Source organism: Pseudophryne corroboree (genome assembly GCF_028390025.1).
Source record: "Pseudophryne corroboree isolate aPseCor3 chromosome 7 unlocalized genomic scaffold, aPseCor3.hap2 SUPER_7_unloc_7, whole genome shotgun sequence".
Lineage (NCBI taxonomy): Eukaryota > Metazoa > Chordata > Amphibia > Anura > Myobatrachidae > Pseudophryne > Pseudophryne corroboree.
In genome coordinates this window covers 676,045-748,133 of record NW_026967616.1, presented here as the reverse complement: position 1 = coordinate 748,133, position 72,089 = coordinate 676,045, and the positions used below count along the sequence as shown (strand labels likewise).

General features: G+C 49.0%; 5 non-coding genes across 5 annotated transcripts; all 5 read right to left on the bottom strand.

Annotated features, from left to right (window-relative positions):
* Positions 1 to 16,659: 16,659 nt before the first annotated feature.
* Positions 16,660 to 16,824, bottom strand: LOC134987141 (U1 spliceosomal RNA). Its single transcript, XR_010192865.1, has one exon. It is a non-coding gene; the product is annotated as a U1 spliceosomal RNA (small nuclear RNA).
* A 13,684-nt stretch (positions 16,825 to 30,508) lies between these two features.
* Positions 30,509 to 30,671, bottom strand: LOC134987120 (U1 spliceosomal RNA). Its single transcript, XR_010192845.1, has one exon. It is a non-coding gene; the product is annotated as a U1 spliceosomal RNA (small nuclear RNA).
* A 152-nt stretch (positions 30,672 to 30,823) lies between these two features.
* LOC134987092 (U1 spliceosomal RNA) lies at positions 30,824 to 30,987 on the bottom strand. The gene has a single exon (XR_010192819.1). It is a non-coding gene; the product is annotated as a U1 spliceosomal RNA (small nuclear RNA).
* Positions 30,988 to 31,661: 674 nt separating this feature from the next.
* On the bottom strand, positions 31,662 to 31,824 carry LOC134987101 (U1 spliceosomal RNA). The gene has a single exon (XR_010192828.1). It is a non-coding gene; the product is annotated as a U1 spliceosomal RNA (small nuclear RNA).
* Positions 31,825 to 31,976: 152 nt separating this feature from the next.
* On the bottom strand, positions 31,977 to 32,140 carry LOC134987139 (U1 spliceosomal RNA). The gene has a single exon (XR_010192863.1). It is a non-coding gene; the product is annotated as a U1 spliceosomal RNA (small nuclear RNA).
* Between the last annotated feature and the right edge of the window lie 39,949 nt (positions 32,141 to 72,089).

Below are 72,089 nucleotides of genomic sequence, written 5' to 3'. Positions count from 1 at the left end.
CTTTTCAACCCTCTTGTCTACCGTGGTATAAGCAGGGGAGAGTCCGGGGAGCTTCCTCTCAGCGGTGCTGTGGAGAAAAGATGGCGCTGGTGAGTGCTGAGGGAGAAGCCCCGCCCCCTCGGCGGCGGGCTTCTGTCCCACTTAAACTGTACAATTGGCGGGGGCTCATACATATATACAGTGCCCAGCTGTATATATGTTATATTTCTGCCAAAAAGAGGTTTATATTGCAGCCCAGGGCGCCCCCCCTGCGCCCTGCACCCTTACAGTGACCGGAGTATGTGAGGTGTATGGGAGCAATGGCGCACAGCTGCAGTGCTGTGCGTTACCTCAATGAAGATCATGAAGTCCTCTGCCGCCTCTGAAGTCTTCTTTTCTTCTCATACTCACCCGGCTTCTATCTTCCGGCTCTGCAAGGGGGACGGCGGCGCGGCTCTGGGACGGACGGCGAGGGTGAGATCCTGCGTACCAATCCCTTTGGAGCTAATCCCTTTGGAGCTAATGGTGTCCAGTAGCTTAAGAAGCAGGACCTTGCAACTCGGAGAGTAGGGCTGCTTCTCTCCCCTCAGTCCCTCGATGCAGGGAGTCTGTTGCCAGCAGTGCTCCCTGAAAATTAAAAACCTAACAAAATACTTTCTGTCAGAAAGCTCAGGAGAGCTCCTGAAAAGCACCCAGTCTCCACTGGGCACAGTATCAAACTGAGGTATGGAGGAGGGGCATAGAGGGAGGAGCCAGTGCACACCCAGAACTAAAGTCTTTCTTAAAGTGCCCATGTCTCCTGCGGAGCCGTCTATCCCCATGGTCATTACGGAGTCCCCAGCATCCTCTAGGACGTTAGAGAAAATAGGATTTTAATACCTACCAGTAAATCCTTTTCTCTTAGTCCGTAGAGGATGCTGGGCACCCGTCCCAGTGCGTACTGTGTCTGCAGTTATTAAATGGCCCTTAACTCCAGAACATTTATGTGGAGACAACTTTCCCGACTTGACCATCTTCCTTGGACGTTTTCCCCCTGTGTGACTGCTCCCCAGCCTCGGAGGGTTGCATCCATGGTCCCTAGGATCCAGTCCTGGATCCCGAACCTTCGCCCCTCTAGGAGGTGAGAACTGTGCAGCCACCAATGGAGTGAGATTCTGGTCTTGGAAGACAGGATTATCCTCCGGTGCGTGTGTAGGTGGGATCCGGACCACTTGTCCAACAGGTCCAACTGGAACACTCTGGCATGGAACCAGCCAAACTGAATGGGCTCGTAGGCCGCAACCATCTTACCCAGCAACCAAATGCATTGATGGATTAACACTCTTGCTGGTTTCAGAATTTGTTTGACCAGACTCTGGATCTCCAGAGCCTTTCCACTGGAAGAAAACCTCTTCTGTGTCCAGTATCACTCCCAAAAACAACAACCGCGTCATTGGGACCAACTGCGATTTTGGCATGTTTAGGAGCCAACTATGTTGTTGAAGAACTGTCAGGGAGAGTGCAATGTTTTGCACTAACTGGTCCCTGGATTTCGCCTTTATCAAAAGATCATCCAAGTAAGGGATAATTGTTACTCCTTGCTTGCGATCACCCTGGTTAAAATCCTCGGAGCCGTGGACAGACCAAACGGCAATGTCTGAAATTGGTAATGACAATACTGAATTGCAAACCTCAGGTAGCTTGATGCAGAGGCTAAATGGGAACATGTAAGTAGGCATCCTTTATGTCTACCAAAACCATGAAATCTCCTTCCTCTGGACTGGAGATCACTGCACTGAGAGATTCCATCTTGAAATTTAATTCAGATTTCAGATTGGTCTGACTGAGCTGTCCGGCTTAGGGACCACGAAGAGGCTTGAATAAAAACCTTCTCCCTGCTGACTAAAGCCGATTTGAACAATCGGTGAGGGGGAACGTCTTGAAACCCCAGTTTGTACCCTTGGGACACTATTTGTAAAACACACGAGTCCATGTCCGAATGAATCCAGAACTGACTGAAGAGTTTTAGACGTGCCCCCACTGGTGCGGGCTCCTGCAAGAGAGCCCCAGCGTCATGCGGTGGATTTGGCAGAAGCAGAGGATGATCTCTGCTCCTGCGATCTTGAAGAGGATGCAGACCTCTTCCCTCTTCTCCTTCCTCTACCTGCAAAGAAAGGGGAATCTTAACTTCTTGCATATCTATTGGGCCGAAATGACTGCATCAGATAATGATGCGTCTTCATCCGTTGGGAGGGAACATAGGGCAAGAAGGTTGACTTACCTGCGGGAGCTGCCGAGATCAAATTAACTAGGCAGTCACCAAACAACGCTTCACCTTCATAGGGAAGAGACTCCCTTTTTTCTTGGAGTCAGCATCAGCATTCTCTTGGTGAATCCACAATGCCCTCCTATCCGAGACTGCCATGAAATTGGCCCGTGAACTCAATAGTCCTATATCCCTTGCAGTCTCACGTAAGTATGCTGCAGTGTCCTTGATATGATACAACGTAAGGAGTATCCCATCTCTCCAAGGTATCTATATCGGATGACAAGGTATTCGACCAATTCTTGAATACTACTACTCACCCATGCACATGTAATGGCAGGTATAAGTAATGTACCCTTGGTTACATAACTAGAAATAATGTAGCTTCCTGCATACGATCCGCTGGATTTGTGACAGGGCCCCGTGCAGAACAGGGGGTGACTCCCACTTTATTCTGTCCGCGGCGGGAAATGAATAAACAACCAGAATCCTTTTGGGGATTTGAAACCATCTTGTCGAGCTGGCCCAGACTTTCTCAAACAGAGATGGAGGAACGTTACATCAGCTTTCATTATATATCTATATATACATACATATAGACCCCTTTGTCAGGAACAGCAGGGTCTTCAGTGATTTTAATATGTCCTTAATATCCACAATCATGTACTGAATGCTCCTTGCCAATATTGGATCTAATCAGGAAACATTATGGTCGACATAGAAATCAGTATCCGTGTCAGTATCAGTGTGTAGTAACTGGGCAAAATAACATTTTTGCGACCCCGCGGGGCCTGAGGGAAAAGAAACATAGCCATGAACATCACATCTATTCTCTACGTCTGTGTCTGGGACACAGATTTATCCAACCTTACTCTGATATTACTGAAACTTTTACCCAGTCAGTTATTGGTGGTGCCAACAGGGCCACCATCATATGTCTGCATTCCTAATATAGTTTCCTCTTGGGAAAAACATTCAGCCACCGACATGTTGACACACATGTACCAAGTACCCACAGACACATCGGCTTATGGGGGACAGACCGTCAGTAAATCTGTCAGAGGGACACAGAGGATTTTTCAGCTCACAATCCAGCGCCAAAAGTACACAGTCTGGGAAATAATAAACTCTATAGTGATAGACTTGTAATGCTCTAAAGATGTTCTGGTGAGGTGAGGAAGAAGCCCCGCTACTGTAATGGCGCGTATCTGTCCCGCTCAGAAATAATTAATTACGCTAGCGGGGTAAGGACAGTGCCCAGGCACTAATGTCCACTTTTTCCAGCCTTTTGTGAGGAATTTATGCTGCCCAGGGTGCCCCCCCCCCCCGTGCCCTGCACCCTGCAGTGCCTGTGTTTGTGTGGGAGCATGGCGCGCAGCGTTCCGCTCGCTGCTCGGTACCTCAGAATGCCATCACTGGAGAAGAAGTCTTCTGTTCTTCTGCTACTCACCTGTCTTCTGGCTCTGTAAGGCGTACCCAGTGATCAGCACCCTCAGGAGCTAATGGTGTTCTGTCAGCCTGAAGCAGAGCCATTGAACTCACTAGAAGTTGGTCATACTTCTCTCCCCTAAGTCCCACGAAGCAGGGAGACTGTTGCCAGCAGCCTCCCTGAAAATAAAAAAAACTAACAAGTCTTTTCAGAGAAACTCAGTAGAGCTCCCCTGTAGTGCATCCAGTATCACTGCGCACAATACTAAAACTGGAGTCTGGAGGAGGGGCATAGAGGGAGGAGACAGTTCACACCCTTTGAAAGTCTTAAAGTGCCCATGTCTCCTGCAGATCCCGTCTATACCCCATGGTTCTTAATGTGACCCCAGCATCATCTAGGACGTATGAGAAAACAAATAACGCACACATGAGGAGGAGAGAACTAAGGAAGCTATAAGGAGAAGAGGGGAGGGAGGGGGGGTTGAAAGGTAAGGTAGTAAAGGCATATTGGATAAACTACAACCTTATACATATTCATTAATGTACCAGTAGTTAGAAGTAGAAGAGCTCTAACAGAAACCACAAAGCTTATCTAAAGCCACACCACACTGGATATGCCCAATCTCATTTGATTTTTGAAGCAAAGCAGTATTGGACTTTGTTAATACATGGATGGGAGACTGCTTGGTAGTATCAGATTCTTTAGGTGTTTTTAAACTACCAACACCATTTTCTTGGTACATTTAATTTTTACATGTATTCTTTTATGTACCAGAAGTTAGAAGTAGAAGAGCTGTAATAAAAACCACCAGCTCATCTACAGCCACAGCACACTGGATTTGCCCAATCTCTCCTGATCATGGAAGCTGAGCAGTGTTGGTCCTGGTTTTAGTACTTCGATGGGAGACCACCAGGAAATACCAGGAGCTGTGTGTATTTTTACAATACTAACACCGTTCTCTTGGGCCCTCATTCCGAGTGGTTCGCTCGGTAAAAATCTTCGTATCGCAGCGATTTTTCGCTTAATACGCATGCGCAATGTCCGCACTGCGACTGCGCCAAGTAAATTTGCTATGCACTTAGTAATTTTACTCACGGCTTTTTCATCGTTCTGGCGATCGTAATGTGATTGACAGGAAATGGGTGTTACTGGGCGGAAACAGGCCGTTTTATGGGCGTGTGGGAAAAAACGCTACCGTTTCCGGAAAAAACGCAGGAGTGGCCGGAGAAACGGGGGAGTGTCTGGGTGAACGCTGGGTGTGTTTGTGACGTCAAACCAGGAACGACAAGCACTGAACTGATCGCAGATGCCGAGTAAGTCTGGAGCTACTCTGAAACTGCTACGAGGTGTGTAATCGCAATATTGCGAATACATCGTTCGCAATTTTAAGATGCTAAGATTCACTCCCAGTAGGCGGCGGCTTAGCATGAGCAAATCTGCTAAAATTCACTTGCGAGCGAACAACTCGGAATGAGGGCCTTGATGCATTCCATTTTGAAACATTGGGGCAGATCTATTAAGCCTGGTGAACTAATAAAGTGCAAGGTGATAAAGTACCAGCCAGTCAGCTCCTAACTGTCATTTTTCAAACCCAGCCTGTGACATGGCAATTAGGAGCTGATTGGCTGGTACTTTATCACCATGCAAATTATCATTTCACCAGGTTTAATAAATCGTCCGCTTACTCATTTATGTACGAGTAGTTAGAAGTAGAAGAACTCTAACAGAAACCACTAAGCTCATCTACAGCCACACCACACTGTATATGCCCAATATCACCTGATTTTAGGCCTGGTTTGTTCTTGGATGTGAGACCACCTGGGAATATCAGGTGCTGTAGGTAGTTTTATACTACCAACACCGTTCTCTTGATGCATTCTATTTTGAAACTTATTCATTGATGTACCAGTAGTTAGAAGTAGAAGTTAGAAACAGCAAAAATCATCTACAGCCGCATCACACTGGATATGTCCAATCTCATCTGATGTTGGAAGCTAAGCAGTGTTGTGCCTGGTTAGTTTTTGGATTTCAGGTCCTGCCTTCTGGTTTGGCCACGGCACCTCGGAAATTCACCAAGGTCATGGCCGTGATGACGACCCTTCACCATCGGTGGACCAGGGAGGAATCTCTCCTCCCGATAAACATTCTGGAATTGCAGGCAGTGTTCAATTCATTGACACTGGCCCTGCCTCTAGTACAGAACAGGCCTGTTCAAGTACAATCGGACAACGCCACCACGGTAGTGTACACAAATCATCAAGGCGGCACTCGAAATTGCATAGCAAAGCTGGAAGTATCAAAAATCCTCAGTTGGGTAGAACGTTATCTGCCAGCAATATCGGCAGTGTTCATTCCCGGAGTCCTCAACTGGGAAGCGGATTTCCTCAGTCGTCAGGACGTTCACGCTGGAGAGTGGAGAGGCCGCAGCAGAAATGTCTGCACTGGTGTCAGTAGGTGACTGAGGCAGGGATGACTGGGAGATAGTGGGTGACTGAAGCATGTATGAGTGGGAGATAGTGGGTGACTGAGGCCGGGGTGACTGGGAGATAGTCAGTGACTAAGGCAGGGGTGATAGGGATATAGTGGATGACTGTGGCAGGGGTGACAGGGACAGTAGGAGACTGAGGCAGGGGTGACAGGGATAGTGGGTGACTGAGGCAGGGGTGATATGGAGATAGTGGTTGACTGAGGAAGGGGTGACAGAGATAGTGGGTGACTAAAGCAGGGGTGACTGGTATAGTGGGTGACTGAGGCAGGGGTCGCAGGTATAGTGGTTAACTGAGGCAGCGTTGACTGGGAGATAGTGGGTAACTGGGGCAGGGGTGACAGGGAAAGTGTGTGACTCAGGCAGGGGTGATAGGGAGATAGTGGGCAGCAGATCACTGCCTTGCTGACAGCAGCACATCCCTGCTTCACTGACAGCAGCACATCCCTGCCTCATTGACAGCAGCACATACCTGCCTCACTTATAGCAGCACATCCCTGCCTTACTGACAGCAGCAGATCACTGCCTCACTGACAGCAGCAGATCACTGCTTCACTGACAGCAGCACATCCCTGCCTCACTGGCAGCAGCAGATCCCTGCCTCACTGGCAGCAGCAGATCCCTGCCTCACTGGCAGCAGCAGATCCCTGCCTTACTGACAGCTGTATATAGGGCCTAATTCAGACCTGATCTCTGCTGTGCATATTCACACAACAGGAGATCAGGTCTGAAGTGTGTGTGTGTGCTGGTGCCGCAGTGCACCGGCACATGCCAGAGATGCGATCAGCATCTCTGCCCAGTGAGCGCCTCTGCCAACACATACTTATCTTGCATATGAGATCTCTTGATCATAAAGATAGTTCTCACAGGGTGAGGTTCATCCATTACATTTTAAAGTAGGAAGGTACAAATTACATATTCAAATTACATATATGTGCTGGATTCAAATGTTTTCCCCCTTTCCTTTCTCAATTGTGCCCATCAGCAGCTATTCTAATGTTGCTGCCAATGGGTGTGACACATTAATTTCTTCTGTGGGGTACACTGGACTCCACAAGGATTCACATTGGGGTGTAGAGTAGGATCTTGATCTGAGGCACCAACAGGCTCAAAGCTTTTGACTGTTCCCAAGATGCTCAGCGCCCCCTGCTCTATAACCTCGCTTCCATGAACAGGGAGCTCAGTTTGTAGTTGGTGCCTTCAGTAGCAGGCCACTTAACAGGGGGCTGCCTCAGGCAGCCTATTCTTAGCTATTAATTTTGACAAGAAAAGAAGAACTTTTTTTATAAGAATCAACAAGGGCTGCAGCAGGCTAGGTCTAATAGACATCTTTACTGCAGCTCCATCACTCCCAGCGGCGCAGTATACTCCCGTGCCCTGGTTGCTGGGTCACTGCAGCGGAGGCTCCGGTTTCTTCCTAAGGTCAGTCACACACACACCGCCCTCCGGGATCATGAGGCCGCTGATGAAAGGGAGGTAAGGGGCTTCTGTGCCCACACTATACCGAGATCCAGCGTGGCTGTAGGGGGCGGGCCGTGTGCGCACTGGCGTGGACACTGATTACTGGGCAGCTGCTCCACTAGCCACCAGGGACAGTTAAGGAGCACAGCTCTGGGGGTTTTTCTCCTATATTAACCCCATTTTGTACTACCTGCAGTGCATTGTGATAGGTAATAGAGCCTGATTCAGGTTGGATTGTAATCGCAATAAGCAATCCAACTGCAAAAATTGCTAAGAGCATACGCATGCGCCTGCATTTTCTGTGGCACCCCGCAGATAATGCGATCACCTCTGACTGTCAATCGGTGCGGGGGGGGGGGGGGGGGGGGTCAGCAACAATCCATTTCAAAGTCGGAGATGGAGCGGTGCAGGGGCAGGGCTACAAAATGGGGTCGGCAACGGAGAAACAGGAGGCGTGGTCAGAGCGGCTGCATGACATCACATGCAGCCGCTGCGATCACAAAAATGGTGGCGGCTTCCTGCGCACACGTACAGTCTGCACCAACAGGAGGCTAACCCATTTTTTATGATCACGCTGAACTGCACTGAGACTGCAATTTCAGCGTGGTCAAGAAGGGAGGCGGCATGCTGGGTGGCCATGCCCTGTGATGGGTGGCCCCAGCATGCGAACCAAAGGATTGCAAATTCTGTTACTTAGCAGAATTTGCAATCCTTACTGAATTAGGCCCATTGATTACAAAATTGTAAACAATATTTGAAGTTTTTCTTCAGGGACTAACACAAAAGATGCTTGGGGCTACTAACACATGGGTAAGCCACGTAAAGCTTCCCATGGGTCAGTGGCATCACAACAGGGTTGCGGCACACACCCGAGTGTCACCCGCCAACTGTGACATTACGTGCAACACCCAGTTTCTGTCACTGTGCAGGAGCCAACACCACTCACACACTAGTCCCCGGGTGCAGCCCCCAACCCCCGGGATACCCGGAGCAACAAAATGGTGATTCAGGCCACGCCCCTACCTATGAGACCATGCCTCCTTTTTACCATTGCGCTGCTTATCTGCGCGCACTGCATTACAATCTCCTTCGCCACCTCTCTGGGTGTCACCAGTGATAGTGACACCTCTGCCATGCTTGTAGCAGCTGGTCCTAAGATCTACGCCTCCAGCCCTGAGTGTTTGCCCATGTGACTTGTTGATCATCATAGCGAAGCAGATGCTTACAGAAAACTGCAGGGGCTTAGATTGAAAAGAAAAACATTGATGAACCCATCATTTCAGCGACAGGGTCTGCCACACGACTGACTGAAATGACTGGTTGGTTTGTGCCCCCATCAAAAAAGAATCAATCAATCAATCTCTCCTTGCACAAACTGGCTCTACAGAGGCAAGATGTCCACCTCATCATCCTCCGATTCCTCACCCCTTTCACTGTGTACATCCCCCTCCTCACAGATTATTAATTCGTCCCCACTGGAATCCACCATCTCAGATCCCTGTGTACTTTCTGGAGGCAATTGCTGGTGAATGTCTCCACGGAGGAATTGATTATAATTCATTTTGATGATCATCATCTTCTCCACATTTTCTGGAAGTAACCTCGTACGCCGATTGCTGACAAGGTGAGCGGCTGCACTAAACACTCTTTTGGAGTACACACTGGAGGGAGGGCAACTTAGGTAGAATAAAGCCATTTTGTGCAAGGGCCTCCAAATTGCCTCTTTTTCCTGCCAGTATACATACTGACGTGCCTACCTGGATGCAGTCACTCATATAATTCTCCACCATTCTTTCAAAGGTGACAGAATCATATGCAGTGACAGTAGACGACATGTCAGTAATCGTTGCCAGGTCCTTCAGTCCGGACCAGATGTCAGCACTCACTCCAGACTGCCCTGCATCACCGCCAGTGGGTGGGCTCGGAATTCTTAGCCTTTTCCTCGCACCCCCACTTGCGGGAGAATGTGAAGGAGGAGCTGTTGACGGGTCACGTTCCGCTTGACTTGACAATTTTCTCACCAGCAGGTCTTTGAACCTCTGCAGACTTGTGTCTGCCGGAAAGAGAGATACAATGTAGGTTTTAAATCTAGGATCGAGCACGGTGGCCAAAATGTAGTGCTCTGATTTCAACAGATTGAATCCTGGTTAAGTGAATTAAGGGCTCCATCCACAAGTCCCACATGCCTAGTGGAATCGCTCTGTTTTAGCTCCTCCTTCAATGTCTCCAGCTTCTTCTGCAAAAGCCTGATGAGGGGAATGACCTGACTCAGGCTGGCAGTGTCTGAACTGACTTCACGTGTGGCAAGTTCAAAGGGTTGCAGAACCTTGCACAACGTTGAAATCATTCTCCACTGCGCTTGAGTAAGGTGCATTCCCCCTCCTTTGCCTATTTAGTGGGCAGATGTATAGGCTTGAATGGCCTTTTGCTGCTCCTCCATCCTCTGAAGCATATAGAGGGTTGAATTCCACCTCGTTACCACCTCTTGCTTCAGATGATGGCAGGACAGGTTCAGGAATGTTTGGTGGTGCTCCAGTCTTCGACATGCGGTGGCTGAAGGCAGAAAGTGGCCCGCAATTCTTCGGGCCACCGACAGCATCTCTTGCACGCCCCTGTTGTTTTTTAAATAATTCTGCACCACCAAATTAAATGTATGTGCAAAACATGGGACGTGCTGGAATTTGCCCAGATGTAATGCACGCACAATATTGGTGGCGTTGTCCGATGTCACAAATCCCCAGGAGAGTCCAATTGGGGTAAGCCATTCTGCGATGATGTTCCTCAGTTTCCGTAAGAGGTTGTCAGCTGTGTGCCTCTTATGGAAAGCGGTGATACAAAGCGTAGCCTGCCTAGGAACGAGTTGGCAATTGCGAGATGCTGCTACTGGTGCCGCCGCTGCTGTTCTTGCTGCGGGGGGCAATACATCTACCCAGTGTGCTGTCACAGTCATATAGTCCTGAGTCTGCCCTGCTCCACTTAACCACAGACAAGTGGACATTTTCAGTATCGCCTGCCTAGAGAAATGGAACCTAGAGGGTATTTGGTACCGGGGACACAGTACCTCAATCAAGTCTCTAGTTGCCTGTAAATTAACGATGGATACCGGAACCACGTTTCTCACCACCCAGGCTGACAAGACCTGAGTTATCCGCTTTGCAGCAGGATGACTGCTGTGATATTTCATCTTCCTCGCAAAGGACTGTTGGACAGTCAATTGCTTACTGGAAGTAGTACAAGTGGTCTTCCGACTTCCCCTCTGGGATGACGATCGACTCCCAGCAGCAACAACAGCAGCGCCAGCAGCAGTAGGCGTTACACTCAAGGATGCATCGGAGGAATCCCAGGCAGGAGAGGACTCGTCAGACTTGCCAGTGACATGGCCTGCAGGACTATTGGCTCTCCTGTCTAAGGAGGAAATTGACACTGAGGGAGTTGGTGGTGTGGTTTGCAGGAGCTTGGTTACAAGAGGAAGGGATTTAGTGGTCAGTGGACTGCTTCCGCTGTCATCCAAAGTTTTTGAACTTGTCACTGACTTATGATGAATGCGCTGCAGGTGTCGTATAAGGGAGGATGTTCCGAGGTGGTTAACGTCCTTATCCCTACTTATTACAGCTTGACAAAGGCAACACACGGCTTGACACCTGTTGTCCGCATTTGTGTACAGGATGCATACCTTCACGCTTACACATAGCGGCAGACAGCGTACATTTTTTTCACATAACGGCAGACAGCCTGCCCTGCTGTTCAGCAACTGCTCTCTTGATCTCGCTTTTATGAGATCGCCCAAGTACGGGATAATTGTGACACCTTGTTTACGCAGGAGAACCATCATTTCCGCCATTACCTTGGTGAAAATTCTCTGGGCCGTGGAGAGACCAAACAGCAACGTCTGAAATTGGCAATGACAGTCCTGTACCGCAAATCTGAGGTACGCCTGATGAGATGGATAAATGGGGACATGAAGGTATGCATCCTGTACACAAATGCGGACAACAGGTGTCAAGCCATGTGTTGCCTTTGTCAAGCTGTAATAAGTAGGGGTAAGGACGTTAACCACCTCAGAACATCCTCCCTTATACGTCACCTGCAGCGCATTAATCATAAGTCAGTGACAAGTTCAAAAACTTTGGATGACAGCGGAAGCAGTCCACTGACCACTAAATCCCTTCCTCTTGTAACCAAGCTCCTGCAAACCACACCACCAACTCCCTCAGTGTCAATTTCCTCCTTAGACAGGAAAGCCAATAGTCCTGCAGGCCATGTCACTGGCAAGTCTGACGAGTCCTCTCCTGCCTGGGATTCCTCCGATGCATCCTTGAGTGTAACGCCTACTGCTGCTGGCGCTGCTGTTGTTGCTGCTGGGAGTCGATCGTCATCCCAGAGGGGAAGTCGGAAGACCACTTGTACTACTTCCAGTAGGCAATTGACTGTCCAACAGTCCTTTGTGAGGAAGATGAAATATCACAGCAGTCATCCTGCTGCAAAGCGGATAACTCAGGTCTTGTCAGCCTGGGTGCTGAGAAACGTGGTTCCGGTATCCATCGTTAATTCAGAGGCAACTAGAGACTTGATTGAGGTACTGTGTCCCCGGTACCAAATGCCATCTAGGTTCCATTTCTCTAGGCAGGCGATACCGAAAATGTACACAGTCCTCAGAAAAAGAGTCACCAGTGTCCTAAAAAATGCAGTTGTACCCAAGGTCCACTAGTCCACATGTCCGTGGTTAAGTGGAGCAGGGCAGACTCAGGACTATATGACTGTGACAGCCCACTGGGTAGATGTATTGCCTCCCGCAGCAAGAACAGCAGCGGCGGCACCAGTAGCAGCATCTCACAAATGCCAACTCGTTCCTAGGCAGACTACGCTTTGTACCACCGCTTTCCATAAGAGGCATACAGCTGACAACCTCTTACGGAAACTGAGGAACATCATCGCAGAATGGCTTACCCCAATTGGACTCTCCTGGGGATTTGTGACATCGGACAATGCCACCAATATTGTGCGTGCATTACATCTGGGCAAATTCCAGCACGTCCCATGTTTTGCACATACATTGAATTTGGTGGTGCAGAAAAATTTAAAAAAACGACAGGGGCGTGCAAGAGATGCTGTCGGTGGCCCGAAGAATTGCGGGCCACTTTCTGCATTCAGCCACCGCGTGCCGAAGACTGGAGCACCACCAAACATTCCTGAACCTGCCCTGCCATCCTCTGAAGCAAGAGGTGGTAACGAGGTGGAATTCAACCCTCTATATGCTTCAGAGGATGGAGGAGCAGCAAAAGGCCATTCAAGCCTATACATCTACCCACGATATAGACAAAGGAGGGGGAATGCACCTGACTCAAGCGCAGTGGAGAATGATTTCAACGTTGTGTAAGGTTCTGCAACCCTTTGAACTTGCCACACATGAAGTCAGTTCAGACACTGCCAGCCTGAATCAGGTCATTCCCCTCATCAGGCTTTTGCAGAAGAAGCTGGAGACATTGAAGGAGGAGCTAAAACAGAGTGATTCCGCTAGGCATGTGGGACTTGTGGATGGAGCCCTTAATTCGCTTAACCAGGATTCAATCTGTTGAAATCAGAGCAATACATTTTGGCCACCGTGCTCGATCCTAGATTTAAAACCTACATTGTATCTCTCTTTCCGGCAGACACAAGTCTGCAGAGGTTCAAAGACCTGCTGGTGAGAAAATTGTCAAGTCAAGCGGAACGTGACCCGTCAACAGCTCCTCCTTCACATTCTCCGGCAACTGGGGGTGCAAGGAAAAGGCTAAGAATTCCGAGCCCACCCGCTGGCAGTGATGCAGGGCAGTTTGGAGTGAGTGCTGACATCTGGTCCGGACTGAAGGACCTGGCAACGATTACTGACATGTCGTCTACTGTCACTACATATGATTCTGTCACCTTTGAAAGAATGGTGGAGGATTATATGAGTGACCGCATCCAGGTAGGCACGTCAGACAGTCCGTATGTATACTGGCAGGAAAAAGAGGCAATTTGGAGGCCCTTGCACAAACTGGCTTTATTCTACCTAAGTTGCCCTCCCTCCAGTGTGTACTCCAAAAGAGTGTTTAGTGCAGCCGCTCACCTTGTCAGCAATCGGCGTACGAGGTTACTTCCAGAAAATGTGGAGAAGATGATGATCATCAAAATGAATTATAATCAATTCCTCCGTGGAGACATTTACCAGCAATTACCTCCAGAAAGTACACAGGGATCTGAGATGGTGGATTCCAGTGGGGACGAATTAATAATATGTGAGGGGGGCGATGTACACAGTGAAAGGGTTGAGGAATCGGAGGATGATGAGGTGGACATCTTGCCTCTGTAGAGCCAGTTTGTGCAAGGAGAGATTGATTGCTTCTTTTTTGGTGGGGGCCCAAACCAACCAGTCATTTCAGTCAGCCGTGTGGCAGACCCTGTTGCTGAAATGATGGGTTCGTCAATGTTTTTCTTTTCAATCTAAGCCCCTGCAGTTTTCTGTAAGAATCTGCTTCGCTATGATGATCAACAAGTCACAAGGGCAAACACTCAGGGCTGGAGGCGTAGATCTTAGGACCAGCTGCTACAAGCATGGCAAAGGTGTCACTATCATTGGTGACACCCAGAGAAGCAACGAGGGAGATTGTAATGCAGTGCGCGCAGATAAGCAGCGCAACGGTAAAAAGGAGGCATGGTCTCATAGGTAGGGGTGTGGCCTGTTTTCCTGAATCTCCATTTTGTTGCTCCGGGTATCCCGGGGGTTGAGTGCTGCACCCGGGGACTAGTGTGTGAGTGGTGCTGGCTCCAGCACAGTGACAGAAACTGGGTGTTGCACGTAATGTTACAGTGAAACACCCATATTCTGTCACTGAAGAGGAGCCGGCACTTTGGTGTCACCCCCCTTGGCGGGTGACACTCGGGTGTGGGCCGCAACCCCGTTGTGATGCCACTGACCCATGGGAAGCTTTTCGTGGCTTACCCATGTGTTAGTAGCCCCAAGCATCTTTTGTGTTAGTCCCTGAAGAAAAACTTCAAATATTTACAAATACATTTTGTAATCAATGGGCCTAATTCAGTAAGGATTGCAAATTCTGCTAAGTAACAGAATTTGCAATCCTTTGGTTCGCATGCTGGGGCCACCCAGCATGCCGCCTCCCTTCTTGACCACGCTGAAATTGCAGTCTCAGCGCAGTTCAGCGTGATCATAAAAAATGGGTTAGCCTCCTGTTGGTGCAGACTGTATGTGTGCGCAGGAAGCCGCCACCATTTTTGTGATCGCAGCTGCTGCATGTGATGTCATGCAGCAGCTCTGACCACGCCTCCTGTTTCTCTGTTGCCGACCCCATTTTGTAGCCCTGCCCATGCACCGCTCCATCTCCGACTTGGAAATGGATTGTTGCTGACCCCCCCCCCCCCCAGCACCGATTGACAATCAGAAGTGATCGCATTATCTGCGGGGTGCCGCAGAAAATGCAGGCGCATGCGTATGCTCTTAGCAATTTTTGCAGTTGGATTGCTTATTGCGATTGCAATCCAACCTGAATCAGGCTCTATTACCTATCACAATGCACTGCGGGTAGTACAAAATGGGGTTAATATAAGAGAAAACCCCCCCAGAGCTGTGCTCCTTAACTGTCCCTGGTGGCTAGTGGAGCGGCTGCCCAGTAATCAGTGTCCACGCCAGTGCGCACATGGCCCACCCCCTACAGCCACGCTGGATCACGGTATAGTGTGGGCACAGAAGTCCCTTACCTCCCCTTCATCAGCGGCCTCGTGATCCCGGAGGGCGGTGTGTGTGTGACTGACCTTAGGAAGAAACCGGAGCCTCCGCTGCAGTGACCCAGCAACCAGGGCACGGGAGTATAATGCGCCGCTGGGAGTGATGGAGCTGCAGTAAAGATGTCTATTAGACCTAACCTGCTGCAGCCCTTGTAGATTCTTATAAAAAAAAGTTCTTCTTTTCTTGTCAAAATTAATAGCTAAGAATAGGCTGCCTGAGGCAGCCCCCTGTTAAGTGGCCTGCTACTGAAGGCACCAACTACAAACTGAGCTCCCTGTTCATGGAAGCGAGGTTATAGAGCAGGGGGCGCTGAGCATCTTGGGAACAGTCAAAAGCTTTGAGCCTGTTGGTGCCTCAGATCAAGATCCTACTCTACACCCCAATGTGAATCCTTGTGGAGTCCAGTGTACCCCACAGAAGAAATGAATGTGTCACACCAATTGGCAGCAACATTAGAATAGCTGCTGATGGGCACAATTGAGAAAGGAAGGGGGGAAAACATTTGAATCCAGCACATATATGTAATTTGAATATGTAATTTGTACCTTCCTACTTTAAAATGTAATGGATGAACCTCACCCTGTGAGAACTATCTTCATGATCAAGAGATCTCATACGCAAGAAAAGCATGTGTTGGGATAGGGCTGTGGAGGGCGGCTGCTCGAGCACACCCCCGTCAAGTTAAGGAGATTCAACTGAGGAAGCACAAGGGAACTCTTGTCTGGGGACAACAACTGCAGGGAGACCACATCTTTTCAGATGAAAATGAGAGGGCGGAAGGCTGCCTAATACTGAAGCACCCTCAAACATCAAACCATATGCAACAACTAGTACAAGCATTCCTGGGGAAAGGTCTGCAGCAGACGGATTTGCATACGGTGATGTCATCCAAGCAGTGGGCCAAAGTTGGCTGGAACCCTCATCTGCATATGAAAAGAGAAAAGGGGCGCTTGGATGACCCCTAGTTCGCATTGAACACCCCCCACCCTCCTTTGGTGTGGGGCTCATGTTGGCCATGCCCCAGCCCCTGAAGCATTCAAGCTGATTTCTTGCAGCAGCTGGGCACTGTAACAGCTCCAGAGCTGCTCTGTAAGGCAAATAAAAGGGTGTGGGCCCTGCAACACCACCTGTAGTTCGCATTGTGCGTTGGAAGGCACAAAGTAAGCAGACGGGAGAAGTCAGGATAGTGCGCAAGGGCATAGAAGGGAGGGGCTCAAGAAAAGAGAAGTGGAAACAGACAGCAAACTAGGCTGGAGAGAGACCTGAGACAATGAGATCTAAATTATACCAGAGCCAACCAGGGGAAAGCACAAATGCAGTCCCCCCCCTACCACAAATTATGCAGTCGAGATTCCCACATTTGGGGAAATCACAGAGGTCAGCATACCCAGAATGCAATGAATGAACCTCACCCTGGGAAAACAATCTTCATGACCATGGTATCACCTAAGCAAAATAAGTATGATTTGAGATAGGGCTGGGGAGGGCCGCTGCTCAGGCACACCTCCGTCAAGTAAAGGAGATTCAACTGAGGCAGCACAAGGGAACTCTCATCTGGGGACAACAACTGCAGGGAGAACACATTTTCAGACGAATGTGTGAGGGCAGAAGGCTGCCTAATACTGAAGCACCCCCCAAACAACAAACCAAATGCAACAACTAGTGCAAGCATTCCTGGGGGAAGGCCTGCAGCAGATGGATTCGCATATGGTGATGTCATCCAAGCAATGGGTATAGTTGGCTGCAACCCTCGTCTGCATATGAAAAGAGAAAATGGTCACGCAGGGCATGGCGGCCTTTGTGGGGTTGCGCTTGGATGACCCCTAGATCGCTTTATACACCCCCATCAGTGTGGGGCTCATGTTGGCCATGCCCCAGCCCCTGAAGCATTCAAGCTGATTTCTTGCAGCAGCTGGACCCAGTAACAGCTCCAGAGTTGCTCTACAAGACAAGTAAAAGGGTGTGAGCCATGCAGCACCACCTGTAGTTTGCATACACACATATATAGGACAGCATCTCTTATATGCCCCAGGGGCAATAAAATAGTATCCTTATCTAGGGTATCCGTCCATGCCGCTACAGCACTACACATACACACCCAGGCAGACGCAATTGCCGGTCTGAGTAAGGTACCTGAATGTGTATAAATGGACTTCAGGGTAATCTCCTGTTTGCGGTCAGCAGACTCTTTGAGGGTAGCCGTATCCTGGGACGGGAGGGCTAACTTCTTGGATAAGCGTGTTAATGCTTTGTCCACCCAAGGGGAGGATTCCCATCGTAACCTATCCGTTGATGGGAAAGGATACGCCATAAGAATCCTTTTGGAAATCTGCAGGAGATTCCCAAGCTTTTTCACATAACTCGTTCAGCTCGTGTGAGGGGAAAAGGTTACCTCAGGCTTCTTTCCCTTGTACATATGTACCCTCTTGTCAGGGATAGGGAGCTCCTCTGTGATGTGCAAAACATCTTTTATTGCCATAATCATATATCAAATGTATTTTGCCAATTTTGGCTGTAACTTTGCATCATCGTAATCGACACTGGAGTCAGAATCCGTGTCGGTATCTGTGTCAACAATCTGGATAGTGGGCACTTATGAGACCCTGACAGTCCCTGCGACATAGGATCAGGCATGGGTTGAGACCCTGACTGTCCCAAAGCTTCAGCCTTGTCTAATCTTTTGTGCAATGAGTTTACACTAGCATTTAAAACATTCCACATATCCATCCAATCAGGTGTCGGCGGAGACACCACATTCATTTGCTCCCGCTCCTCTCTAATATAGCCTTCTTCCTCAGACATGTCGACACACGCGTACCGACACACCACACACACAGGGAATGCTTTTACTGAAGACATTTCCCCCACAAGGCCCTTTGGCAGAGCTGGCCCTAACCAATATGATGCCCTAGGCAAGATTTTGCCTGGTGCCCCCTAGCACCACCGCTGGTTCCGCCTCTGACCTTGCACCTCTTTCCCAGCACCATCAACCCTCACCCATAACAGTACTTATTTTGGTGTTTGTACCCCCTATATTTTAAACAGGAACAGTTCGCACATTTGGCGCACAGTCCAAAAAGGGGTGTGTTTTTGCTGGCAATGGGCATGTCCACACAATAGTACCCCCAATTAAAATTCCGCCACACAGTACTGCAATTTTATTCACATTTGATCACGCGATAGTGTCCATAATTCACATTACATCCCACAGTAGTATCACTTTACCTTATAAACGTTACTTCTCACAGTAGTGCTCCTTATTCACATTACATCACACTGAATTGCTCCTTATTTACATTACACCACACCCTATTGCTCTTTATTCACATTAGACGACACAGTAAATGCCCTTTCTATACGCAACGCTACATATTAGAGCACCTTATACACATAATGCCACACATTAGTAATGCATTTATACACATAATTCCACACAGTAATGCCCCTTACACATATGAGACACATCATTAATGTCCTTATAAACATAATGCGTCTTACACATTATGACAACCTTTATTAATGCCCTTTTACACATAATGGCCCTCATTCCGAGTTGTTAGCTCGCAAGCTGCTTTTAGCAGCATTGCACACGCTAAGCCGCCGCCTACTGGGAGTGAATCTTAGCTTATCAAAATTGCGAACGAAAGATTAGCAGAATTGCGAATAGACACTTCTCAGCAGTTTCTGAGTAGCTCCAGACTTACTCGACAACTGCGATCAGTTCAGTCAGTTTCGTTCCTGGTTTGACGTCACAAACACACCCAGCGTTCGCCCAGACACTCCCCCGTTTCTTCAGACACTCCCGCGTTTTACCCAGAAACGGCAGCGTTTTTTCACACACACCCATAAAACGGCCAGTTTCCGCCCAAAAACACCCACTTCCTGTCAATCACACTACGATCAGCAGAACAAAGAAAAAACCTCGTAATGCCGTGAGTAAAATACCTAACTGCATAGCAAATTTACTTTGCGCAGTCGCAGAGCGAACATTGCGCATGCGCAATTAGCGGAAAATCGCTGCGATGCGAAGAAAATTACCGAGCGAACAACTCGGAATGACCACCCTTGCGCATGCGCAATTAGCGGAAAATCGCTGCGATGCGAAGAAAATTACCGAGCGAACAACTCGGAATGACCACCAATGTCCCTTACACATATGCCGCACATTATTAATGCCCTTATACACATAATGACACACATAGTGCCCCTTACACATATGTTGCACATTATTAATGCATTTTTACATGACACACATAATGCTCCTTACTCATATTCCGAACACTACTGCACAATCAACCCACTCACATGCACACAGCACTCACACTGCCACTAACACTGTGACCTCTGCCTCTGCTTGGGTACAGATGTGTCCTCATAAATCTTGCCTCAATGCTAACGTTGGGGCACCTTTTTTTTATTAAAATGCATCTTATTTGCATTGCTATGTTGCTAGGATGCACACGCAGCTTCTGCTGATTAAAATGATATGCAGCACGCCTATATACTGTGTGAGACTGTGGCTGTATCTGCATATGAAATGCTACACACAGAATATAGGCATGCCGCATATCATTTTAATCAGCAGAAGTTGCTGATGCCCCTAGGCATATCAAATGCCCTAGGCAATTGCCTAGTTTGCCTATGCCTATGACCGGCTCTGCCCTTTGGAGAGACAGAGAGAGAGTATGCCAGCACATACCCCAGCGCTATATAACCCAGGAATAGCACAGTAACTTAATGTTTGCACAGTAGCGCTGCTGTATGTAATTTGCGCCAAATTATGTGCCCCCCCCCTCTCTTTTCAACCCTCTTGTCTACCGTGGTATAAGCAGGGGAGAGTCCGGGGAGCTTCCTCTCAGCGGTGCTGTGGAGAAAAAATGGAGCAGGTGAGTGCTGAGGGAGAAGCCCCGCCCCCTCGGCGGCGGGCTTCTGTCCCGCTTAAACTGTACAATTGGCGGGGGCTCATACATATATACAGTGCCCAGCTGTATATATGTTATATTTCTGCCAAAAAGAGCTTTATATTGCAGCCCAGGGCGCCCCCCCTGCGCCCTGCACCCTTACAGTGACCGGAGTATGTGAGGTGTATGGGAGCAATGGCGCACAGCTGCAGTGCTGTGCGTTACCTCAATGAAGATCATGAAGTCCTCTGCCGCCTCTGAAGTCTTCTTTTCTTCTCATACTCACCCGGCTTCTATCTTCCGGCTCTGCGAGGGGGACGGCGGCGCGGCTCTGGGACGGACGGCGAGGGTGAGATCCTGCGTACCAATCCCTTTGGAGCTAATCCCTTTGGAGCTAATGGTGTCCAGTAGCTTAAGAAGCAGGACCTTGCAACTCGGAGAGTAGGGCTGCTTCTCTCCCCTCAGTCCCTCGATGCAGGGAGTCTGTTGCCAGCAGTGCTCCCTGAAAATTAAAAACCTAACAAAATACTTTCTGTCAGAAAGCTCAGGAGAGCTCCTGAAAAGCACCCAGTCTCCACTGGGCACAGTATCAAACTGAGGAATGGAGGAGGGGCATAGAGGGAGGAGCCAGTGCACACCCAGAACTAAAGTCTTTCTTAAAGTGCCCATGTCTCCTGCGGAGCCGTCTATCCCCATGGTCCTTACGGAGTCCCCAGCATCCTCTAGGACGTTAGAGAAAATAGGATTTTAATACCTACCGGTAAATCCTTTTCTCTTAGTCCGTAGAGGATGCTGGGCACCCGTCCCAGTGCGTACTGTGTCTACAGTTATTAAATGGCCCTTAACTCCAGAACATTTATGTGGAGACAACTTTCCCGACTTGACCATCTTCCTTGGACGTTTTCCCCCTGTGTGACTGCTCCCCAGCCTCGGAGGGTTGCATCCATGGTCCCTAGGATCCAGTCCTGGATCCCGAACCTTCGCCCCTCTAGGAGGTGAGAACTGTGCAGCCACCAATGGAGTGAGATTCTGGTCTTGGAAGACAGGATTATCCTCCGGTGCGTGTGTAGGTGGGATCCGGACCACTTGTCCAACAGGTCCCACTGGAACACTCTGGCATGGAACCAGACAAACTGAATGGGCTCGTAGGCCGCAACCATCTTACCCAGCAACCAAATGCATTGATGGATTAACACTCTTGCTGGTTTCAGAATTTGTTTGACCAGACTCTGGATCTCCAGAGCCTTTCCAATGGAAGAAAACCTCTTCTGTGTCCAGTATCACTCCCAAAAACAACAACCGCGTCATTGGGACCAACTGCGATTTTGGCAAGTTTAGGAGCCAACTATGTTGTTGAAGAACTGTCAGGGAGAGTGCAATGTTTTGCACTAACTGGTCCCTGGATTTCGCCTTTATCAAAAGATCATCCAAGTACGGGATAATTGTTACTCCTTGCTTGCGATCACCCTGGTGAAAATCCTCAGAGCCGTGGACAGACCAAACGGCAATGTCTGAAATTGGTAATGACAATACTGAATTGCAAACCTCAGGTAGCTTGAGGCAGAGGCTAAATGGGAACATGTAAGTAGGCATCCTTTATGTCTACCAAAACCATGAAATCTCCTTCCTCCGGACTGGAGATCACTGCACTGAGAGATTCCATCTTGAAATTTAATTTCCTTAGGTAGAAATTGAGGGATTTCAGATTTCAGATTGGTCTGACTGAGCTGTCCGGCTTAGGGACCACGAAGAGGCTTGAATAAAAACCTTCTCCCTGCTGACTAAAGCCGATTTGAACAATCGGTGAGGGGGGACGTCTTGAAACCCCAGTTTGTACCCTTGGGACACTATTTGTAAAACACACGAGTCCATGTCCGAATGAATCCAGAACTGACTGAAGAGTTTTAGACGTGCCCCCACTGGTGCGGGCTCCTGCAAGAGAGCCCCAGCGTCATGCGGTGGATTTGGCAGAAGCAGAGGATGATCTCTGCTCCTGCGATCTTGAAGAGGCTACAGACCTCTTCCCTCTTCTCCTTCCTCTACCTGCAAAGAAAGGGGAATCTTAACTTCTTGCATATCTATTGGGCCGAAATGACTGCATCAGATAATGATGCGTCTTCATCCGTTGGGAGGGAACATAGGGCAAGAAGGTTGACTTACCTGCGGGAGCTGCCGAGATCAAACAACGCTTCACCTTCATAGGGAAGAGACTCCCTTTCTTCTTGGAGTCAGCATCAGCATTCTCTTGGTGAATCCACAATGCCCTCCTATCCGAGACTGCCATGAAATTGGCCCGTGAACTCAAGAGTCCTATATCCCTTGCAGTCTCACGTAAGTATGCTGCAGTGTCCTTGATATGATACAACGTAAGGAGTATCCCATCTCTCCAAGGTATCTATATCGGATGACAAGGTATTCGACCAATTCTTGAATACTACTACTCACCCATGCACATGTAATGGCAGGTATAAGTAATGTACCCTTGGTTACATAACTAGAAATAATGTAGCTTCCTGCATACGATCCGCTGGATTTGTGACAGGGCCCCGTGCAGAACAGGGGGTGACTCCCACTTTATTCTGTCCGCGGCGGGAAATGAATAAACAACCAGAATCCTTTTGGGGATTTGAAACCATCTTGTCGAGCTGGCCCAGACTTTCTCAAACAGAGATGGAGGAACGTTACATCAGCTTTCATTATATATCTATATATACATACATATAGACCCCTTTGTCAGGAACAGCAGGGTCTTCAGTGATTTTAATATGTCCTTAATATCCACAATCATGTAATGAATGCTCCTTGCCAATATTGGATCTAATCAGGAAACATTATGGTCGACATAGGAATCAGTATCCGTGTCAGTATCAGTGTGTAGTAACTGGGCAAAATAACATTTTTGCGACCCCGCGGGGCCTGAGGGAAAAGAAACATAGCCATGAACATCACATCTATTCTCTACGTCTGTGTCTGGGACACAGATTTATCCATCCTTACTCTGATATTACTGAAACTTTTACCCAGTCAGTTATTGGTGGTGCCAACAGGGCCACCATCATATGTCTGCATTCCTAATATAGTTTCCTCTTGGGAAAAACATTCAGCCACCGACATGTTGACACACATGTACCAAGTACCCACAGACACATCGGCTTATGGGGGACAGACCGTCAGTAAATCTGTCAGAGGGACACAGAGGATTTTTCAGCTCACAATCCAGCGCCAAAAGTACACAGTCTGGGAAATAATAAACTATATAGTGATAGACTTGTAATGCTCTAAAGATGTTCTGGTGAGGTGAGGAAGAAGCCCCGCTACTGTAATGGCGCGTATCTGTCCCGCTCAGAAATAATTAATTACGCTAGCGGGGTAAGGACAGTGCCCAGGCACTAATGTCCACTTTTTCCAGCCTTTTGTGAGGAATTTATGCTGCCCAGGGTGCCCCCCCCCCCCCCGTGCCCTGCACCCTGCAGTGCCTGTGTTTGTGTGGGAGCATGGCGCGCAGCGTTCCGCTCGCTGCTCGGTACCTCAGAATGCCATCACTGGAGAAGAAGTCTTCTGTTCTTCTGCTACTCACCTGTCTTCTGGCTCTGTAAGGGGGTGACGGCAGGCTGCGGGAGTGTGCATCTAGGCGTACCCAGCGATCAGCACCCTCAGGAGCTAATGGTGTCCTGTCAGCCTGAAGCAGAGCCATTGAACTCACTAGAAGTTGGTCATACTTCTCTCCCCTAAGTCCCACGAAGCAGGGAGACTGTTGCCAGCAGCCTCCCTGAAAATAAAAAAAACTAACAAGTCTTTTCAGAGAAACTCAGTAGAGCTCCCCTGTAGTGCATCCAGTATCACTGCGCACAATACTAAAACTGGAGTCTAGAGGAGGGGCATAGAGGGAGGAGACAGTTCACACCCTTTGAAAGTCTTAAAGTGCCCATGTCTCCTGCGGATCCCGTCTATACCCCATGGTTCTTAATGTGACCCCAGCATCATCTAGGACGTATGAGAAAACAAATAACGCACACATGAGGAGGAGAGAACTAAGGAAGCTATAAGGAGAAGAGGGGAGGGAGGGGGGTTGAAAGGTAAGGTAGTAAAGGCATATTGGATAAACTACAACCTTATACATATTCATTAATGTACCAGTAGTTAGAAGTAGAAGAGCTCTAACAGAAACCACAAAGCTTATCTAAAGCCACACCACACTGGATATGCCCAATCTCATTTGATTTTTGAAGCAAAGCAGTATTGGACTTTGTTAATACATGGATGGGAGACTGCTTGGTAGTATCAGATTCTTTAGGTGTTTTTAAACTACCAACACCATTTTCTTGGTACATTTAATTTTTACATGTATTCTTTTATGTACCAGAAGTTAGAAGTAGAAGAGCTGTAATAAAAACCACCAGCTCATCTACAGCCACAGCACACTGGATTTGCCCAATCTCTCCTGATCATGGAAGCTGAGCAGTGTTGGTCCTGGTTTTAGTACTTGGATGGGAGACCACCAGGAAATACCAGGAGCTGTGTGTATTTTTACAATACTAACAATGTTCTCTTGATGCATTCCATTTTGAAACATTGGGGCAGATCTATTAAGCCTGGTGAACTGATAAAGTGCAAGGTGATAAAGTACCAGCCAGTCAGCTCCTAACTGTCATTTTTCAAACCCAGTCTGTGACATGGCAATTAGGAGCTGATTGGCTGGTACTTTAACACCATGCAAATTATCATTTCACCAGGTTTAATAAATCGTCCGCTTACTCATTTATGTACGAGTAGTTAGAAGTAGAAGAACTCTAACAGAAACCACTAAGCTCATCTACAGCCACACCACACTGTATATGCCCAATATCACCTGATCTTAGGCCTGGTTTGTTCTTGGATGTGAGACCACCTGGGAATACCAGGTGCTGTAGGTAGTTTTATACTACCAACACCGTTCTCTTGATGCATTCTATTTTGAAACTTATTCATTGATGTACCAGTAGTTAGAAGTAGAAGTTAGAAACAGCAAAAATCATCTACAGCCGCATCACACTGGATATGTCCAATCTCATCTGATGTTGGAAGCTAAGCAGTGTTGTGCCTGGTTAGTTTTTGGATTTCAGGTCCTGCCTTCTGGTTTGGCCACGGCACCTCGGAAATTCACCAAGGTCATGGCCGTGATGACGACCCTTCACCATCGGTGGACCAGGGAGGAATCTCTCCTCCCGATAAACATTCTGGAATTGCAGGCAGTGTTCAATTCATTGACACTGGCCCTGCCTCTAGTACAGAACAGGCCTGTTCAAGTACAATCGGACAACGCCACCACGGTAGTGTACACAAATCATCAAGGCGGCACTCGAAATTGCATAGCAAAGCTGGAAGTATCAAAAATCCTCAGTTGGGTAGAACGTCATCTGCCAGCAATATCGGCAGTGTTCATTCCCGGAGTCCTCAACTGGGAAGCGGATTTCCTCAGTCGTCAGGACGTTCACGCTGGAGAGTGGAGAGGCCGCAGCAGAAATGTCTGCACTGGTGTCAGTAGGTGACTGAGGCAGGGATGACTGGGAGATAGTGGGTAACTGAAGCATGTATGAGTGGGAGATAGTGGGTGACTGAGGCCGGGGTGACTGGGAGATAGTCAGTGACTAAGGCAGGGGTGATAGGGTGATTTGACTGTTTCCAAGATGCTCAGCGCCCCCTGCTCTATAACCTCGCTTCCATGAACAGGGAGCTCAGTTTGTAGTTGGTGCCTTCAGTAGCAGGCCACTTAACAGGGGGCTGCCTCAGGCAGCCTATTCTTAGCTATTAATTTTGACAAGAAAAGAAGAACTTTTTTTTATAAGAATCTACAAGGGCTGCAGCAGGCTAGGTCTAATAGACATATTTACTGCAGCTCCATCACTCCCAGCGGCGCAGTATACTCCCGTGCCCTGGTTGCTGGGTCACTGCAGCGGAGGCTCCGGTTTCTTCCTAAGGTCAGTCACACACACACCGCCCTCCGGGATCACGAGGCCGCTGATGAAAGGGAGGTAAGGGGCTTCTGTGCCCACACTATACCGAGATCCAGCGTGGCTGTAGGGGGCGGGCCGTGTGCGCACTGGCGTGGACACTGATTACTGGGCAGCCACCAGGGACAGTTAAGGAGCACAGCTCTGGGGGTTTTTCTCCTATATTAACCCCATTTTGTACTACCTGCAGTGCATTGTGATAGGTAATAGAGCCTGATTCAGGTTGGATTGTAATCGCAATAAGCAATCCAACTGCAAAAATTGCTAAGAGCATACGCATGCGCCTGCATTTTCTGTGGCACCCCGCAGATAATGCGATCACCTCTGACTGTCAATCGGTGCGGGGGGGGGGGGGGGGGGGGGTCAGCAACAATCCATTTCAAAGTCGGAGATGGAGCGGTGCTGGGGCAGGGCTACAAAATGGGGTCGGCAACGGAGAAACAGGAGGCGTGGTCAGAGCGGCTGCATGACATCACATGCAGCCGCTGCGATCACAAAAATGGTGGCGGCTTCCTGCGCACACGTACAGTCTGCACCAACAGGAGGCTAACCCATTTTTTATGATCACGCTGAACTGCACTGAGACTGCAATTTCAGCGTGGTCAAGAAGGGAGGCAGCATGCTGGGTGGCCATGCCCTGTGATGGGTGGCCCCGGCATGCGAACCATAGGATTGCAAATTCTGTTACTTAGCAGAATTTGCAATCCTTACTGAATTAGGCCCATTGATTACAAAATTGTAAACAATATTTGAAGTTTTTCTTCAGGGACTAACACAAAAGATGCTTGGGGCTACTAACACATGGGTAAGCCACGTAAAGCTTCCCATGGGTCAGTGGCATCACAACAGGGTTGCGGCACACACCCGAGTGTCACCCGCCAAGGGGGGTGACACCAAAGTGCCGGCTCTTCTTCAGTGACAGAATATGGGTGTTTCACTGTGACATTACGTGCAACACCCAGTTTCTGTCACTGTGCAGGAGCCAGCACCACTCACACACTAGTCCCCGGGTGCAGCCCCCAACCCCCGGGATACCCGGAGCTACAAAATGGTGATTCAGGCCACGCCCCTACCTATGAGACCATGCCTCCTTTTTACCATTGCGCTGCTTATCTGCGCGCACTGCATTACAATCTCCTTCGCCACCTCTCTGGGTGTCACCAGTGATAGTGACACCTCTGCCATGCTTGTAGCAGCTGGTCCTAAGATCTACGCCTCCAGCCCTGAGTGTTTGCCCATGTGACTTGTTGATCATCATAGCGAAGCAGATGCTTACAGAAAACTGCAGGGGCTTAGATTGAAAAGAAAAACATTGATGAACCCATCATTTCAGCGACAGGGTCTGCCACACGACTGACTGAAATGACTGGTTGGTTTGTGCCCCCACCAAAAAAGAATCAATCAATCAATCAATCAATCAATCAATCAATCTCTCCTTGCACAAACTGGCTCTACAGAGGCAAGATGTCCACCTCATCATCCTCCGATTCCTCACCCCTTTCACTGTGTACATCCCCCTCCTCACAGATTATTAATTCGTCCCCACTGGAATCCACCATCTCAGATCCCTGTGTACTTTCTGGAGGCAATTGCTGGTGAATGTCTCCACGGAGGAATTGATTATAATTCATTTTGATGATCATCATCTTCTCCACATTTTCTGGAAGTAACCTCGTACGCCGATTGCTGACAAGGTGAGCGGCTGCACTAAACACTCTTTTGGAGTACACACTGGAGGCAGGGCAACTTAGGTAGAATAAAGCCAGTTTGTGCAAGGGCCTCCAAATTGCCTCTTTTTCCTGCCAGTATACATACTGACGTGCCTACCTGGATGCAGTCACTCATATAATTCTCCACCATTCTTTCAAAGGTGACAGAATCATATGCAGTGACAGTAGACGACATGTCAGTAATCGTTGCCAGGTCCTTCAGTCCGGACCAGATGTCAGCACTCACTCCAGACTGCCCTGCATCACCGCCAGCGGGTGGGCTCGGAATTCTTAGCCTTTTCCTCGCACCCCCAGTTGCGGGAGAATGTGAAGGAGGAGCTGTTGACGGGTCACGTTCCGCTTGACTTGACAATTTTCTCACCAGCAGGTCTTTGAACCTCTGCAGACTTGTGTCTGCCGGAAAGAGAGATACAATGTAGGTTTTAAATCTAGGATCGAGCACGGTGGCCAAAATGTAGTGCTCTGATTTCAACAGATTGAATCCTGGTTAAGCGAATTAAGGGCTCCATCCACAAGTCCCACATGCCTAGTGGAATCGCTCTGTTTTAGCTCCTCCTTCAATGTCTCCAGCATTATTTTGCAAAAGCCTGATGAGGGAAATGACCTGACTCAGGCTGGCAGTGTCTGAACTGACTTCACGTGTGGCAAGTTCAAAGGGTTGCAGAACCTTGCACAACGTTGAAATCATTCTCCACTGCGCTTGAGTCAGGTGCATTCCCCCTCCTTTGCCTATTTCGTGGGCAGATGTATAGGCTTGAATGGCCTTTTGCTGCTCCTCTATCCTCTGAAGCATATAGAGGGTTGAATTCCACCTCGTTACCACCTCTTGCTTCAGATGATGGCAGGACAGGTTCAGGAATGTTTGGTGGTGCTCCAGTCTTCTACATGCGGTGGCTGAAGGCAGAAAGTGGCCCGCAATTCTTCGGGCCACCGACAGCATCTCTTGCACGCCCCTGTCGTTTTTTAAATAATTCTGCACCACCAAATTAAATGTATGTGCAAAACATGGGACGTGCTGGAATTTGCCCAGATGTAATGCACGCACAATATTGGTGGCGTTGTCCGATGTCACAAATCCCCAGGAGAGTCCAATTGGGGTAAGCCATTCTGCGATGATGTTCCTCAGTTTCCGTAAGAGGTTGTCAGCTGTGTGCCTCTTATGGAAAGCGGTGATACAAAGCGTAGCCTGCCTAGGAACGAGTTGGCATTTGCGAGATGCTGCTACTGGTGCCGCCGCTGCTGTTCTTGCTGCGGGGGGCAATACATCTACCCAGTGGGCTGTCACAGTCATTTAGTCCTGAGTCTGCCCTGCTCCACTTAACCACAGACAAGTGGACATTGGGTACAACTGCATTTTTTAGGACACTGGTGACTCTTTTTCTGAGGTCTGTGTACATTTTTGGTATCGCCTGCCTAGAGAAATGGAACCTAGAGGGTATTTGGTACCGGGGACACAGTACCTCAATCAAGTCTCTAGTTGCCTCTAAATTAACGATGGATACTGGAACCACGTTTCTCACCACCCAGGCTGACAAGACCTGAGTTATCCGCTTTGCAGCAGGATGACTGCTGTGATATTTCATCTTCCTCGCAAAGGACTGTTGGACAGTCAATTGCTTACTGGAAGTAGTACAAGTGGTCTTCCGACTTCCCCTCTGGGATGACGATCGACTCCCAGCAGCAACAACAGCAGCGCCAGCAGCAGTAGGCGTTACACTCAAGGATGCATCGGAGGAATCCCAGGCAGGAGAGGACTCGTCAGACTTGCCAGTGACATGGCCTGCAGGACTATTGGCTCTCCTGTCTAAGGAGGAAATTGACACTGAGGGAGTTGGTGGTGTGGTTTGCAGGAGCTTGGTTACAAGAGGAAGGGATTTAGTGGTCAGTGGACTGCTTCCGCTGTCATCCAAAGTTTTTGAACTTGTCACTGACTTATGATGAATGCGCTGCAGGTGTCGTATAAGAGGGAGAACACATATTTTCAGATGAACATGGGAGGGCAGAAGGCTGCCTAATACTGAAGCACCCCCAAACAACAAACCAAATGCAACAACTAGTGCAAGCATTCCTGGGGGAAGGCCTGCAGCAGATGGATTTGCATATGGTGATGTCATCCAAGCAGTGGGTCAAAGTTGGCTTCAACCCTCGTCTGCATATGAAAAGAAAAAAGGGATGTGCAGGGCATGGCGGCCTTTTGCGGCGCTTGGATGACCCCTAATTCACATTAAACACCTCCACCCTCCTTCGGTGTGGGGCTCATGTTGGCTATGCCCCAGCCCCTGAAGCATTCAAGCTGATTTCTTGCAGAAGCTGGGCACTGTAACAGCTCCAGAGCTGCTCTGTAAAGCATGTAAAAGGGTGAGGGCCCTGCAGCACTACCTGTAGTTTGCATTGACGTTGGAAGGCACAAAGTAAGCAGACAGGAGAGGTCATAATAGTGCGCAAGGGCATAGAAGGGAGCGGCTCAAGAAAAGAGAAGTGGAAACAGACAGCAAACTAGGCTGGAGAGAGACCTGAGACAAAGAGATCTGAATTATACGAGAGCCGACCAGGGGAAACACAAATTATGCAGTCAAGTTTCTTACATTTGGGGAAATCGCAAGAGCAGCACACCCAGAGTGCAATGGGTGAGCCTTGCCCTGGGAGAAGCACCTTCATGATCATAGTATCTCACCTGGCAGGTAAGTAGGAGTTGGGCTAGAGCTGGGTAGGGTCGCTGCTCGGGCACTTCCCTGTCAAGTGAAGGAGATCCAACTGAGTCAGCACAAGGGAACTCTCGAAAGAAGAACAAGGCTAGAGGAAGATCTGAGACAAAGAAATCTGACTTTTACCAGAGCTGACCAGAGGAAAGCACAAACACAGTCCCCCACTACCACAAATAATGAAGTCGAGTTTCCCACATTTGGGGAAATCACAGGGGTCAGCATACCCAGAATGCAATGAATGAACCTCACCCTGGGATAACAGTCTTCATTACCATGATATCTCCTATGCAAAATAAGTATGATTTGGGATAGGGCTGGGGAGGGCCGCTGCTCAGGCACATCTCTGTCAAGTAAAGGAGATTCAACTGAGGCAGCACAAGGGAACTCTCATCTGGGGACAACAACTGCAGGGAGAACACATATTTTCAGATGAACATGGGAGGGCAGAAGGCTGCCTAATACTGAAGCACCCCCAGACAACAAACCAAATGCAACAACTAGTACAAGCATTCCTGGGGGAAGGTCTGCAGAAGACGGATTTGCATACAGTGATGTCATCCAAGCAGTGGGCAAAAGTTGGCTGGAACCCTCATCTGCATATGAAAAGAGAAAAGGGGTATGCAGGGAATGGCGGCCTTTTGCGGCGCTTGGATGACCCTTAGTTCGCATTAAATACCCCCACCCTCCTTCGTGTGGGGCTCATGTTGGCAATGCCCCAGCCCCTGAAGCATTCAAGCTGATTTCTTGCAGCAGCTTGGCACTGTAACAGCTCCAGAGCTGCTCTGTAATGCAAGTAAAAGTTTGTGGGCCCTGCAGCACTACCTGTAGTTTGCATTGTGCATTGGAAGGCACAAAGTAAGCAGACAGGAGGAGAAGTCAGGATAGTGCACAAGGGTATAGAAGGGAGGGGCTCAAAAAAAGAAGAAGTGGAAACAGACTGCAAACTAGGCTGGAGAGAGACCTGAGACAAAGAGATCTGAATTATATGAAAGCCGACCAGTGGAAACACAAATTATGCAGTCAAGTTTCCCACATTTGGGGAAATCACAGGGGCAGCACACCCAGAGTGCAATGGGTGAGCCTTGCCCTGGGAGAAGCACCTTCATGATCATAGTATCTCACCTGGCAGGTAAGTAGGAGTTGGGCTAGAGCTGGGGAGGGTCGCTGCTTGGGCACCCCCCTGTCAAGTAAAGGAGATCCAACTGAGGCAGCACAAGGGAACTCTCGAAAGAAGAACAAGGCTAGAGGAAGATCTGAGACAAAGAAATCTGACTTTTACCAGAGCTGACCAGAGGAAAGCACAAACACAGTCCCCCACTACCACAAATAATGCAGTCAAGTTTCCCACATTTGGGGAAATCACAGGGGTCAGCATACCCAGAATGCAATGAATGAACCTCACCCTGGGAGAACAATCTTCATGACCATGGTATCTCCTATGCAAAATAAGTATGATTTGGGATAGGGCTGGGGAGGGCCGCTGCTCAGGCACATCTCTGTCAAGTAAAGAAGATTCAACTGAGGCAGCACAAGGGAACTCTCATCTGGGGACAACAACTGCAGGGAGAACACATATTTTCAGATGAACATGGGAGGGCAGAAGGCTGCCTAATACTGAAGCACCCCCAAACAACAAACCAAATGCAACAACTAGTGCAAGCATTCCTGGGGGAAGGCCTGCAGCAGATGGATTTGCATATGGTGATGTCATCCAAGCAGTGGGTCAAAGTTGGCTTCAACCCTCGTCTGCATATGAAAAGAGAAAAGGGGCGTGCAGGGCATGGCGGCCTTTTGCGGCGCTTGGATGACCCCTAGTTCGCATTAAACACCTCCACCCTCCTTCGGTGTGGGGCTCATGTTGGCTATGCCCCAGCCCCTGAAGCATTCAAGCTGATTTCTTGCAGAAGCTGGGCACTGTAACAGCTCCAGAGCTGCTCTGTATGGCAAGTAAAAGGGTGTGGGCCCTGCAGCACTACCTGTAGTTCGCATTGTGCGTTGGAAGGCACAAAGTAAGCAGATGGGAGAAGTCAGGATAGTGCGCAAGGGCATAGAAGGGAGCGGCTCAAGAAAAGAGAAGTGGAAACAGACAGCAAACTAGGCTGGAGAGCTCTTCTGTCTATATTTTGCAAACCTGCTCTTGTCCTCTCCAGCTGCTCCATGTAGATTTGACGTCTGGAAAGGTGCATAACCCACTGACAAGCAGGCACACTCCTGCATGAGTTTTCTCTCTCACTAGCTGGATGATACACAATCATTTGCATGTGCTCCACCTCCGACACACCACCCACCCAACCACCCAGTGACCAGAGCCACCCACAAGCCAACTGGCTCCGTGATTTAATTTGCACAGTGTAGTCATCCAGGCAGCATGTCCTTCTCAATGGAAGGATCTCTGGTTCCATGGAATCTTCCACATTGGAATGCTGCGGAATAAAAAGGATTTAAATATTCAGCTTGCTAGCATTCAATGTACCTGCGGCTTGGCTTTAGCACATTGGTCTTCATCCTGTGGCCCTCCAGCTGCTGTGAAACTACACATCCCAGCATGCCCTGCCACATTTTTGCTATTAAGGTATGCTAAAACTGAGGCAGGGCATGCTGGGATGTGTAGTTCCACAGCAGCTGGAGGGTCGCAGGTTGAAGACCCATGTTCTAGCATGCCTGTTCTATGATGCATGTACCGTGATGTCACAATCAGCTTGGAATGGGGTGTCGAGCAGGCATTTGCTGACAGCCACTTGAGGGAGACACACATCAGGAGATGCAGCATATCGGAGGTCTTCGATGCCTTTCCAGCAAATGCACACCACCTGCTGCTGGTCTGGACACAAAACAATGCCCACAATCGAAGTCCCAAAATGCCCAACTACAGGATTCATGTAAGTAGTGAATTTAGGAATGAATTTAGAAGTAGGAAATTAAGTTAGTTCACAAGTACATTCAAATTCAGATCTAAAGTCTAGGTAGGCCTCACGTCCTGGCAGCCCCCAGCACTTAAAAATGCCTTGATTAGAGGTAGAGAATTGAATGTAGATAAAAAGTAGACACAAAATAAGACTCCACAGAGCAGTTATCAGGTGTCTTTATCAATTGTTGCATTTAAAAAATCAAGCAATTAGGGAACACAATGTTGCAACAATGTAACCCTATTTGCAAAATAGTACTAAATAAGTTTGTCGATGTAAGACATTTGCAAAGGCGCATCCAAAACACGCTGAAAAATGCAACTGAATCTGTTTTTGGAGGCTAGAATAGGAAATGAGCATCGGTCCTACAAGTACTGAAAGCTCTTCTCCCTTCTCCCTTTTCTGAAAAGCCATTTAATATATGGTTCCCAGATAGGGGACATATCAGATATTGCCTTTCAAAAGCAGCAAATATCATACCACTTCTATTGCCATCAAAGATAAACATTGATTGTTTTCAGATATTGGATTGAAAAAGCAGTCTTTATTGACATAAAGAAGCAAAAAAACATACATAAACATTACACACATAAGTACCGTGTTGCAGCACAGCCAAAACACAATACAAATGCTGTCGGTATAGTACAGTTCAAGAACTACAGCACAGGCCAGCCTACACTATAAATCATGAACTGCACTATACATTTAAACAATACAATAATACAACAGTTAATAAGGCTATGGGTGTGGAGTGTAAGAGGGTGAGGGAATCACAAGCCCGAAGCTTTATTGAAAGACAGACACATATAAAGGGAGGATTAATAAATACAAAGATATCCTTTACTATAGAATGTAGTCCAATCCGGTCTTTCAACTCTTCCACAACTGAAAAACGGATAGTGTTCCCAAGCCTTCCATCCTGGAATATCTTCAGTCTCTCGCCAATGAAGAAAACAATCCCTCCAGCAGACTCTTCAACCACGATACAAGATCACAGCCAAAAGGGCGAGAAGCAACTACACTTGCGTTTAACCAAAATGGCTAAAACTTAGTGAAGGAAAGTGCAGTGCACCAAAACATAAGCTGACACAATCATGGAGAATGCGCCAGCATATATGCTCTTCTATCTATATTTTGCAAACCTGCTCTTGTCCCCTCCAGCTGCTCCATGTAGATTTGACGCCTGGCAAGGTGCATAACCCACTGACAAGCAGGCACACTCCTGCATGAGTTTTCACTCTCACTAGCTGGATGATACACATTCATTTGCATGTGCTCCACCTCCGACACACCGCCCACCCAACCACCCAGTCACCAGAGCCACCCACAAGCCAACTGGCTCCGTGATTTAATTTGCACAGTGCAGTCATCCAGGCAGCATGTCCTTCTCAATGGAATAATCTCTGGTTCCATGGAATCTTCCGCATTGGAATGCTGCGGAACAAAAATGATTTAAACATTCAGCTTGCTAGCATTCAATGTACCTGCGGCTTGGCTCTAGCACATGGGTCTTCATCCTGTGGCCCTCCAGCTGCTGTGAAACTACACATCCCAGCATGCCCTGCCACAGTTTTGCTATTAAGGTATGCTAAAACTGAGGCAGGGCATGCTGGTATATGTAGTTCCACAGCAGCTGGAGGGTCGCAGGTTGAAGACCCATATTCTAGCATGCCTGTTCTATGATGCATGTTCCGTGATGTCACAATCAGCTTGGAATGGGGTGTCTAGCATGCATTTGCTGACAGCCACTTGAGGGAGACACACATCAGGAGATGCAGCATATCGGAGGTCTTCGATGCCTTTCCAGCAAATGCACACCACCAGCTGCTGGTCTGGACACAAAACAATGCCCACAATTGAAGGCTCAAAATGCCCAACTACAGGATTAATGTAAGTAGTGAATTTAGGAATGAATTTAGAAGTAGGAAATTAAGTTAGTTCACAAGTACATTCAAATTCAGATCTAAAGTCTAGGTAGGCCTCACGTCCTGGCAGCCCCCAGCATTTAAAAATGCCTTGATTAGAGGTAGGGAATTAAATGTAGATAAGAAGTAGACACAAAATAAGACTCCACAGAGCAATTATCAGGTGTCTTTATCAATTGTTGCATTTAAAAAAATCAAGCAATTAGGGAACACAATGTTGCGACAATGTAACCCTATTTGCAAAATAGTACTAAATAAGTTTGTCGATGTAAGACATTTGCAAAGGTGCAAACAAAACACGCTGGAAAATGCAACTGAATCTGTTTTTGGAGGTTAGAATAGATGCAGGATCAAGTAGCTCAATGGGTAGGGTATTTGATTAGAATTCAACAGGTTATAGGTTTGAATCCTGGGTATGATAGTTTGAGGTGTTATTTAATAAAGTATGTTTATATATTAGTCACACATGGCTTACTTGTACAAATGGCATGTCACCAGTTAGTGCTGACTGCTGATATGCCATTTGCACAAACACGCCATGTGTGACTGTATATGCATTTAAGGAAGGCACCCCGGCAATACCACAAACCATTGAGTGTCAAGTATACTAGATATATCTTCATATCTCATGTGCTTTCTCTGAGACCAATCTTGTTATGCCCCTTCCCCACAAGGCATGCGCCTTTTGTCCATATTGCAAAAATGGGGAGGGGGGGGGGCATATAATTATCTGTCACAGGGCACCAAAAAGTCTAGTTATGGCTCTGGTATGCATTATGTAATCTGGCAGACCATATCTCCAACACTGGCTGGTTGGAAAAGAAATCCGGTTATCTATGTGAGCAAATGACCATCAACGATTTACTCTCAAACACTAGAAAATGGACAAAAATGGTCCCCTAAACAAATTGGTTAAATTTTGGGTTTAACCAATTTGTGTAATGACCATTTTTGACCACTTTTCTAGTGTTTGGGAGCAACTGGTTAATTGACATTTGCTCCTATACATTACCAGATTTTCATTCCATCCATCCAGACTGGATAGATAGCCTGACAGATAATTGTGTAGTGTACGCTGAGGATAACTGTCAGTTGTGCTTTCTTTTATGACGGCACATAAATGGGTGGGCAGATCCAGAGCAAGCACTGCCCACTCATGCATAGTTGTCAACTGATGTGAAGTTCCAGGGGGCAATCTCAGTTATAAAGAAAAGTATCTGGAAATTGTCCCTAGTTTAAAAAAAAATAAAAAAAAAATTGATCAACTCCATTTATTTAGTATGATATCCCAGGTGATAGGATGCCGGCAGTCAGAACAACATACTTTATTAAATAACACATCTCAAACTACCATACCCAGGATTCAAACCTATAACCTGTTGAATTCTAATCAAACACCCTACCTATTGAGCTATTTGATCCTGCATAAAAATTGTGAACATTATATGAAGCTATTGGTACTTTGAAAAAAAAAGTATCAGCATTACAACGCAGCAGATCCATGCAGTTTGCAGCCACACACTACATGTATCTGCTCAGCCACAATGCTGATTATTTCTTCACAAAGTACAAGGTGAGCTCCAAACAGAATTCTCTAGCTTAGAATTATGCCAAACCTAGAAGTCGGGCCCCCCACCCTGGGATCCCCCAGAGGGAGGCCTGCACCATCATGCGGCAGGCTTGTCCGTTTTGGAAGCAGGCTGATGGGCAGCCCAGGCTTGCTTCAGTCTGGGCTTGGCAGGTCTGGAAGCATGAGCTTGCTTTGGGTATGCCTGACCTTGGGTACGCTTTACCTTGAGGATGAAAGGGCCAAGGGAAAGTACTTTTAGCCTTCTGCGTGGTAGGAGTCATACTAGGTTGGCAAGCTGTTTTAGCAGTAGCCAGATCAGCTACAATCTTATTGAGGTCTTCTCCAAAGAGAGTGTCTCCCTTGAAAGGAAGCACCTCCAGGGTTTTCCTGGAATCCATATCCACCGACCAGGATCTCAACCAGCTGTATAAAGTATTACCTTGGAACTGGCTCTCCACTCCCCATTATCTGGTTATCATGGCTTCCTCCGCCAGTGTCCAGACTCGCTTACTGAAGCTCGGCCACTTCTTCCTAGCAGCAGGCTCCTGGATCACTGGGCAGCAGAGGTGCTTGGGAGCCGGAAGGGGGCGGAGCAATCAGGCAGGCAGTTGCAGTGCTGACCAGCTATCTGTGGTGTGAGAAGAAGCAGGGGCACCCCACCGCTGGCAGTGCTGCAGCTAGCGGTGGTGGCAGCGGCGAGGCTGCTGGGCTGGGTCTTGAAAAAGGTGGAAAGAAGGGTGTTACGGCATGGAATGTACAAACTGCGAGACCCTGCTGGTAGCGCCTTTGTCTATTTAGTAGGAAGGGCACGTAACAGCCGGAGGGCAATGGAGGAAGCCCCTTTAGGGCTGGAGCCCGGCGGCAACTGACTCCGTTGTCTCTGGCAGTTCCGCCCCTGGACTAGAGGAATGGTCAAGAACATGGCAACATTTAATGCCAAAAAATGCAAAATCATACACGTCTCAAAAATACAAAGGCTAACTATAATATTAAGGGCATTATAATGGCAAGAGGAAAGCTATCTAAGTATTACTATTTCAGGTGAGCAATGTAACAAAGCAATAGGAAAGGCAAGTCAGATGCTTGTTTGCATAGGTAAAGAACCAGTAGCAGAAAAAAGTAATACAGGTTGAGTATCCCATATCCAAATATTCCGAAATACGGAATATTCCGAAATACGGACTTTTTTGAGTGAGACTGAGATAGTGAAACCTTTGTTTTTTGATGGCTCAGTGTACACAAACTTTGTTTAATACTCAAAGTTATTAAAAATATTGTATTAAATGAACTTCAGACTGTGTGTATAAGGTGTATATGACACATAAATGAATTCTGTGAATGTACACACACTTTGTTTAATGCACAAAGTTATAAAAAATATTGGCTAAAATGACCTTCAGGCTGTGTGTATATGGTATATATGAAACATAAATGCATTCTGTGCTTAGATTTAGGTCCCATCACCATAATATCTCATTATGGTATGCAATTATTCCAAAATACAGAAAAATCCGATATCCAAAATTCCTCTGGTCCCAAGCATTTTGGATAAGGGATACTCAACCTGTAATGCCACTGTATAGGTCCTTGGTACAGCCACATTTAGAATCCTGTGTTCAGTTCCAGAAGCCATATCTCAAGCGCCTTGAGTCCTGTTGGAGAAAGAGCACTATATAAATAAATAGTATCAAAATTTGTTTCACGGCACCCCTAGGCCAAAGTTGTTTTTATTGAGAAATTCAGAAAAAAATATAAAATTAAGTAAATTGTGTTTATAGCATGTCATCCTCAGGTTCAGTTATGTTGTGAGGGAATGGTTTTGCCAATTTAATAAAGTATAAAATAAGAATTTACTTACCGATAATTCTATTTCTCATAGTCCGTAGTGGATGCCGGGGACTCCGTAAGGACCATGGGGAATAGCAGCTCCGCAGGAGACTGGGCACATCTAAAGAAAGCTTTAGGACTAACTGGTGTGCACTGGCTCCTCCCCCTATGACCCTCCTCCAAGCCTCAGTTAGGATACTGTGCCCGGACGAGCGTACACAATAAGGAAGGATTTTGAATCCCGGGTAAGACTCATACCAGCCACACCAATCACACCGTATAACTTGTGATCTGAACCCAGTTAACAGTATGATAACAGAGGAGCCTCTGAAAAGATGGCTCCCAACAATAATAACCCGATTTTTGTAACAATAACTATGTACAAGTATTGCAGACAATCCGCACTTGGGATGGGCGCCCAGCATCCACTACGGACTATGAGAAATAGAATTATCGGTAAGTAAATTCTTATTTTCTCTAACGTCCTAAGTGGATGCTGGGGACTCCGTAAGGACCATGGGGATTATACCAAAGCTCCCAAACGGGCGGGAGAGTGCGGATGACTCTGCAGCACCGAATGAGAGAACTCCAGGTCCTCCTCAGCCAGGGTATCAAATTTGTAGAATTTAGCAAACGTGTTTGCCCCTGACCAAGTAGCTGCTCGGCAAAGTTGTAAAGCCGAGACCCCTCGGGCAGCCGCCCAAGATGAGCCCACTTTCCTTGTGGAACGGGCTTTTACAGATTTTAGCTGTGGCAGGCCTGCCACAGAATGTGCAAGCTGAATTGTACTACAAATCCAACGAGCAATAGTCTGCTTAGAAGCAGGAGCACCCAGCTTGTTGGGTGCATACAGGAGAAACAGCGAGTCAGATTTCCTGACTCCAGCCGTCCTGGAAACATATTTTCAGGGCCCTGACAACATCCAGCAACTTGGATTCCTCCAAGTCCCTAGTAGCCGCAGGCACCACAATAGGTTGGTTCAGGTGAAAACGCTGGAACCACCTTAGGGAGAAACTGAGGACGAGTCCTCAATTCCGCCCTGTCCGAATGGAAAATCAGATAAGGGCTTTTACAGGATAAAGCCGCCAATTCTGACACGCGCCTGGCCCAGGCCAGGGCCAACAGCATGACCACTTTCCATGTGAGATATTTTAACTCCACAGATTTAAGTGGTTCAAACCAATGTGACTTTTGGAACCCAAACTACATTGAGATCCCAAATTGCCACTGTAGGCACAAAAGGAGGCTGTATATGCAGTACCCCTTTTACAAACGTCTAAACTTCAGGGACTGAAGCTAGTTCTTTTTTGGAAGAAAATTGACAGGGCCGAAATCTGAACCTTAATGGACCCCAATTTCAGGCCCATAGACACTCCTGTTTGCAGGAAATGTAGGAATCGACCCAGTTGAATTTCCTCCGTCGGGCCTTACTGGCCTCGCACTACGCAACATATTTTCGCCAATTGCGGTGATAATGTTTTTGCGGTTACATCCTTCCTGGCTTTAGATCAGGATATGGATGACTTCATCCGGAATGCCTTTTTTCCTTCAGGATCCGGTGTTCAACCGGCATGCCGTCAAACGCAGCCGCGGTAAGTCTTGGAACAGACAGGGTCCTTGCTGGAGCAGGTCCCTTCTTAGAGGTAGAGGCCACGGATCCTCCGTGAGCATCTCTTGAAGTTCCGGTTACCAAGTCCTTCTTGGCCAATCCGGAGCCACGAATATAGTGCTTTCTCCTCTCCATCTTATCAATCTCAGTACCTTGGGTATGAGAGGCAGAGGAGGGAACACATACACTGACTGGTACACCCACGGTGTTACCAGAGCGTCTACAACTATTGCCTGAGGGTCTCTTGACCTGGCGCAATACCTGTCGAGTTTTTTAATCATGTGGACGACTTCTGGGTGAAGTCCCCACTCTTCCGGGTGGAGGTCGTGCTGAGGAAGTCTGCTTCCCAGTTGTCCACTCCCGGAATGAATACAGTTGACAGTGCTATCACATGATTTTCCGCCCAGCGAAGAATCCCTGCAGCTTCTGCCATTGCCCTCCTGCTTCTTGTGCCACCCTGTCTGTTTACGTGGGTGACTGCATGATGTTGTCCGACTGGATCAACACCGGCTGACCTTGAAGCAGAGGTCTTGCTAAGCTTAGAGCATTGTAAATGGCCCTTAGCTTCAGGATATTTATGTGAAGTGATGTATCCAGGCTTGACCCTAAGCCCTGGATATTCCTTCCCTGTGTGACTGCTCCCCAGCCTCGCAGGCTGGCATCCGTGGTCACCAGGACCCAGTCCTGAATGCCGAATCTGCGGCCCTCTAGAAGATGAGCACTCTGCAACCACCACAGGATGGATACCCTTGTCCTTGGTGACAGGGTTATCCGCTGATGCATCTGAAAATGCGACCCGGACCATTTTTCCAGTAGGTTCCACTGGAAAGTTCTTGCGTGGAATCTAACGAATGGGATTGCTTCGTAGGAAGCCACCATTTTTACCCAGAACCCTTGTGCATTGATGCACTGAGACTTGGTTCGGTTTTAGGAGGTTCCTGACTAGCTCGGATAACTCCCTTGCTTTCTCTTCCGGGAGAAACACCTTTTTTCTGGACTGTGTCCAGGAACATCCCTAGGAAACAGAAGACAAGTCGTCGGAACCAGCTGCGATTTTGGAATATTGAGAATCCAATCGTGCTGCCGCAACACTACCTGAGATAGTGCTACACCGACTTCCAACTGTTCCCTGGATCTTACCCTTATCAGGGAATCGTCCAAGTAAGGGATAACTAAAATTCCCTTCCTTCGAAGGGATATCATTTCGGCCATTACCTTGGTAAAGACCCGGGGTGCCGTGGACCATCCCTACAGCAGCGTCTGAACTGATAGTGACAGTTCTGTACCATAACCTGAGGTACCCTTGGTGAGAAGGGTAAATTTTGACATGAAGGTAAGCATCCTTGATGTCCCGAGACATCATGTAGTCCCCTTCTTCCAGGTTCGCAATCACTGCTCTGAGTGACTCAATCTTGAATTTGAACCTCTGTATGTAAGTGTTCAAAGATTTTAGATTTTAGATTTAGAATCGGTCTCACCGAGCCGTCTGGCTTCGGTACCACAATAGTGTGGAATAATACCCCGTTCCCTGTTGCAGGAGGGGTACCTTGATTATCACCTGCTGGGAATACAGCTTGTGAATGGCTTCCAAAACTGCCTCCCTGTCAGAGGGAGACGTCGGTAAAGCCGACTTTTGGAAACGGCGAGGGGGAGACGTCTCGAATTCCAATATGTACCCTTGAGATATTACCTGAAGGATCCAGGGGTCTACTTGCGAGTGAGCCCACTGCGCACTGAAATTCATTGAGAACGGGCCCCCACCGTGCCTGAGCTTGTAAGGCCCTAGCGTCATACTGAGGGCTTGGCAGAGGCGGGAAAGGGTTTCTGTTCCTGGGAACTGGCTAATCTCTTCAGCCTTTTTCCTCTCCCTCTGTCACGAGCAGAAAAGAGGAACCTTTTGTCCGCTTGCCAACAAAGGACTGCGCCTGATAATACGGCGTCTTATTTTGAGAGGCGACCTGGGGTACAAACGTGGATTTCCCAGTTGTTGCCGTGGCCACCAGGTCTAAAAGACCGACCCCAAATGTCCCCTTTCAAAGGCAATACTTCCAAATGCCGTTTGGAATCCGCATCACCTGACCATTTTACTGGTAGAATTGGACAACGCACTTATACTTGATGCCAGTCGGCAAATATTCCGCTGTGCATCATGCATATATAGAAATGCATCTTTTAAATGCTCTATAGGCAATAATATACTATCCTTATCTAGGATATCAATATTTCCAGTCAGGGAATCCGACCATGCCAACCCAGCACTGCACCTCCAGGCTGAGGCGATTGCTGGTCGCAGTAAAACACCAGTATGTGTGTGAATACATTTTTGGATACCCTCCTGCTTTCTATCAGCAGGATCATTAAGGGCGGCCATCTCATGAGAGGGTAGAGCCCTTGTTCTTACAAGCGTGTGAGCGCCTTATCCCCCCTAGGGGGTGTTTCCCAACGCACCCTAACCTCTGGCGGGAAAGGGTATACAGCCAATACTTTTTAAGAAATTATCAATTGTTATCGGGGGGAAACCCACGCATCATCACACACCTCATTTTATTTCTCAGATTCAGGAAAACTACAGGTAGTTTTTCCCTCACCGAACATAATACCCCTTTTTGGTGGTACTCGTATTATCAGAAATGTATAAAACATTTTCCATTGTCTCAATCATGTAACGTGTGGCCCTACTGGAAATCACGGTTGTCTCTTCACCGTCGACACAGGAGTCAGTATCCGTGTCGGCGTCTGTATCTGCCATCTGAGGTAACGGGCGCTTTAGAGCCCCTGACGGCCTATGAGACGTCTGGACAGGCACAAGCTGAGTAGCCGGCTGTCTCATGTCAGCCACTGTTTTTTTTTATACAGAGCTGACACTGTCACGTAATTTTCAACAGTACATCCACTCAGGTGTCGACCCCCTAGGTGGTGACATCACTGTTACAGACACTCTGCTCCGTCTCCACATAATTTTTCTCCTCATACATGTCGACACAAACGTACCGACACACATCACACACACAGGGAATGCTCTGATAGAGGACAGGACCCCACTAGCCCTTTGGGGAGACAGAGGGAGAGTATGCCAGCACACACCAGAGCGCTATATATATATACAGGGATAACCTTATATAAGTGTTTTTCCCCTTATAGCTGCTGTATGTTTTAATACTGAGCCTAATTAGTGCCCCCCTCTCTTTTTTTAACCCTTTCTGTAGTGTAGTGACTGCAGGGAAGAGCCAGGGAGCTTCCCTCCAACTGAGCTGTGAGGGAAAATGGCGCCAGTGTGCTGAGGAGATAGGCTCCGCCCCCTTTTCGGCGGCCTTATCTCCCGTTTTTCTGTATATTCTGGCAGGGGTTAAATGCATCCATATAGCCCAGGAGCTATATGTGATGTATTTTTTGCCATGTAAGGTATTTTTATCGTGTTTTATTGCGTCTCAGGGCGCCCCCCCCCAGCGCCCTGCACCCTCAGTGACCGGAGTATGAAGTGTGCTGAGAGCAATGGCGCACAGCTGCAGTGCTGTGCGCTACCTTATTGAAGACAGGAACGTCTTCTGCCGCCGATTTTTCCGGACCTCTTCGCTCTTCTGGCTCTGTAAGGGGGCCGGCGGCGCGGCTCCGGGACCCATCCAGGCTGGGCCTGTGATCGTCCCTCTGGAGCTAATGTCCAGTAGCCAAGAAGCCCAATCCACTCTGCACGCAGGTGAGTTCGCTTCTTCTCCCCTTAGTCCCTCGATGCAGTGAGCCTGTTGCCAGCAGGTCTCACTGAAAATAACAAACCTAAACTAAAACTTTCACTAAGAAGCTCAGGAGAGCCCCTAGTGTGCACCCTTCTCGTCGGGCACAGAAATCTAACTGAGGCTTGGAGGAGGGTCATAGGGGGAGGAGCCAGTGCACACCAGTTAGTCCTAAAGCTTTCTTTAGATGTGCCCAGTCTCCTGCGGAGCCGCTATTCCCCAAGGTCCTTACGGAGTCCCCAGCATCCACTTAGGACGTTAGAGAAATAATTTTAATTGGTCCTGGACCACCAAACTATGCTACCAGTGCAAGAACCCCAGTTTGGAAACTACTGCCATAAAATAAACCTTTTTTGTTTTTTTTAAACTACATGTAATACACCTTAGATCTCAGTTCCTAAAAGGTTTTAAACCCTTGCATACAGTAAACTACACATATTTAAAAATCCTACACCGGGCACAAGTGCTCACGGGCCAATTTCATGGCAGTCTCGGATAGGAGGGCATTGTGGATTCACCAAGGGAATGCTGATGCTGACTCCAAGAAGCCTCTTCAAGATCGCAGGAGCAGAGTCCTCTGCTTCTGCCAAATCAACTGCATGACGCTGGGGCTCTCCTGCAGGAGCCCACACCAGTGGGGGGCACCAGGGGCGGAACTACTGGCAGGGCAGGCAGTGCATTGCACTGGGGCCCCGCCGCACTCAAGGGCCCACAGCCGCCGGCATTACAATGAGTCACAATGACTCATTGTATCATGCCGCAGCCGCACACCAGCGCTCCCGTCGGGTCTGCGTCCTGCGACTCCCGCCGCCCGCCCGTCGTAATGAACAGATCAGGCCAGGGCACTATGGGCAGCAGCCGCAGCACCAGACACGCTGCCGCCTCTGTAACACACGAAGAGGGAGGAGGGTCGCTTGGAGATGAGAGGAGCAGCGGCACGGGGGGGAGGAGGAGGAGGAGGGAGGTGAAGGAAGGAGCCGCAGCAGCGCTTTGTTTCTGGTGGAGGCGCTGCTGCTGCCCCTCTGCTTCACTATAGGCTGTCTTCCGAGAACAGCCTATAGTGAAGCAGAGGGGCAGCAGCTGCAGCGCCTCCACCAATAACACAGCGCTGCTGCGGCTCCCTCCTCCACCTCCCTCCTCCTCCTTCTCTACTGCCCGGGAATCGTCAAGCTGCACGAGGAGCCTGAGCCAGCGGAGAGGGTAAGTATAATTCTTCTTTCTTTCTTTCTTTCTTTCTTTCTTTCTTTCTTTCTTTCTTTCTTTCTTTCTTTCTTTCTTTCTTTCTTCTCTTTCTTTCTTGGGACTGCCTGCCGCTATGTGTAAAAAGGGGGAATCTGCCTGCCGCTATGTGTAAAAAGGGGGAATCTGCCTGCCGCTATGTGTAAAAAGGGGGAATCTGCCTGCCGCTATGTGTAAAAAGGGGGAATCTGCCTGCAGCTATGTGTAAAAGGGGGGAATCTGCCTGCAGCTATGTGTTAAAAGGGGGAATCTGCCTGCAGCTATGTGTAAAAAGGGGGACTGCCTGCCGCAATGTGTAAAAAGGGGGAATCTGCCTGCCGCTATGTGTAAAAAGGGGGAATCTGCCTGCAGCTATGTGTAAAAAGGGGGACTGCCTGCCGCAATGTGTAAAAAGGGGGAATCTGCCTGCCGCAATGTGTAAAAAGGGGGAAGCTGCTTGCCGCAATGTGTAAAAAGGGGGAATCTGCTTGCCGCAATGTGTAACAAGGGGGAATCTGCCTGCCGTAATGTGTAACAAGGGGGATGCTGTCTGCCGTAATGTGTAACAAGGGCACGCTGTCTGCCATAATGTGTAACAAGGGCAAGCTGTCTGCTGTAATGTGTAACAAGGGCAAGCTGTCTGCTGTAATGTGTAAAAAGTGTACGATGTCTGCCATTATGTGTAACAAGGGCAGGCTGACTGCTGTTATGTGAAAAAAGTGTACGCTGTCTGCCGCTATGTTTAACAAGGGCAGGCTGTCTGCCGTTATGTGTAAAAAGTGTACGCTGTCTGCCGCTATGTTTAACAAGGGCAGGCTGTCTGCCGTTATGTGAAAAAAATGTACGCTGTCTGCCGCTATGTGTAACAAGGGCACGCTGTCTGCCGTTGTGTAAAAAAGGGGGATGCTGTCTGCCGTAATGTGTAAAAAGGGGACGCTGTCTGCTGTAATGTGTTAAAAGAGGACGCTGTCTGCTGTAATGTGTAAAAAGAGGAATCTGTCCGCCGTAAGGTGTAAAAGGGTCTCTACCTGGTGTAGTGGTGCTACTGTGCGGCGTAATTTGAATAATGGAGACTACTGTGCACCGTTTTATGAATTGGTATTATTTTGTGGCCACACCCCTTAACCACGAAGCCACGCCACTATGTTTTTTTGCGCGCGCCTACGGCGCGCACTTCCCCTGTTTTGCATGCAGGGGTGGGGCTCCAATGCCGTTTCTTGCACACACTGCTAAAATGTCTAGTTACGGCACTGTTGCTAGGTATCCACTTCCCTGAGCAGGCCCCCCTCACCAGATCCTCTCCAGGGGTGAGGGGGTGGACTTGGATGGGATGGGATGGGGGGGGGGCCCAAGCCATTTTGTCGCACATGGGCCCACTGCTCGCTAGTTCCGCCACTGGGGGGCACGTCTAAAACTCTTCAGTCAGTTCTGGATTCATTCGGACCTGGACTCGTGGGTTTTACAAATAGTGTCCCAAGGGTACAAACTGGGGTTTAAAGAAGTTCCCCCTCACCGATTGTTCAAATCAGCCTTAGTCAGCAGATAGAAGGTTTTTATTCAAGCCTCTTCGTGGTCCCGAAGCCGGACGGCTCAGTCAGACCAATCTTAAATCTGAAATCCCTTAATTTCTACCTAAAGAAATTCAATTTCAAGATGGAATCTCTCAGGGTAGTGATCTCCAGTCCGGGGGATAAAGGAGATTTCATGGTTTTGGTAGACATAAAGGATGCCTACTTACATGTTCCCATTTAGCCACTGCATCAAGCTACCTGAGGTTTGCAATTCAGGATTGTCATTACCAATTTCAGACGTTGCCGTTTGGTCTGTCCACGGCTCCGAGGATTTTCACCAGGGTGATGGCGGAAATGATGGTTCTCCTTCGCAAGCAAGGAGTCACAATTATCCCGTACTTGGATGATCTCCTGATAAAGGCTAGATCCAGGTACCAGTTGGTGCAAAACATCTACTCTCCCTGACAGTTCTTTAACAACATGGTTGGCTCCTAAACTTGCCAAAATCGCAGTTGGTACTAATGACGCGGTTGTTGTTTTTGGGAGTGATACTGGACACAGAAGAGGTTTTCTTCTAGTGGAATGGCTCTGGAGATCCAGAGTCTGGTCAAACAAATTCTGAAACCAGCAAGAGTGTTAATCCATCAATGCATTCGGTTGCTGGGGAAGATGGTTGCGGCCTACGAGGCCATTCAGTTTGGCAGGCTCCATGCCAGAGTGTTCCAGTGGGACCTGTTGGACAAGTGGTCCGGATCCCACCTACACATGCACCGGAGGATAATCCTGTCTTCCAAGACCAGAATCTCACTCCATTGGTGGCTGCACAGTTCTCACCACCTAGAGGGGCGATGGTTTGGGATCCAGGACGAGATCCTAGGGACCACGGATGCAACCCTCCGAGGCTGGGGAGCAGTCACACAGGGGGAAAACATCCAAGGAAGATGGTCAAGTCAGGAAAGTTGTCTCCACATAAATGTTCTGGAGTTAAGGGCCATTTAATAACTGCAGACACAGTACGCACTGGGACGGGTGCCCAGCATCCTCTACGGACTAAGAGAAAAGGATTTACCAGTAGGTATTAAAATCCTATTTTCTCTAAAGTCCTAGAGGATGCTGGGGACTCCGTAAGGACCATGGGGATAGACGGGCTCCGCAGGAGACATGGGCACTTTAAGAAAGACTTTAGTTCTGGGTGTGCACTGGCTCCTCCCTCTATGCCCCTCCTCCAGACCTCAGTTTGATACTGTGCCCAGTGGAGACTGGGTGCTTTTCAGGAGCTCTCCTGAGCTTTCTGACAGAAAGTATTTTGTTAGGTTTTTAATTTTCAGGGAGCACTGCTGGCAACAGACTCCCTCATCGAGGGACTGAGGGTAGAGAAGCAGCCCTACTCTCTGAGTTGCAAGGTCCTGCTTCTTAGGCTACTGGACACCATTAGCTCCAGAGGGATTGGTACGCAGGATCTCACCCTCGCCGTCCGTCCCAGAGCCGCGCCTCCGTCCCCCTCGCAGAGCCGGAAGATAGAAGCCGGGTGAGTATGAGAAGAAAAGAAGACTTCAGAGGCGGCAGAAGACTTCATGATCTTCACTGAGGTAACGCACAGCACTGCAGCTGTGTGCCTTTGCTCCCATACACCTCACATACTCCGGTCACTGTAAGGGTGCAGGGCACAGGGGGGGCGCCCTGGGCAGCAATATAAACCTCTTTCGCAAAAATATAACATATATACAGCTGGGCACTGTATATATGTATGAGCCCCCACCAATTTTACAGTTTAAGCGGGACAGAAGCCCGCCTCCGAGGGGGCGGGGCTTCTCCCTCAGCACTCACCAGCGCCATTTTTTCTCCAAAGCACCGCTGAGAGGAAGCTCCCCGGACTCTACCCTGCTTATACCACGTTAGACAAGAGGGTTGAAAAGAGGGGGGGGGGGGGGGCACATAATTCGCAAATTACATACAGCAGCACTACTGGGCAAACATTAAGTTACTGTTTTATTCCTGGGTTATATAGCGCTGGGGTGTGTGCTGGCATACTCCCTCTCTGTCTCTCCAAAGGGCCTTGTGGGGAAACTGTCTTCAGAAAAAGCATTCACTGTGTGTGTGTGGTGTGTCGGTACACGTGTGTCGACATGTCTGAGGAAGAAGGCTATATTAGAGAGGAGCGGGAGCAAATGAATGTGGTGTCTCCGCCGACAGCTGATTGGATGGATATGTGGAATGTTTTAAATGCTAGTGTAAACTCATTGCACAAAAGATTAGACAAGGCAGAAGCTTTGGGACAGTCAGGGTCTCAACCCATGCCTGATCCTATGTTGCAGGGACTGTCAGGGTCTCATAAGCGCCCACTATCCCAGTTTGTTGACACAGATACCGACACGGATTCTGACTCCAGTGTCGATTACGATGATGCAAAGTTACAGCCAAAATTGGCAAAATCCATTCGATTTATGATTATGGCAATAAAAGATGTTTTGCACATCACAGAGTAACCCCCTGTCGCTGACAAGAGGGTACATATGTACAAGGGAAAGAAGCCTGAGGTAACCTTTCCCCCCTCACACGAGCTGAACGAGTTATGTGAAAAAGCTTGGAAATCTCCAGATAAAAGACTGCAGATTTCCAAAAGGATTCTTATGGCGTATCCTTTCCCATCAACGGTTAGGTTACGATGGGAATCCTCCCCTAGGGTGGACAAAGCATTAACACGCTTATCTAAGAAGGTAGCCCTCCCGTCCCAGGATACGGCTACCCTCAAAGAGTGTGCTGACCGCAAACAGGAGATTACCCTGAAGTCCATTTATACACATTCAGGTACCTTACTCAGACCGGCAATTGCGTCGACCTGGGTGTGTAGTGCTGTAGCGGCATGGACAAATGCCTTATCTGAGGGGATGGATAGCCTAGACAAGGATACTATTTTATTGACCCTGGGGCATATAAGAGATGCTGTCCTATATATGTGTGTATGCAAACTACCGGTGGTGCTGCAGGGCCCACACCCTTTTACTTGTCTTGTAGAGCAGCTCTGAAGCTGTTACAGTGCCCAGCTGCTGCAAGAAATCAGCTTGAATGCTTCCGGGGCTTGGGCATGGCCAACATGAGCCCCACACCGAAGGAGGGTGGGGGTGTTTAATGCAAACTTGGGGTTATCCAAGCGCCGCAAAAGACCGCCATGCCCCGCATGCCCCTTTTCTCTTTTCATATACAGATGAGGGTTCCAGCCAACTTTGGCCCACTGCTTGGATGACATCACCGAATGCAAATCCGTCTGCTGCAGACCTTCCCCCAGGAATGCTTGCAATAGTTGTTGCATATGGTTTAATGTCTGAGGGTGCTTCAGTATTAGGCAGCCTTCCGCCCTCCCATGTTCATCTGAAAAGATGTGGTCTCCCTGCAGTTGTTGTCCCCAGACGAGAGTTCCCTTGTGCTTCCTCAGTTAAATCTCCTTAACTTGACGAGGGTGTGCCCGAGCAGCCGCCCTCCCCAGCCCTTTCCCAACACATACTTATCTTGCATATGAGATCTCTTGATCATGAAGATAGTTCTCACAGGTTGAGGTTCATCCTGGCCCCGCTCCCCGCTGGAGAGCGCTGATGAGGACAGCAGCGGGGCTTCAGCAGCAGGGTGAGTATGTGTGGCCAGAGACCTCCCTTCCCATGTGCAGGCCTGCAGAGTGTGCCGCGCAGGATGGGGCATGTGACACTCTCCCTCCCTGGGGCTCTTCCAGATGTAGCTCCTCAGCAGTATTTTTCCCGGGCTGCGCGGCGCTCTCCCCGACTGGCATCCGCCCTGGAACACTGCCTTCCTCAACGCAACATCAGCAGGGGCCCCGGGCCTCATCACCATCCCAGGTCTTTCTCATGTATGTATCATGTATGTGTGTGTGATATATGTATGAATCATATATGTTTGTGATAGATATATATATATATATATATATATATATATGTGTATATATATATATGTATCTATCTATCTATCTATCTATCTATCTATCGTATGTGTGTGTATATATGTATCTATCATGTATGTATGTATGTATGTATCTATCTTGTATGTATGTGTTCTATCTATCTATCTATCTATCTATCTATCTATCGTGTGTGTGATATATGTATGTATCTATCATGTATGTGTTATATGTATGTATCACACCTTCCTCTATACATATACATACATACATACACACACCTATATCTGTACGTACACTGACATACACACACCAACATCTACACATAAACACGCTGACCCCTAAACGTACACCAACGTACCCACATGTGAATCTATACATACATGTGCTGACACCTGGACATACACTGATGTACCCACACCTAACATCTATACATACACATGCTAACAACTGGACATATACAGACGTACCCACATTTGCATCCATGCATATATAGATGTAGGTGTGTGTACGTCAGTGTACGTCCAGGTGTCAACGCGTGTATGTATAGATGCAGGTGTGGGTACGTCTGTGTATGTCCAGGTGTCAGAATGTGTATGTATAGATGCAGGTGTGGGAACGTCAGTGTAGGTTCAGGTGTCAGCGCGTGTATGTATAGATGCAGGTGCTTGTATGTCCAGATGTCAGTGCATGTATTTATAGATGCAAGTGTGGGTACGTCGGTGTATGTCCATTTGTCAGCGCGTGTATATATAGATGCAGGTGCTTGTATGTTGGTGTATGTCCAGGTGTCAGCATGTGTATGTATAGATGCAGGTGTGGGAATGTTGGTGTATGTCCAGGTGTCAGGGCGTGTATGTATGGATATTAGGTGTGGGTACATCAGTGTATGTCCAGGTGTTAGCGCATGTATGTATAGATGCAGGATAATAATCGCACAGCGTGCCCCCCGCCAACCACAAACCTCCCCCACCCCCCTGTATGACATAAACACAGCTAATTCCACTTACACACAATAATTTCAGTTTGCGACCAGGAGCCGGCAATGTATGTGCACCCAAATGAAGCCACTGTACATGCCCTGCAGGCTGCTATGTACTGCACAGGTGCAACAAATTTAAATGCCCTATCTTTAAAATGGGGCATATTTTACTAAATTAAAAAAAACCTGTAACTTTCTGTAAAACCTTAACCCCAAAAGGCACTACACTAACATCGGGGTGTAGAGTTGGATGTTGATCCAAGGCACCAACAGGCTAAAGCTTTGACTGTTCCCAGGATGCCTTGCACCGCCTCCTCTATAACCCTGCCCAGTGGCGTAACTAGACCTTTGTGGGCCCCATAGCAAAATTCTGAATGGGCCCACCAGCACTCAACAAGAATGAGTGGCGTTTGGGGTCAGAAAAGTAGAGGGGAAGGGGTCTGACAGAGTAGGGGGCAGGACATGAATGAATAGAAACTGAGGTGTCCATTATATAAAGAAATACAGTATGTGTGTCTGTGTGTATATCACACACACACATATAAGGGAAATTCAAATGCCCTCAATTATTGCGCCCATTACACTCTGGTTTAGGTGCACAAAGCACCTAAACCTGAATAAAGTAATGGGCGCGATCGTGAAAAGACACCGTTTGGTTGCCCAAATGGGTCTCTTTGCACACATTTCAGCTTGTTTCCCCTGGGGGTAGCGAGCTGAAATAAACATGTCGCACCCGTTGGCAGCAACATTAGAATAGCTGCTGACGGGCACGATTGAGGGAGGAAAGGGACATTTGAATCCAGCCCATAGATGCAATGTGAATATGTAATTTGTACCTTCCTATCTTAAAATGTATATAGTAGTGTATACACTAGAGGTCTTTCCGAACCCCCTAATCCTAACATTGTAATTTGCTTTAGGGCGCACCTCCAATTAGTCTAGTGTTTCGTATTTTCACATTAAATACTTTCTTGCATTGGTTGGTTAAAGATTAGATCGTATATTTTTCTAGATATAGCTGTGCATAGTCTACAAGGCTACATGCTTCTCCCCTAACTAGAGATGTGCAGCGGGCATTTTTCGTGTTTCATGTTTTGGTTTCGGATCCGCAGTTGTGTTTTGGATACGGACGCGTTTTGGCAAAACCACCCTTTCGGGTTTTGGATTCGGGTGATTTTTTTTTAAAACCTCAAACAGCTAAAATCATAGAATTTGGGGGTAATTTTGATCCTATAGTATTAAGCTCAATAACCATAATTTCTACTCCTTTCCAGTCTATTCTGAACACCTCACACCTCCCAATATTATTTTTAGTCCTAAAATTTGCATCAAGGTCCCTGGATGACTAAGCTAAGCGACCCAAGTGGGCAGCACAAACACCTGGCCCATCTAGGAGTTGCACTGCAGTGTCAGACAGGATGGCACTTAAAAAAATAGCCCCAAACAGCACATGATGCAAAGATAAATAAAAAAAGAGGCGCAAGATGAAATTGTAGTGTGTCTCTCCTGCTCAGTGTCAGTTCTCAGTAGTATCCTCATCAGTGCTCAGTATCACTGCTCATTGTCTTGTGCTGCATTGTGGTGCTCAGTATACTAGAGTACATTACTAATAGTCCAGTGCTGCATCTTGCTGCTCAGTGTCAGTTCTAGTATCCTCATCAGTGCTCAGTATCACTGCTCATTGTTTTGTGCTGCATTGTGGTGCTCAGTATACTACAGAACATTACTAATAGTCCAGTGCTGCATCTGGCTGCTCAGTGTCAGTTCTAGTAATCTCATCAGTGCTCCGTATCACTGCTCATTGTCTTGTGGTGCTCAGTATACTACAGTACATTACTAATACTCCAGTGTCTTGTGCCGCATATGGCTGCTGTAGGGTGCTGTGGTAGTGTCCTGTCACTGTGCATATGTCATCATTCCAGTCACAGTGACATACCCTCCAACTGTACCTTTTTAATAGGTACAGTACCTTTTTTTCATGGTCTGTACCTATTTTTGGCTCTCCAAACTTCCATTGAAAGTATAGGAAAAGGGGCGTGACCACGCCCCCCTTTACCCGTGACCACGCCCCTTTTTCTAATTTGTACCGATTTTTGTGTGTAAAATGTTGGAGGGTATGCAGTGATATCTGGTATCTATCTAGTGGTATCTAATTCCAGACATTACCACCGTCTAATTCCAGATATATTACTGGCATATAATTCTACACATTAAAAAATGGAGAACAAAAAGGTGGAGGGTAAAATAGGGAAAGATCAAGATCCACTTCCACCTAGTGCTGAAGCTGCTGCCACTAGTCAAGGCAGAGACAATTCAATGCCATCAACATTATGTAATGATTATACGATACATTATATATCATATCATTGTATGGTTGTAAAATACAACTTAAAAACTTTAATGAATAAATACATAAAGTAGCTTTTATGTAACCTTTTTAAACCTATTAGCATAGACCGAATCTCATCGTGTGTATAGGCCTTTAGTTCAACAACAGCATGGGACCAGTTAGTGTGTTTTGACCACTGCACAGCACCTGGTGTTATATAGTAAGCACCACTATGGCATAGTATACAGCATTATGGGCCTGATATGAGTGTGACCAGCGGTGATGTGGAATGCAGTAGGAGGTGCTGTTTAGTAAGCACCACTTCTATATTCACCATGCAGTATATTGTGTGAATATAGAAGTGTTGGCTGTGTTATATATTAGAGTAATTATTGCAGCTCCCAGCTAAAATTGCAACAATGTAATTTAGTGACAAGCTGCAGAGATTAACCCTTTCTGTGGCTGCTGCACAACCTCTATTCATATCGCTGAATTCAATTAGGGAGATGTTCTCACCCCGTGAGCAAGCGCAGGTATATGCCACACTTATGGTAACATTAGATTTGCAGATATTTTCTTGCAGGGGTGTTTCTAAACAATTTGGCTTCAAATGCGTGCCCCCCGCCACCATTGGCATTAAAAATTGTGCCCCTCCCCCATATATATATATATTCCATAGACAAAAAACCTTACGGTTTCACATGTCCCATTAAGGCTTCTTAGACATGATCGAAATTTCAGAAACCTGTTGTAACTCTTCCACTCAAACTCCAAAAAGCAATGAAATTCCGATCATTAAGGCTGACGCCTTAATGGACGTGTTCCTTGCGCAATACAGATATGGTATGCCATCACAGCCTGTGGGTAAGTGCAGATTCAGCACTCTCACAGAGTGACATTGCTGTCACTCACACAATGGTGGAGCTGCTAATTCACAGATTTGAGTGCTCATTGGAATACACACATGCAGTCTATGCAACTGAAGGTCTGAGCAGTTATGTGGTGCTCCCATCCCACACAGTCCTCACAACCATCCCATTCAGTCACCACAACAATCCCACCTTGTTACAACATCCTTCTAACTCCATACATCCATCTCATTTAGAATACACATTTAGCTCCCTCAAACATCTTGGTTAATTGCTAAAACTATAATACCCCATCTACGGTCTATGCATCTACACTTACTTCCCCTATACACCCCCATGCTGCTCTGTCTTCCCCAATCCCTACTGCTGTGTTCTCCCATCTGTGCTAGTTTGTACTAATTTATCTGTACCATCTGTCTTTCCCCACCTGTGCCTTGTCTGTACCACCGTTTCCTTCTCTCTGTGCTGCTCAGTGTTTCCCTCTTCAACGTCACTCTGCCTCCTCCAATACATAGCACACTGTCTTCTCTCCCATCTGCACCAGCTTTCTACCCATCCGTGCCAGTGTTTTCAACCCATCTGCACCGATGTCTCCCTTCCCATACTTGCTGCTTGATCTATCCCCTATCCACACCACTCTTACCCTATTCATATAGCTGTCATCCTGAAGGTAAGTTTCGTGGGTCACTATTGGGGTGGGAGGGGGGTTGCCCTATACAACCCACCCAAGGATTAGGCCTAGCTGCCACCCCCCAAGGGAAGGTAAAAATACTTATCTCCTCCAATGTTGGGACTGTATTCCCCTCATCCATGCTGCTCTGCCTTCCTCATCCATGCCGTTTCTTTCCATCTATACTGCTCTTTCCCCTCCCACATCTGTGCTGCTTTTCCCCCTCATCCACACGGCACTGTCCACCCATCCATGCAGCTGTCTCCCCACCATCTGTGCCACTGTCTTTCCCCCATCTGTCTTACCTCCCCCCCATCTGTGGGGGTAATTCAGAGTTGATTGTAGATGTGCCAAATTTAGCACATCTACAATCATTTACTCTGACATGCGGCGGGATGCCCAGCACAGGGATAGTCCGCCCCGCATGTCAGGCCCTCCCCCCACTGGGCTCCCGGGTACGCACGCACAGTGCAGCCATTGCGCATTCGCACCCCACAAACTAATTCAGACTGCGATCGCTGCAGTGTATGTCTGGTGCTGTGCATGAATACGTATGTCTGTGTCAGGTACTGCGCGTGTACATGAGTGTGCGTCAGGTGCTGCGCGTGTACATGAGTGTGCATTAGGTGCTGCGCGTGCACATGAGTGTGCGTCAGGTGCTGCGTGTGTACATGAGTGTGCATTAGGTGCTGCGCGTGTACATGAGTGTGCGTCAGGTGCTGCGCGTATACATGAGTGTGCGTCAGGTGCTGCGTGTGTACATGAGTGTGTAAGGTGCTGCATGTGTCAGGTGCTGCGTGTGTATATTAGTGTGTCTGATGGTGTGCGTGTATATGTATGTGTCAGGTGCTGCGTGTATATGTATGTGTCAGGTGCTGCGTGTGTATGTATGTGTCAGGTGCTGCATGTTTATTTTATTGTGTCTGATGCTACGTGTGTGTGTGTCAGGTGCCGCACGTGTATATGTGTGTGTGTCAGGTGTTGCGCGTGTATGTGTGTGTCAGGTGCCGTTCCCCTTCTTCCCATCCCAGCTCTCTCTGTAGAATACAGCTCTGCACCCAGAGAGAGGGAAAGACCAAGGGGCTGATCACTGCACTGCTCACTTTTTGGTCATGAGTTCGGCCTCCTGTTTCTTCCAGTGCTGTGTTCCTGCAGCCCAGCCCTCCCTGTTGTGCCAGAGAATCAGCCCTTCCTTCCCCAGCCAGAGAGAGAGCCCGAGGCAGAGACACTCTTCCCGTAGCTGGCTTACCCCCAGTACTTCAGCACTGGCCATGCGGCAGTCAACAAAGGAGACCAGCAGGGGGTTCTGGCAGCATCAGCTGTGGCCGCAGCTTGATCGGGGAGGCCTGCAGTGTCTGAGGTGGGCAGCGCTTCCTCCGCCGCGGTCACCTTCCCCTGCCGGAGAGAAAGCCAGAGACATACCCTTCCCGCAGCTGGGCTACCCCTAGTACCTCAGTGCTGGCCAGGCAGAAGTCTATGGAGGGGACCGGCAGGGGTTTCGGGCCGCAGCAGCAGCGGCCGCAGCAAGATCAGGGAGGCCTGCAGGGTCAGTGCCGGGCAGCACTTCCACCAACACTGTCACCTCTGTGCTGGGCATGTACACCAGTCCGTACGGACGGAGGTGTCCACAACAGGCAGCAGTATAATGAGTCAGACAAACTCGATGGAGGAAGCCTAGATGCGGTCCCCAGCGGCAGCGAGGGAGAAGGGTGATCACATCACCCTTCAACCCGGCACCTCACAATCAGCTGGGGATCTGCAGTAGCTTCATCTCTCTCTTCCTCTCCCTCTCTGACAGCACAGCAGCCCCTCTGGGTCCCATGTAGCTCTGCCCCCCTGCTCACAGTACACTCGGCCTCTACTGATTAAAAAGAAAATAAGAGCCTGACCTGCTGCTCAGATGCGAGGAGGGGACGGGCGGTAGGTCCTCTGTGAGTGCACTACACAGTCAAAATTAACTCGGACTCCTCACAACAGTGTGGACTGTGGGCGACGTCAGACGCCAATTTGGGTGTGCTTGCCGCACTACCTGCCCATCAAGCCCAACGTGGTGCCATGGTGCCAGCCCCGCCCACTATACGGATTCCATTTTGTATTAGGAATCCTATAACAGCATTCCGACATCCCTCCCTATGACGCTGCCATCCATACATCCGCACACTGCCGCTCTCATACATCCGTACACCGCCACTCTCATACATCCGCACACTGCCGCTCTCACACAACTGTACACTGCTGCTCTCATACATCCATACAATGCCGCTCTCATACATCCATACAACCCCGCTCTCATACATCCGTACAACCCCGCTCTCATACATCCGCACACTGCCGCTCTCATACATCCGCACACTGCCGCTCTCATACATCCGCACACTGCCGCTCTCATACATCCGCACACTGCCGCTCTCATACATCCGCACACTGCCGCTCTCATACATTCGTACAACCCCGTTCTCATACATCCGTACAACCCCGCTCTCATACATCCGTACAACCCCGCTCTCATACATCCGCACACTGCCGCTCTCATACATCCGCACACTGCCGCTCTCATACATCCACACACCGCCGCACTCATACATCCACACACCACCGCACTCATACATCCGCACACCACCGCACTCATACATCCGCACACCGACGCAGATATGCAGCCGTACACTGCCGCTCTTATATAGCCGTACACTGCTGCTCTCATACATCCGCACACTGCCGCACTCATACAGCCGTACAACCCTGCTCTCATACATCCGCACACTGCTGCACTCATACAGCCGCACTCTTACAGCCGCACACTGCCGCTCTCATACATCCGCACACTGCCGCTCTCATACTTCCGCACACTGCCGCTCTCATACTTCCGCACACTGCCGCTCTCATACTTCCGCACACTGCCGCTCTCATACTTCCGCACACTGCCGCTCTCATACATCCGCACACTGCCGCTCTCATACATCCGCACACTGCCGCTCTCATACATCCGCACACTGCCGCTCTCATACATCCGCACACTGCCGCTCTCATACATCCGCACACTGTCGCTTTCATACATCCGTACAACCCCGTTCTCATACATCCGTACAACCCCGCTCTCATACATCCGCACACTGCCGCTCTCATACATCCACACACCGCCGCACTCATACATCCACACACCACCGCACTCATACATCCACACACCACCGCACTCATACATCCGCACACCGACGCAGTTATACAGCCGTACACTGCCGCTCTTATATAGCCGTACACTGCCGCTCTCATACATCCGCACACTGCCGCACTCATACAGCCGCTCTCATACAGCCGTACAACCCCGCTCTCATACATCCGCACACTGCTGCACTCATACAGCCGCACTCTTACAGCCGCACACTGCCGCTCTCATACATCCACACACTGCCGCTCTCATACATCCGTACAACCCCGCTCTCATACATCCGTACAACCCCGCTCTCAAACATCCCACACTGCCGCTCTCATACATCCGCACACTGCCGCTCTCATACATCCGCACACTGCCGCTCTCATACATCCGCACACTGCCGCTCTCATACATCCGCACACTGCCGCTCTCATACATCCGTACACCACCGCACTCATACATCCACACACTGACGCAGTTATACAACCGTACACTGCCGCTCTCATACATCCGCACACTGCCGCTCTCATACATCCGCACACTGCCGCTCTCATACATCCGCACACTGCCGCTCTCATACATCCGCACACTGCCGCTCTCATACATCCGCACACTGCCGCACTCATACAGCCGTACAACCCCGCTCTCATACATCCGCACACCGACACGGTTATACAGCCGCACACCGTCACAGTTATACATCCGCACACTGCCGCTCTCATACAGCCGCACTCTTACAGCCGCACACTGCCGCACTCTTACAGCCGCACACTGCCGCACTCTTACAGCCACACACTGCCGCACTCTTACAGCCACACACTGCCGCACTCTTACAGCCACACACTGCCGCACTCTTACAGCCACACACTGCCGCACTCTTACAGCCACACACTGCCGCACTCTTACAGCCGCACACTGCCGCACTCTTACAGCCGCACACTGCCGCACTCTTACAGCCGCACACTGCCGCACTTACAGCCGCACACTGCCGCACTCTTACAGCCGCACTCTTACAGCCGCACACTTCCGCTCTCATACATCCACACACCGCCGCACGCATACAGCCGCACACCATCGCACTCATACAGCCGCACACCGATGCAGTTATACAGCCGTACATTGCCGCTCTCATACATCCGCACACTGCCGCTCTCATACATCCGCACACTGCCGCTCTCATACATTCGCACACTGCCGCTCTCATACTTCCGCACACTGCCGCTCTCATACTTCCGCACACTGCCGCTCTCATACTTCCGCACACTGCCGCTCTCATACTTCCGCACACTGCCGCTCTCATACTTCCGCACACTGCCGCTCTCATACATCCGCACACTGCCGCTCTCATACATCCGCACACTGCCGCTCTCATACATCCGTACACTGCCGCTCTCATACTTCCGCACACTAACGCTCACATCTATACATACATAGCCTCCATAAATCTACACATCCAATCCCCGCGCAAGGGAACACTGAAATCACTATCACTTTTCCCCGGGGTGGGACCACAGCCAGCCACTACTCCGGCCACCTTCTTGTGACACCAAAATGCATCTTACCTATCATCAGGGTGGTGCTGCTGCTGGGGGCAGGTTGCTGCCTCAGTCTCCTGGTTGGTGCTGCGATTGGAGGGGGTACTGCTTCCCTGTGCTGCCACTGAATTGCAGCTTGACGCTACTGCTGCCGGGAGTAATAGCTTCCTGACTGTTGTTGCTGGTGGCTGCCTACTGCTCATTGCCGCCGGAACACTGACCGGCTCTGCAGTGATGCTGGCGGAGTAGTGGCGGTGGGGTGGGGGGGGTGCCTGCTCCCTTCCCTCGAGCATGCCGCAGTGTAAAAAAAATAAGAATTTACTTGCCGATAATTCTATTTCTCGTAGTCCGTAGTGGATGCTGGGGACTCCGTAAGGACCATGGGGATTAGCGGCTCCGCAGGAGACTGGGCACATCTAAAGAAAGCTTTAGGACTAGCTGGTGTGCACTGGCTCCTCCCCCTATGACTCTCCTCCAAGCCTCAGTTAGGATACTGTGCCCGGACGAGCGTACACAATAAGGAAGGATTTTGAATCCCGGGTAAGACTCATACCAGCCACACCAATCACACTGTACAACTTGTGATCTAAACCAAGTTAACAGCATGATAACAGAGGAGCCTCTAGAAAAGATGGCTCACTACAGTAATAACCCGATTTTTTGGTAACAATAACTATGTACCAGTATTGCAGACAATCCGCACTTGGGATGGGCGCCCAGCATCCACTACGGACTACGAGAAATAGAATTATCGGCAAGTAAATTCTTATTTTCTCTAACGTCCTAAGTGGATGCTGGGGACTCCGTAAGGACCATGGGGATTATACCAAAGCTCCCAAACGGGCGGGAGAGTGCGGATGACTCTGCAGCACCAAATGAGAGAACTCCAGGTCCTCCTCAGCCAGGGTATCAATTTTGTAGAATTTTACAAACGTATTTGCTCCTGACCAAGTAGCTGCTCGGCCAAGTTGTAACGCCGAGACCCCTCGGGCAGCCGCCCAAGATGAGCCCACCTTCCTTGTGAAGTGGGCATTTACAGATTTTTGGCTGTGGCAGGCCTGCCACAGAATGTGCAAGCTGAATTGTACTACAAATCCAACGAGCAATAGTCTGCTTAGAAGCAGGAGCACCCAGCTTGTTGGGTGCATACAGGATAGCAGCGAGTCAGCTTTCCTGACTCCAGCCCTCCTGGAACATATATTTTCAGGACCCTGACAACGTCTAGCTACTTGGAGTCCTCCAAGTCCCTAGTAGCCGCAGGCCCCACAATAGGTTGGTTCAGGTGAAACGCTGAAACCACCTTAGGGAGAAACTGAGGACGAGTCCTCAATTCCGCCCTGTCCGAATGGAAAATCAGATAAGGGCTTTTACAGGATAAAGCCCCCAATTCTGACACGCGTCTAGCCCAGGCAAGGGCCAACAGCATGACCACTTTCCATGTGAGATATTTTTAACTCCACAGATTCAAGTGGTTTCAAACCAATGTGACTTTTGGAACCCAAACTACATTGAGATCCCAAGTGCCACTGGAGGCACAAAAGGAGGCTGTATATGCAGTACCCCTTTTACAAACGTCTGAACTTCAGGGACTGAAGCTAGTTCTTTTTTGGAAGAAAACTGACAGGGCCGAAATTTGAACCTTAATGGGCCCCAATTTCAGGCCCATAGACACTCCTATTTGCAGGAAATGTAGGAATCGATCCAGTTGAATTTCCTCCGTCGGGCCTTACTGGCCTCGCACCACGCAACATATTTTCGCCAAATGCGGTGATAATGTTTTGCGGTTACATCCTTCCTGGCTTTGATCAGGATAAGGATGACATCATCCGGAATGCCTTTTTTCCTTCAGGATCCAGCGTTAAACCGCTATGCTGTCAAACGCAGCCGCGGTAAGTCTTGGAACAGAGGGGGTCCTTGCTGGAGCAGGTCCCTTCTTAGAGGTAGAGGCCACGGATCCTCCGTGAGCATCTCTTGAAGTTCCGGTTACCAAGTCCTTCTTGGCCAATCCGGAGCCACGAATATAGTGCTTACTCCTCTCCATCTTATCAATCTCAGTACCTTGGGTATGAGAGGCAGAGGAGGGAACACATACACTGACTGGTACACCCACAGTGTTACCAGAGCGTCTACAGCTATTGCCTGAGGGTCCCTTGACCTGGTGCAATACTTGTCGTTTTATAAACATGTGGAAGACTTCTGGGTGAAGTCCCTACTCTCCCGGGTGGAGGTCATGCTGAGGAAGTCTGCTTCCCAGTTGTCCACTCCCGGATTGAATACTGCTGACAGTGCTATCACATGATTTTCCGCCCAGCGAAGAATCCTTGCAGCTTCTGCCATAGCCCTCCTGCTTCTTGTGCCACCCTGTCTGTTTACGTGGGTGACTGCCGTGATGTTGTCCGACTGGATCAACCCTGGCTGACCTTGAAGCAGAGGTCTTGCTAAGCTTAGAGCATTGTAAATGGCCCTTAGCTTCAGGATATTTATGTGAAGTGATGTCTCCAGGCTTGACCCTAAGCCCTGGATATTCCTTCCCTGTGTGACTGCTTCCCAGCCTCGCAGGCTGGCCTCCGTGGTCACCAGGACCCAGTCCTGAATGCCGAATCTTCGGCCCTCTAGAAGATGAGCATTCTGCAACCACCACAGGAGGGACACCCTTGTCCTTGGTGACAGGGTTATCGGCTGATGCATCTGAAGATGCGACCCGGACCATTTGTCCAGCAGGTCCCACTGGAAATTCTTGCGTGGAATCTGCCGAATGGGATTGCTTCGTAGGAAGCCACCATTTTACCCAGAACCCTTGTGCATTGATGCACTGAGACTTGGCTCGGTTTGAGGAGGTTCCTGACTAGCTCGGATAACTCCCTGGCTTTCTCCTCCGGGAGAAACACCTTTTTCTGGACTGTGTCCAGGATCATCCCTAGGAACAGAAGACACGTCGTCGGAACCAGCTGCGATTTTGGAATATTGAGAATCCAATCGTGCTGCCGCAACACTACCTGAGATAGTGCTACACCGACCTCCAACTGTTCCCTGGATCTTACCCTTATCAGGGAATCGTCCAAGTAAGGGATAACTAAAATTCCCTTCCTTCGAAGGAATATCATCATTTCGGCCATTACCTAGGTAAAGACCCGGGGTGCCGTGGACCATCCCTACGGCAGCGTCTGAACTGATAGTGACAGTTCTGTACCATAAACCTGAGATACCCTTGGTGAGAAGGGTAAATTTTGACATGAAGGTAAGCATCCTTGATGTCCCGAGACATCATGTAGTCCGCTTCTTCCAGGTTCGCAATCACTGCTCTGAGTGACTCAATCTTGAATTTGAACCTTTGTATGTAAGTGTTCAAAGATTTTAGATTTAGAATCGGTCTCACCGAGCCGTCCGGCTTCGGTACCACAACAGTGTGGAATAATACCCCGTTCCCTGTTGCAGGAGGGGTACCTTGATTATCACCTGCTGGGAATACAGCTTGTGAATGGCTTCCAAAACTGTCTCCCTGTCAGAAGGAGACATCGGTAAAGCCGACTTTAGGAAACGGCGAGGGGAAGACGTCTCGAATTTTAATTTGTACCCCTGAGATATCACCTGAAGGATCCAGGGGTCTACTTGCGAGTGAGCCCACTGCGCGCTGAAATTCATTGAGACGGGCCCCCCACCGTGCCTGATTCTGCTTGTAAAGCCCTAGCGTCATACTGAGGGCTTGGCAGAGGCGGGAGAGGGTTTCTGTTCCTGGGAACTGGCTGATTTCTGCAGCCTTTTTCCTCTCCCTCTGTCACGAGGCAGAAATGAGGAACCTTTTGCCCGCTTGTCCACGAAAAGACTGCGCCTGATAATACAGCGTCTTCTCATGTTGAGAGGCGACCTGGGGTACAAACGTGGATTTCCCAGCTGTTGCCGTGGCCACCAGGTCTGAAAGACCGACCCCAAATAACTCCTCCCCTTAATAAGGCAATACTTCTAAATGCCGTTTGGAATACGCATCACCTGACCACTGACGTGTCCATAACCCTCTACTCGTAGAAATGGGCAACGCACTTAGACTTGATGCCAGTCGGCAAATATTCCGCTGTGCATCACGCATATATAGAAATGCATCTTTTAAATGCTCTATAGGCAAAAATATACTGTCCCTATCTAGGGTATCAATATTTTCAGTTAGGGAATCCGACCACGCCAACCCAGCACTGCGCATCCAGGCTGAGGCGATTTTCTGGTCGCAGTATAACACCAGTATGTGTGTAAATACATTTTAGGATATCCTCCTGCTTTCTATCAGCAGGATCCTTAAGGGCGGCCATCTCAGGAGAGGATAGAGCCCTTACAAGCGTGTGAGCGCTTTATCCACCCTAGGGGGTGTTTCCCAACGCACCCTAACCTCTGGTGGGAAAGGATATAATGCCAATAAAATTTTAGAATTTATCCGTTGTTATCGGGGGAAAACCACGCATCATCACACACCTCATTTAATTTCTCAGATTCAGGAAAACTACAGGTAGTTTTTCCTCACCGAACATAATACCCCTTTTTTTTGGTGGTACTCGTATTTTTTTTTTTTTTTCATTGTCTCAATCATGTAACGTGTGGCCCTACTGGAAGTCACATTCGTCTCTTCATCGTCGACACTGGAGTCAGTATCCGTGTCGGCGTCTATATCTGCCATCTGAGGTAACGGGCGCTTTAGAGCCCCGGACGGCCTATGAGACGTCTGGACAGGCACAAGCTGAGTGGCCGGCTGTCTCATGTCAACCACTGTCTTTTATACATAGCTGACACTGTCACGTATTACTTCCAACAGTTCATCCACTCAGGTGTCGACCTCCTAGGGGGTGACATCACTATTACAGGCAATCTGCTCCGTCTCCACATCATTTTTCTCCTCATACATGTCGACACCAACGTACCGACATACAGCACACACACAGGGAATGCTCTGATAGAGGACAGGACCCCACTAGCCCTTTGGGGAGACAGAGGGAGAGTTTGCCAGCACACACCAGAGCGCTATATATATACAGGGATAACCTTATATAAGTGTTTTTCCCCTTATAGCTGCTGTATCTTTAATACTGCGCCTAATTTGTGCCCCCCTCTCTTTTTTAACCCTTTCTGTAGTGTAGTGACTGCAGGGGAGAGACAGGGAGCTTCCCTCCAACGGAGTTGTGAGGGAAAATGGCGCCAGTGTGCTGAGGAGATAGGCTCCGCCCCCTTATCGGCGGCCTTATCTCCCGTTTTTTTATGTATTCTGGCAGGGGTTAAATGCATCCATATAGCCCAGGAGCTATATGTGATGCATTTTTTGCCATCCAAGGTGTTTTTTATTGTGTCTCAGGGCGCCCCCCCAGCGCCCTGCACCCTCAGTGACCGGAGTGTGAAGTGTGCTGAGAGCAATGGCGCACAGCTGCAGTGCTGTGCGCTACCTTGTTGAAGACAGGACGTCTTCTGCCGCCGATTTTCCGGACCTCTTCTGCCTTCTGGCTCTGTAAGGGGGCCGGCGGCGCGGCTCTGGGACCCATCCAGGCTGGGCCTGTGATCGTCCCTCTGGAGCTAATGTCCAGTAGCCTAAGAAGCCCAATCCACTCTGCACGCAGGTGAGTTCGCTTCTCTCGATGCAGTGAGCCTGTTGCCAGCAGGTCTCACTGAAAATAAAAAACCTAAACTAAAACTTTCACTAAGAAGCTCAGGAGAGCCCCTAGTGTGCACCCTTCTCGTTCGGGCACAGAAATCTAACTGAGGCTTGGAGGAGAGTCATAGGGGGAGGAGCCAGTGCACACCAGCTAGTCCTAAAGCTTTCTTTAGATGTGCCCAGTCTCCTGCGGAGCCGCTAATCCCCATGGTCCTTACGGAGTCCCCAGCATCCACTTAGGACGTTAGAGAAATAAATAATAAATAGAGAGCATACCAGGGTGAGAGTCTGTATTGATCACAGTGATTACACGGGGCACAGCATAAGGACACCTTGCTGTGAAGGGCTCTGCCCACAGATTGCTGCACCCTCTCTGTCAGCCGCTGCCCTCTCGTTCTCTGGGCGGCCAGTTCCAGTGTGAGGTAGGAGAGGAAGAGAACACACAGGAGAGCAGCCCTGATATATAACAGAGGTAGAAGTTCTATAGGCAGCAGAGACGGAGACCAGCCAGCAAGTCTCCCAGTGCCCTGATCACTACACGCCGCCAGCACAGCATTACAGGAGGGTCCTATAGTGCTGCCCTGAGCTAACAGGTGTGTGTACCAAGTGTACCCCGTACAGTGTGCTGCGCCCTGGTGTCTCTGAGAGGGGTGAGGTCACCGTGCCGCTTTAGTATATGGCTTTTCCTTAGTACTGTACGTTACAGCCCTGCACTAGTAGTGGCAACTCTGCCCTATGTGAACCTGTGAGGTTATTTTCCTGTTTACAGAATAACCGGGGAGAAGGCGGCCATATTGCGGCTCTCAAGTGAAGGCACTCTAGTACACCCCCTGCTGGCGGCCACTGCGCAGGCGCAACAAATTGAAATGCCCTATCTCTATAATGGGGCATATTTCTCTTAATTCAAAAAAACCTGTAACTTTCTGAAAAACCACAACCCCAAAAGGCACGTCACTGGGACATGCTCTATCTAATAAAACAAACCCCAAGTCTTATTTTATATATATATATATATATATATATATATATGCACACACACTCATGTATATACATGCATATACATGTATACACAAATACACGTATGTACATGTTTATGCATGTATAATACACTGATAGAGTACATTAGTATATTATATTTATGAATTAATTGCTTCCCGATTCTGCAGTAGCATCATCAGCACCACCAGTGTTACTCACAGTCACTTCACACTGACTGCTGCACAACACATCACTTAATTTCCGGGCCGCCCGCCACCTGGTGAAGAGACATGGGAGATGAAGGACCAGCAGTGCCACGTTGAGCGGAAGTATTGTGAATTAGTTACCCACACACTCCTTGTGACACCTGCTCCCCGTCTGCCCTCCCACCTGCCGTCCGGAACCCGCACTGACAAGTAAGTCTCAGCAAAATGTGTCTGCCGGCGGCTCCCAGTCCCCCCTAGAGGAACATTGCCAGTGGTGTGGCGGCCGCGGCACACTAGGACTGAGAGACCGCAGCGGGAGGAAAGCACAGGTGGGCGGGAGGAGAGCGTGGGCGCACATCACCACGTCACATCGCAAGGTGACGCCAGTCCCCCCAGTGAGGCCGCCGACGAATGCGCTCAGCATAGTATTAGCAGCAGGCAGAGGGGGGGCGGGCGCAGCGGTGGTGGGAGGTACGGAAATGAGCTGCAGGCTAGGCTCCACCGATCACACACTCAGCGATCACTGTGCTACAGCAAGCGTGGCGTGCAGCGGTGCTGGACATTAGGGAGTGCCTGTGCGCACCAGGCACCCCCTGTACGCACGCCTATGCGCTACCACCCCCCATATGCCACACTACATCACTATGCTATAGCCCTCCCATATGCTGAACTTCATAATTACACTATACCCCCCATACAACATACTACATCACCACACTACACTACTCACAATAAAATTAAAACATCCCAGTTCCTCATTCTTAATGAGCTCACGTGAGTTCTCTCCCCAACGGAGCTCCAGACCAAGTAACAATGAAGACACCAGCAGCGTGTAGGGGGCAGGCCTGGTCCACTTGTAAGGAGAGAGCAGTCACTGGAGGGTAAGAAGGGGGCGGGGCCTAGTCCTACAGACGGGAGAGAGCAAGGTACAGGGGTAGAAGGGGACGGCTGATGTGACGAAGGGGGCGGGGCCTATTCTTACAGGCTTTCAAAATTCTACTTTTTTAAATTCGACATTTGACAAATTCGACTTTTCTGCAATGGTACAAATGCGGCAATTCGACAAAAGTATATTCAATTGAAGTTTGTAAATTCGACAACAGTGCTTTTAAACAGTAAATTCGTCATTTTCAATCCGCCACACTTTGCTGGCGGAATCTAATAAAAAAATTTAAAAACATGTTTTTTTTGCTGTTTTTTTTTTTTTGGTAATAGCATATCTATTTATATTAGAAGGGATTAGGTACTTGTTTGTCTTTTTTGGAGGCACAAGTATTATTTATATATTTTTTAAAAGATTATTTTTTTAATTTTTTAAATGGAATGTGAAAAACCCGGAAAAAAAATTGCGTGGGGTCCCCCCCTCCAAAGCATAACCAGCCTCGGGCTCTTCGAGCCGGTCCTGGTTCTAAAAATCCGGGGGAAAAAACGGACAGGGGATCCCCCGTATTTTTAAAACCAGCACCGGGCTCTGCACCTGGTGCTGGTGCAAAAAATACGGGGGACAAAAAGAGTAGGGGTCCCCCGTATTTTTTACACCAGCATCGGGCTCCACTAGCTGGACAGATAATGCCACAGCCGGGGGTCACTTTTATACAGTGCCCTGCGGCCGTTGCATTAAATATCCAACTAGTCACCCCTGGCTGGGGTACCCTGGGGGGGTGGGGACCCTTTCATTCAATCAAGGGGTCCCCCCCCCCCAGCCACCCAAGGGCCCAGGGGTGAAGCCCGAGGCTGTCCCCCCCATCCAAGGGCTGCGGATGGGAGGCTGATAGACTTGAGAAAATTGAAAGAATATTGTTTTTTCCAGTAGTACTACAAGTCCCAGCAAGCCTCCCCGCAAGCTGGTACTTGGAGAACCACAAGTACCAGCATGCGGGAGAAAAACGGGCCCGCTGGTACCTGTAGTTCTACTGGAAAAAAAATACCCAAATAAAAACAGGACACAGACACTGTGAAAGTATAACTTTATTTCACACCTGCCGACACACACATACTTACCTATGTTGACACGAAGCAGTCGGTCCTCTTCTCCAAGTAGAATCCACGGGTACCTGAAAATAAAAGATAATTATACTCACCTGATCCAGGTTTCCAGATTAAATCCACGTACTTGGCAAAACAACAAACCGAACACCCGGACCAGACGGACTGAAAGGGGTCCCATGTTTACACATAGGACCCCTTTCCACGAATGCAGACATCCGAATCTCGCGAGAATCCAGACAGCGGGATGATGACGTTCGGGCGCGCTCGGGTTAGCCGAGCAAGGCGGGAAGGTTCGAACCTGCCTCGGACCCGTGTAAAATGGGTGAAGTTCGGGGGGGGGGGGGGTGTTCGGATTCCGACAAACCGAACCCACTCATCACTAGTATGTACGTGTGTGTCAGGTGCCGTGCGCGTACGTACACGTCAGTGCCGTGCGTGCACGTACGTGTGTGTCAGGTGCCGTGCGCGTACGTACGTACGTACGTACGTGTGTGTCAGGTGTCGTGCGTGTGTGTGTCAGGTGGCGCGTACCTACATGTGTGTATGTCAGGTGCTGTGCATGTGTGTACGTACACGCGTGTATGTGTCAGGTGGCGCACGTGTACGTGTGTGCCAGGAGCCCGCGCGTGTACATGCGTGTGGGTGTCAGGAAGCCGTGCGTATACGTACATACGTGTAGGTGTCAGGTGCCGCGCGTATACGTACATACGTGTGTGTGTGTCAGGAGCCGCGCGTGTACGTACATGTGTGTGTGTCAGGAGCCACGCGTGTGTGTGTGTGTCAGGAGCCACGCGTGTGCATACGTGTGTGTGTGTGTGTGTGTCAGGTGCCACACGTGTACGTACGTGTGTGTGTCAGGTGCCGCACGTGTACGTGTGTCAAGTGCCGCGTGTGTACGTACGTATGTGTGTGCCTGGAGCCGCGCGTGTACATACATGTGTGTGTGTGTGTCAGGTGCTGTACGTGTATGTGTGTATCTCAGGTGCTGCATTTGTATGCGTCAGCTGCCACGTGGGTGTCAGGTGTTGAGCGTGTATGTGTTTGTGTCAGGTGTCGCATCTGTATGTGTGTGACTGTCAGGTGCTGCGCGTGTATGTGTGTGTCAGGTGCTGCATGTATATAAGTGTGTGTTAGGTGCTGTTCATGTATGTGGGAGTGGCAGGTGCTGCATGTGTATATATGTGTGAGTGGCAGGTGCTGAGTGTGTATATGAGTGTGTGTGAGGTGCTGTGAGTGTATGTGTGTGTTAGGTGCTCTGAGTGTATATGATTGTGTGTCAGGTGCTGTGCGTGTGTGCGTTAAATGCCACATGTATATGTGTGTGTCAGGTGCTGCCTGTGTGTGTGTCAGGTGCTGCATGTCTGTGTGTGTGTGTCTGTCAGGTGCTGCATGTGTGTGTCAGGTGCTGCATGTCTGCGTGTGTGTGTCAGGCGCTGCATGTCTGTGTGTCAGGTGCTGCGCGTGTGTGTGGTGTGTCAGGTGCTGTGTGTGTGTGTGTGTCAGGTGCTGTGTGTGTGTCAGGTGCTGCGTGTGTGTGTGTGTGTCAGGTGCTGTGTGTGTGTCAGGTGCTGCGTGTCTGCGTGTGTGTGTCAGGTGCTGCGTGTCTGCGTGTGTGTGTCAGGTGCTGCGTGTCTGTGTCAGGTGCTGCGTGTGTCTGTGTCAGGTGCTGCGTGTGTCTGTGTCAGGTGCTGCGTGTGTCTGTGTCAGGTGCTGCGTGTGTCTGTTTCAGGTGCTGCGTGTGGTCTGTGTCAGTTGCTGCGTGTGTCTGTGTCAGGTGCTGCGTGTATATATGTGTGAGTGGCAGGTGCTGAGTGTGTATATGAGTGTGTGTGAGGTGCTGTGAGTGTATGTGTGTGTTAGGTGCTCTGAGTGTATATGATTGTGTGTCAGGTGCTGTGCGTGTGTGCGTTAAATGCCACATGTATATGTGTGTGTCAGGTGCTGCCTGTGTGTGTGTGTCAGGTGCTGCATGTCTGTGTGTGTGTGTCTGTCAGGTGCTGCATGTGTGTGTCAGGTGCTGCATGTCTGCGTGTGTGTGTCAGGCGCTGCATGTCTGTGTGTCAGGTGCTGCGTGTGTGTGTGTGTCAGGTGCTGCGTGTGTGTGTGTGTCAGGTGCTGTGTGTGTGTCAGGTGCTGCGTGTGTGTGTGTGTCAGGTGCTGTGTGTGTGTCAGGTGCTGCGTTGTCTGCGTGTGTGTGTCAGGTGCTGCGTGTCTGCGTGTGTGTGTCAGGTGCTGCGTGTGTCTGTGTCAGGTGCTGGCGTGTGTCTGTGTCAGGTGCTGCGTGTGTCTGTGTCAGGTGCTGCGTGTGTCTGTGTCAGGTGCTGCGTGTGTCTGTGTCAGGTGCTGCGTGTGTGTGTGTCAGGTGCTGCGTGTGTGTGTCAGGTGCTGCGTGTGTGTGTCAGGTGCTGCGTGTGTCTGTGTCAGGTGCTGCGTGTGTGTGTGTGTCAGGTGCTGCGTGTGTGTGTGTGTCAGGTGCCTGCGTGTGTGTGTGTCAGGTGCTGCATGTGTGTGTGTCAGGTGCTGCGAGTCTGCGTGTGTGTCAGGTGCTGCGAGTGTGTGTCAGGTGCTGCGTGTCTGCGTGTTTGTGTCAGGTGCTGCGTGTGTGTGTGTGTCAGGTGCTGCGTGTGTGTGTCAGGTGCTGCGTGTGTGTGTGTCAGGTGCTGCGAGTATACGTGTGTCAGGTGCTGCGAGTCTGCGTGTGTCAGGTGCTGCGAGTCTGCGTGTGTGTCAGGTGCTGCGAGTCTGCGTGTGTGTGTGTCAGGTGCTGCGTGTCTGCGTGTTTGTGTCAGGTGCTGCGTGTCTGTGTGTCAGGTGCTGCGTGTCTGTGTGTCAGGTGCTGCGTGTCTGTGTGTCAGGTGCTGCGTGTCTG